This window comes from Lygodium microphyllum, chromosome 15 (genome assembly GCF_053477565.2).
Source record: "Lygodium microphyllum isolate KBCC chromosome 15, Lygodium_microphyllum_v1.1.10, whole genome shotgun sequence".
Classification (NCBI taxonomy): Eukaryota; Viridiplantae; Streptophyta; class Polypodiopsida; order Schizaeales; family Lygodiaceae; genus Lygodium; species Lygodium microphyllum.
In genome coordinates, this window is record NC_141149.1 from 133,614,799 (window position 1) to 133,686,887 (window position 72,089).

The 72,089-nt window shown below is 39.2% G+C and overlaps 1 protein-coding gene across 2 annotated transcripts; it reads right to left on the reverse strand.

Moving 5' to 3' along the window:
• Window positions 1–774: 774 nt before the first annotated feature.
• Window positions 775–43,891, reverse strand: LOC148025095 (uncharacterized). 2 transcript variants are annotated; one of them, XM_087694803.1, is made up of 8 exons: window positions 43,446–43,891; window positions 29,120–29,215; window positions 28,744–28,854; window positions 28,288–28,597; window positions 7,657–7,747; window positions 3,061–3,388; window positions 2,736–2,884; window positions 775–2,027 (listed from the first exon to the last, which is right to left on the reverse strand). In XM_087694803.1, the coding sequence occupies exons 1-8, from the start codon at window positions 43,755–43,757 to the stop codon at window positions 1,526–1,528; spliced, it is 1,899 nt and encodes a 632-aa protein (XP_087550929.1). In that variant the 5' UTR covers window positions 43,758–43,891; the 3' UTR covers window positions 775–1,525. The 2 variants fall into 2 exon arrangements, with proteins under 2 accessions (XP_087550929.1, XP_087550930.1); XM_087694804.1 differs by lacking the exon at window positions 43,446–43,891 and having other exon boundaries at window positions 776–2,027; window positions 29,105–29,216.
• Window positions 43,892–72,089: the final 28,198 nt, after the last annotated feature.

The window sequence follows — 72,089 nt, forward strand, 5'->3', positions numbered from 1 at the left end:
TTGATGATTGCCCCAAAAACAACTCCTAGCAATTGCTCCACATTCTTCTTATCTAACAAGAGTAGATTCACTTGTCATTTGCAAACAATTAAGTGTAAAATTAGAATGGTAAATGCAAACCCTAGATAATGCTAACCTACAACTTAGTATCAATTGATTTTGAGTGGTGGACCAATTGCAATGGTGAATTTGGGGGGCATTGGTGAGAATGGGTGAGACAAGCAACCATTGATGTTGACATTGGTTGTAGCATCTAAAAAAAGAGTATTAATTATAGGATATAATTACTCTCCAAATCCTTGTTTATGAGAGCAATCTCACCTCTCCTTCATAAGGCCTTGTCTAAATCCATATTTATGAAGCAATCTCACCTCTCCTCTCTCCAACATACACTAAGGCCATAATAAGATTTAGGATGGAATCATTCTTGCTCTATGCGGAAAGTTGTATTAAACCTTATGGAGGATATTGGAATTTGATGCTCAAGGCTAGAGTTTTAGCAATAATTTGATGGAAAACATTCAAAGTTGTTAGAGGTCTCCATTGACCTGGTCTATCCCAAAGTAGTGATTTGGGTAGTAGTTTAATGTGCTTCATTAACAAATTTGGGTAGCTCTCCTCTTTTGACACAAGCATTGGCGTACTTGCAAATATCACCAACACAACACTATAATGCCTTGCAAACTTCAACTAAGATTCCATCAGGTCCTAGAGACTTCCTTTTTTCATTGTTCTAATAATAAAATATAGGCCATCCATCGAAAATGGACAAGCAAGTAATAAGGAATATTCTTTGGAAATAACTTCCTCAGTTGGACTTAGAATTACACCAGCACCATTCTTTTATATTTAGGGTTCTCCTATGGTGTAAAGCTAGTAATGCTTGAGAGGTGGTTAACAAAAACCTTGGCAACGGAGGCATCATCAGTATTGTCGGGATCGTCTCACATAACACAGCTGTATCTTGTCCTCACAAAAGCTGCTTTTAGTCAGAACCAAAAAAATACAAAAAGTTGATAAGAAAGGCCAGCCACCTCTGAAATTTCAAGGCCTGTTACATGGAGGCGTTAAAGAACATGCAATTGACAATATTTGCACAAAACGTGCCTTTCCCAGGTTCTCTGACAACTGATGTTCACAAATCTTGGCAAGCTTTGATCGTCATGTTAATGTGTGTGTAACAAGTTGAACATGCCCGAAAGCCAAACAATTTTTGTGTAAGGCAAAATAAACCTCTACATTGGTCTCTCTCTATCTCTCGCCCCCCAATTGTAGCCTCGATCAGGTGCATCTGATTTTCGCAAACCAGGCAAATGCTCACAAGCATCAAACACACGCCTGTAGGGCATGGCAGACCTGTTTGTAGTGTGTGGAGCATGTAAACGACCTCCCTCACAGGGCACTTTGAAGTGGGTTGTGGCTTCGCATCACAAAGCCTTGCTGAGCCACCATTGTGGCGAAATTTGGGACTTGCCCAGTATTGGGACTCAGTCAAAAATGAGATTGAAACGTGCCATGTTGCAAGTCATTTTCCTTTTGCTGAAATGACCCTCCTTTGATTGTGCTCTGCAACTTTGTAATCTATAACTTCCTGAAACAGTTTAACATCAAGCACAGACTCCTTGCTACCATACACAGCACCTTGGACACTTGCCATGACTTTGGCAATTTCTCGGCCAGAAAACCCCTCCATCTTTTTTGCAGCCTCACAAATAATTTCCTCTGTCAAGCCTCTTACTTCGATTTGTTCTTGCTGACCCCTAACATATGATTTCCAGTCCTGTTTTTGCCTTCCAGCTTGCACAATATATTTATCCAAATAAAGCTTTAAAAGCTTCACTCGTTCTTCTTCACCTGGCAGGGGAAACTCAATGACTTCATCTATCCGATCTGTAATGGCTGCATCAAGATCACTTGGCCGGTTAGTCGCCAGAACTAGAACAATATCTCTTGATTGATCACCAGTGCGATACAAAAGAGCATTCAGTGCACTCCGCTGAGCCTCACTTGTCGTTTTGTTATTACGCCTGCAAGCACATTTGAGAAGTGAACATCATTACCCTGCACTCAAAAGGAACCATGTGCCGAGACTACAATACCTATCAGCTGTGCACTAAGATGAAGAATGTGAAGGTCGGATTTAGTACAAATATGCTAAGATTAACCATGCACATGTGTAAGAGACTAGAGTACAATCGTTTATCAATTTGTGGGCTGAAAAATGCAATGCTCCATATGCATTTTTGGCCTACAAGCTGCATAACATAGGCTCCTCCAACGGGTATCTAAGATGATTTCACATAAAACCTCTTGGCACGTGGAATGCAGACTGTCCATGGGGAGGGCACTAGAGGGGGAGATGCAATAAATGCTCATGGGCTCTGCAGCAAAGATGCATACATTGGCAAGAGAGATGAACAGAGGGCTGCCGTAGCCAAGCCCAAAATGACTGTGCTAGGTGACTAGAGCTCACTGCCTATTCATGCAGCAGATTCAGATGTAAATGGGACAGGCGTAGTGCCTATGATGCCTTGATCATCTGCTCAGGAGTGTGTAAGTACATACCAAGCTGCATGGCAACTCAAACATTAAGGAAATGTGTTCATGGAGCACCAAACCAGGATGGCAAGTATTAGAACAGTTGATGGTATCAATAGTAATGCACATAGAGAAGTATTTAGCTTTTCAAACCATACAAGATGCTATTCTTGATGTGCGAGACTTTTATTGCTTACTTGCACAAGAACGCATCAGCTTCATCAATGAAAAGCAGCAAGCCCCTCTTAGCCTTTGTTGCCCAATTGAACAACTCGTGAATTTTGGTCACTGCTTGAGAGCCAAGAGGTGCCACATCGCCACCAGTCATTAGTGCATATTCAAGACCCTGTCAAAGTTGCAATAAAAGTCAATCACTAGGGCGATGCCTAAATAAACTGTAACATGCAGTGTCATTGAAACGAAAAGCCATATACATTAACAGAGGAAAAGGGTTCCAATATTTACAGTCTGAAAAGCTTAATATTACTTGCAGACTTAACAGCTTTTCAGAATCTGTCTTACCGATTTTTTTGCTAGTTCTTTTGCAGCCATTGTCTTTCCTGTTCCTGGAGGGCCATAAAAGAGCATGTTGCGAAAAGGGGCATCATGTGACTTTGTATTGGCAGTAGATGCTGCAAGGTGCTGGATCCTTTTGTGCAAAGCTGGATGGAGTATTACATCTCCAAAACCATTCCCTTCCTTCATCTGTTCTTCCATTTTGCTTGAAAAGCTGAGTCTCCTATTGGTGATCCACTTCAAGAAAGGATATTTACCTCTTGACGACTCTCTGATCAGAGAGGGTTGCCCCAAAATGCGGTCAATATAGCCCCACATCACCCGAGCTCCCTCCCTGTTTACAGGCCATGAAAAAGAGCATTACAGCAGGTGCCAGGAACTATTCAACAGGTTAGATATAATCCAAGCACACTTCTAGGGATAATACATTCTTGAAATGTGAATATCCTAATATCCAAGCTCCCCCCTCCCCCCCCCAAAAAAAGAAACACAAGCGTAAAAGGAAAAGCAGAATATCATAAATGCAGTTAAATACAATATTCATGACGATAACTGTCCCATAATAGTTCAAGCGTAAAAAGAGTAGATCTGTTTTCAATACAGAAAAATGCACCAATATAATGCTTTCTATATGGAATCTGGAAGAGATCTATGACTCAAAAAAACCTAAACAAATAAAATTAGAAGAAAAAATGAGGAAACCTTCAGTTCCAGAAGACATCATACAGACTAAATTTGCACTGTTTAGAGTCTAGACAGCCCCTTTGTTCTCATTTTTAAGGGCTAATTTTTGAATCAAAGGCCTGCCATTATTCAAACAAGATCTTGGTTCAGAGGGGAGAGGTGGTCTTTGACAAGATGGACATCTTACAGAATCCCAAACACGTTCCAAATGATGCTCTCTCCTATGCCCATAATACCAGACTTACTTCCCACTCTTGATTCACGTGTAGACACTTCAGCAACCTGACACCTCCATGAGACATATTAGCTCACTAAAATCAACAAATCATGTGAGATTTCAAGGATCCTTCCACCAGTTTCCTACATGGATGGCCCTAGAAGTTCTCTTAGGCTCAACTCATCACCATCCTATGTGTTCTTTACGGTAGATAATGTACCTCATAGTGAGCCAAATGCATGGCAAGAAGCCATCAAGCATCCCAAGTGGCCTACAGCCATGTAAAAGGAGCATGAAAGAATTGGAAAATCAGGACTTGGTGACCCGTCCTTGCCACAAGAAAGTCATGGGGAAGAAGTGGATCTTTTGCACGACATTCAAAGTGGATGGCAGTTTGGACAAGTACAAGGAAAGATTGGTTGTGGAAGGTTTGAAACTGAGAGAAGGCATTGATTACAAAGAGACCTTTGCTCCCACCATTCTTTTCTCGTACTTCAAACTCCTCATCAATCTGGCAGCCTAATTCTTTCCCACACTTCAAATGACTCATCAATCTGGCTGCCCATTTTATCATTGACAAATTTATTAGGCCTATTAGACTCAACCTATCGATATCCCATGTCTTTATGGTGGATAGTGTACCTCATAGTGAGTGAGACCAGCCTTCCTTCTCGGAGATGGTGGTAAAACCTGATCAAGCACTTAATTACAGCAATAAATAAATGAGCATAAACTGAAATGCACACATTACCTTATCAATCTTGGATGATAGACACCCGGTTGGCCCCGAAATTGGCGCCCCTTTCGGTATTTCTTTAACTTCAATTGCTGATGGATTGAGTACAAGTTGAGATTCCATAATCTCCTTTCTGATCCAAAAGCCTCTTGCTGTACAAATAGCAAGCAATTTGGGCCAATTGCCCCTTGATTTTCACCCAAGATTTCCCACAAACGGAACCACCAATTGGCCAAATGTTGCCCCAATTCACAATGGATGGCCTAGCATCCAAAATCCCTGTCAATTCCACAAATTTTAAGAGTTGATTTCAGCGTACGATGCCTTCTTCTGTTGGCATGGGTCCCAAGGTGGCTGATAAATCCTAATTTCTGTAAAAACTTAGGATTCACAGCAGAGATTCCTCTGCTATCCACCAAATCCGACTAAGATTTGCTCAAAATGGTTGAGAAATCGTACAATCTCCTAAGAAGGGGTTGAGGATGGTGAGAGAAAGCCAAGATGAGAGAGAAGTCTGATTTTCTTTGTGAGAAAACCCTAAAATCTACTTGCTACTTGCTCCAGTCTGCATTTAATGCAATCATCTACTACCAAGGATCTGCAAAATGCTATCACTTGATCAACAATGCCCTTGCAAGCCCCAAGAAGGCGTCTCCTTGCTGTCTCTTGCTCGATGAGGTCCCCAAATGGCTGTCTTCTATAGCAAATTGTTGTTCTCTGATCAAAAAATGGACCAATAGCTCTCTCTTTCTCTCTTCCAAGTTGTAAACTGACTGAATGGCTGAGATCCAACCCGCAAAAACGTTTTCTCAGTTTGTATGGACATTTTCAATATTATCCAACCTTTTAATTAATTTTCAAAGTTAAATGATCTTGAAAATTAATTTTGACCCTTCTGACCCTGCCCAAAATTAAATGTGCCCATCCACAATTAAATTGGCTAGGCCATTTGCAACTTGGAGTGGTCTCTAACCTTTGTTGACCCTAAACTGGTATTAATTAATTAATTAACGCCAATCCCTAGTGTCACCACTGACATTTATTGATCAAACAACTATTCGAGGGTCAAAATTGACACTAACTAACCACCAAAATTTAGTTGACATAACTTATCACAACTTTTTCTTTTGACAGCCACTACATCCCCAGGGTCCTTGGATGTTACCATGAAATAACGACCATATGCATGACGTGCTAAACAACCTTGCACATTTGATTAATAACTTAATTAAATGTTATCGGCAAGATTAAAGCATCTCAAAACCTCAAGTCCTTGTGATAGTGAGCCAAATACATGGCAAGAACCCATCAAGCATCCCAAGTGGCTACAACCATATAAAAGAAGCATGAAAGAATTGACAAGATCTGGACTTCGTAGCCCGTTCTTGTCACACAAGAAAGTCATTGGAAAGAAGTGGATCTTTTGCACAACATACAAAGAGACCTTTGCTCCCACCACTCATTTCTCATACTCCGGACTCATCAATCTGGCTGCCCATTTAGGGTTGGCCAATTTATTAGATGGATGTGAAGAGTGCTATGCAACTCACCCCATCTTCTCCATTCCAGGCCATGAAGAAAAAGTATTCAGCTTTTGCCTAAAGCTATTTATAGGCTAAAGCAAGCTCCTTGTTCGTGGTACCATTGGATAGACAAGTTCTTTAACAACCAATCAACACAGGAAATAAATTAATTGCTATAGCCACATTCAGCTTCCACAAATTGATACCAACTCAAAGCTTCTTATTCTGTTTTGGCACTACCACCATAGGAGACAGTCAACTAGCTTGACCAACTGAACAAATAAGCCTAGCTTGCAGCAGGTTCACCAACTCTTCCCTAATCTATTTGGCATACTTTGGATTCATATAACGCTGTTGGCACACAGGGATAGTATACTTCTCCATATGAATGCAGTCCTGATAAAACTAAGGCCAATAGCCTTCACATTTGTACAATTCCAAGTGAATACATCCTTTAAACTGCCTCGAAAGATTGGTCAGCTTATCCAGAAAATCAACAAGTTTTGGCATGCACCTGAACTGACTTTGAATCATCAGTATTTGCCAGATCTACCTCCTTTAACTCATCCTCTTTGATCCAGCGAGATACCCTAAGTTCCCAATCAAAGGCCATGTCAGCATCTAAAAGCTCATCCAAGGAAGGAGGGTTAGGCAAATCCTTTTTGTCTGTTGAAACTGCAGCACGACCATCTATGAGGACAGAATCCAAACCATCCAGGGATTTTGAGAAACCAAAGAAGAGTCCTTTCTGAGGACATCAATAGAAGCCAACATGGACTCCACCCTGACTAAGCCAAGAGCTATAATAGAGATCTTAGCCATATCTACTTCAATCAAGTGACTAATCCAGATGATTGAGCAAGAAATGCTCTCTCTCATTGACATCCAAACTAGCTACCATGTTGATCCCTTCTGCCTGAACCGATCATGTACCATCAACCAGCAACAAGTTTTTTTTTAATTCTAAGAGAAGCAAGAGAGATAGTAAGGAGGAGAGCACATGGTTCTGGCCCTTCCATGACATCAATCTCCACACTTGGTGAGCATACTGTTCTAATTGCACTAGGTTTTTCCTAAACCTATTTTGTTGAAAGCACAAAGTCCACCTACAAATAAAAATTCCATGCACATTACAAAGCATCATCTGGTCATAGCAACTTCTCTTCTTGTAATTTATGAGAATGGAAGCAATTGAAAAAGCAAACTGTGCATTGCAATTACAAAGTTTCAGCAATAACAGAAAGCGCTTCATTAAAGAATAAAAAGTGTTTGAAATTAACATGAGTATATGACTAAAACCTAATGTAAACAAGGTGTGATGTTTTATTTCATGTCAATGTCAAGCAGTGCTACTACCTTAAAGATCCTTTAGCCACCACAATTTAAATCATATTTAGTTCGATCTTTAGCATACATATAAATTTTGGATAGAAACCACAGACCTTGTAGTGTATACACCTGCAGCAAGAGCAATTGATCCACCAAGAGCAGCAAGTAGTTTTTCACGGTCAGTGGTAAGAGCTCTTAATCCACCTACAAATCCACAAAAAGAAAGTTAAGTGCAGAAAATTGACTCTAAAGGTCATGCCCCTGCACCCCCCAACCCAACCAAACGAAAACCTCGATATTTGAAAAATGTCAGCCTTAACAAGATTGCTTTATAGAAAGAGATCTTCATTGTTCCCTTCCCCACCTTTTTTTGGTTTTGGGTTTTGGGGAGGGATATAGAACCCTTCTAACAGGGAGTTTTACAATCTCTTTGATGATCAATTCATAATTATAAGGCTTGTGCTGTACATACTCTTTTCAAAAACCCAGGCAACCCAACCAGCCTCCCTCCCTCCATGCTTCCTAGACCAGCTCTGTGTTGTGCTCTTCCTTCTAGACAGATTCTGTTGAGGCCCAACTCAGTAATCTCTACAAAAGGACACACACCGAGTGCTCTCGTTGATTTCTTACGATCCAATGACATGAAAGCCAACCCACCTACCCTTCCTACACACACACGTTCCCTTCCCCACCTTTTTTTGGTTTCGGATTTTGGGGGGAGTATAGAACCCTTCTAACAGGGGGTTTTACAATCTCTTTGATGATCAATTCATATTTATGAGGCTTATGCTGTACACACTCTTTTCAAAACCCAGCCAACCCAACCAGTCTCCCTCCCTCCATGCTTCCTAGACCAGCTATGTGTTGTGCTCTTCCTTCTAGACAGATTCTGTTGAGGCCCAACTCAGTAATCTCTACAAAAGGGCCCACACCAAGTGCTCTCATTGATTTCTTACAATCCAATGACATGCAAGCAAACTCCCCCCACCCAACACACATACACACTCTCTCTCTCTCTCTCTCTCTCTCTCTCTCATAAAGAAGCTTAAATTAAATGGGAGTATTTACACAAGGCCTTCTAGCGCAGCTACCAAATCATAGCACATAAATATCATATGGGGGCACAATAGAAGTGGAGCAAAAAATATGCAGCCATGGAGCAGCCATTATAGTGAGGACCAGGTCAGTCGAAACCATAGAAGAAATCTGCCACAACAGTAATCCTCCAACACAAGCCACATGACCATGGATACCTAAGGCCGAATCAAAAAATAAAGGCATTACAATTGCGCCAAATGTGCAAGAGAGCCGCCCATCTTAGAAAATGGAAAAGGAAGGGATGATTTGGCTGCAAAATGGTCAAAGAAGGCATCTTGCCCATGACCCAAGAACAAAATGGTTGTTCCATGCTGTGTCACCAAGGTCCACAAACGGTTTAGGAAATTGTCTAATTTGAAAAACACCCAACCTTGCAAAGGGAAAGAAGGTTGAAAATTAGGAAATAGAGTATGTTGTTGAAGCTACTCCTGCAAGGTCAACCAAATCATGTTGTAGCCTCTAGACACCAAAAGTATTGCCAAATGTGACGGAAAGAATAAAGACGAAGCTGAGTAGGAACGACAATGTCACGTATGGTGTGCAATGGTGAATCGCTCCAACATAAGTAAAGAAAATCAAGCATTTGCTGCTAGCCGTAGGAACAAAGGAAAGTCATGGCAGCCATCCAAATCAAAGGGCAAAGGCAAATCAATCTCTTCTACAAACTCTTCAAGCACCAAGGATGAAAATGCTAAGCAAAAGAGACATAAATACTGCAAAAAAAAGGGTCATATCATTGAGGAATGCAAAAAGAGCATTGCTAGTGGGAAAAAAAAAAAGCAATCCCATATGATTGCTGCTGAAAATTCAGCAAGTGCGAAGGATGCAACAGCGCATTTAGCAAGTTTGGACATTTATCAATCTTATGCTTTTGTTGTGCATTGTTTATACGATCCTTCTTCTCATGCAAACAACTTATCAATGGCCAAAAAAAGTAATACATGGTATTTGACAGTGGTGTCTCCAAGCACATAACATCTTTTCATGACTTGTTTGTATCATATACAAATGTACAAAAGGGAGGATAAGTTGTATGTGCAAATAATGCTTCATAGCAATCCAAGGCATTGGACAAATTCCCATTGTTGTAGTAGATAGGAAAATTATCATGCTTAAAAAGGTTTTGTATGCACTTGGCATAAAGAAAAACTTGCTTTCAGTTTCAACCATTGCATGTGCTAGTTTTGCGGTTCAACTCCACATGAATTAATGCAATGTCTATGATTGTGGCTATAGGGATGCCCTTGCTGTTGTTGGCCCATTGTACAATGGCCTATATTAGCTTGATTTATATGAGAGAGAAGCATCAAAGGATGCATTACAGGTTAATGCCACCATTAGGGATGACACTAAGTTATGGTATGCTCGATTTGGTCACCTCAACTATGGCAGTTTGCTTCATTTGAGAAGCAAAAATATGGTGCTCGATCTCCCTCTTTTGAGAGCACCTACTAATAATGTATGTGACAGTTGTGTACTTGGCAAAATGCATCATACTTCATTTCCCAAAAGTGGATCTATACATGCTGATTTTTTTGGACCAATGTGTGTCAAATCCATCGAGGGATACTTGTACTTTATTATCTTCATTGATGACATGATCCATCATTGTTCGGTAAATGCTTTGAGGCACAAATCAAAAGTGTTTGCATGCTTTAAAACCTTCTTGTCCTTGGCTGAAAATGACAATGGATGCAAGCTGATTACTCTCCGTACAGATCGAGGTGGGGAATACATGTCACAAGAGTTTTTAACTCTTTTTTGACTGAAAGGGACATTAAACATCAATGTGCTATACCTTACTAGGGTTGCCTTCTGTGCACGTATGGAATGTTTCGTACGATCGTACCGTACAATTTCGCATGGGATCTATGCATTCAAACTGTTCCGAAAAGGTGACCGTTACCTGTATGCAAAGTCTAACCGTTGGTGCCACTTTTTGACCATTTTTTGGGACTGTTTGGAGTTTGAAATTTGAAGTTCACTTTTTTCTTCACACTCCTCCCTCCTTTATGAATCATATTTTATTTTCTCTTCTCCCTCACCTCAAGGCTCATCCCTTATAAAAGAGCAACCCCCTCCCCCCTATCTCACTACACAAATCAGTTTGCAGCTTGCTCATCCTCTTCAATCTTCTTCAAGTCTCCATCTTCTTCAAGCACCCTACTCCCTCTCTTCCTCGTTCTCTCTCTCTTTCTCTCCCTTTGCCTAACCTCTTCCAAGTCTTTTTAATCTCTATCTTCACGAATCTCTACATGGAGCTTGAGGAGATTGATCATTGAGTCTCACACACTCGTCGCAAACATTGAGTTGTTGCTCAAGTTGTGAGCAAAGACCACTACTACACCACCCATCAGGACCTGCGTGAGGCAAGGCGAGAGGCGTTCCTCTACTGCACATGTAGAGGTTGCAATTTGTAGAGAATGCTCTAGTTAGAGAGCCTAGGTATGATGATGATGGGAGTATCATCAATGAAGGGAACTTTGGGACGGTGTCTGAGGCCTCTTCTAGTGAGGGTGACTCTCTACCTTCTAATGTATCTGGGCCTAACGATGAGTCATCATGAGCGATGGGCCATTTTGTATTTTGTCATTTAGAGTCTTTTTATCAGCATTGAGTGATAGTCTATAGTATTTGCCATGGCAAATGCCATTTTGTATCTTATTCTCTCTCTCAATCAAACATGCAATTGTCTAAACTCAAATCCATGGAAACTTTGTGCTTTCCATGATCTATCTTTAAGTTTCACAAATTATGTATGTAGGCTGATTTTATATATAATTTTATACGTATTTTTTAAATGAACATATGAAACAACATATTTTATTCATAAATTTTTTGTGTACATACAACATATATTCATGTATCGAATGTATCATACGAAACCACCCTGCACCTTACACCCCTCAACAAAACGGTGTGGCTGAAAGAGAGAATCAAATTTTGATGGAAATGGCGCGTTGTATGCTTCACACAATAAGCTACTTCCAAAGTTTTGGCTTGATGCTATTATGTGTGAAGTATATGTGCTAAATCACAACCCCACTAAAGCATTGGCTAAGGTAAATGCTTTGGTGCCACAACCACAAAGACATAAGTTGCAAAACAAGGTTGTCAAATGCATTTTCATCGGTTACAGTGCAAAAAGTAAAGGATATTGTTTGTACCAACCCTCCACAAACAAGATTTTTTGTGGTATTTCAGAACATGCTAGCTAACCCTTTGGAATTCAAAAATCAACCCAATATAGGATCTATGGACATGTTTGACAGTGTGTTATCATTGTTTCATTAAATGCATCCAATTTTGGTCAATTTCAGCAACCTTTTGAGGGTTGATAGCAACAAACTCAATAGCAAACACATGCTGAACAGCATGCTTGATTTTCAACCCATTGATTAGGGCATTGCTGATGATGAATTGTTGATGAGAGGGCTGCTATTTGGAAAGCTAAAACAGTTCCTAGATTTTTGTTGGATACACTATGAAATAACAAACAATCCGTTGCACTTCTCGATAGAACTAGATCAGCCACCCACCATACACAAGGTAGCTTGGTTGCGCATGCACTTATAGCTATTGCTTGCAATAAGAAACCTATTTCTTTACGTGATGCTTTAGAGGATAAGCATCGGATGGTAGCTATGCAATCAGAGATAGCGACAAGAAACCTATTTCTTTACATGATGCTTTAGAGGATAAGAATTGGATAGTAGCTATGCAAACAAAGATGGACTCTATCCATAAAAATGGCACATGGAAGTTATGTGACTTGCCTACTAGCAAGCGTGCTATAGGCATAAAGTGGGTTTGCAACATAGAAGGTGATCCCTTCTGCATTTTGGTCGAAGGAGCTAAATCAGAGTCGAGGGAAGATGAGAATGACTCATCGAAAGAGTCTATATCCTGCATCTTCTTCTTCTCATTCTCCTTCCTCAAAGCTACTAACTCCTTATGGTTCATGTGAGAATGTCCCTTCTTACCACAATGATAGCACCAGGCCTTTGATTTCTTCTTGTCACCCCTCTCTGAAGCTGCAAATGCCTCATCATGGCCACCATATGGAGTGGACGCCTCCCCTAAAATCTCAATGATGCCTCATGCTCAAGCAATATCAAGGACATACAAGTGAAACTGACAAGCGTTGACAATGTCTAGGCCCACAAAGCATTGGCTACTCCATCAAACTCCGAAGGGAGCTTATAAAGCATAATCTCTACAAGACGAGTATCTAGAAGCAAGGATTGCATGTGCGAAAGTTGATCATGTACTTGAGTAACACGAAGTAAGAAAGCCTTGATAGTGACTAACAAGAAGCACCTAAGTAGAATGAAGTAAGAAAAATAATAGTATCCTTCGACTCGAACTTCATCTCTTGGAGCTAACCATAGAGGGTGCACATATGGTCAATGGAGCCTTGTATAACATCTCGAGCTTCTCCAACATTGCTGAAGTTGTCCTATAGGAGGTGACAGCCGGTAGAACAATCATTTGGAAGACAAGTGGTAGGCCGGGAATGCTCAATAGCTCCCAAAACCACATACTATAATTGCTTTTACAGAAACCAATCTTTCATAACAACACTCCAAGTTAAGTAATCAAGGCCATGAAGTTTATCATCAGTGGACCAACAATAGGGTGCCATTTGGAAAGGATAGAATGAGAAGATAAAGGAGAGAGAGAGAGAGAAAGAGAGAGAAAGTACAGCCAAACATAACACAGACTGCACTTGCACAATTTCACACACGGTGGAAAGAGAATTGATCACAAAGATAATTGCCAAAAAAAAAAAAGTAAGAAGAAAACATCCGAGAATTGTTGCCAAAAGCCTCAAAATGTTGTTGCCCAACTAGAGGGAGCATTAGATGCACAAAACGCAGCAGCTGTACAGCAAAATGCAAACAGTAGGAGCATTGAATGCAGCAGGTGATGAATAAAATAATGCAAAAAATATAATTGCAAATAGAAAACCTGAAATGTGACCAATACAGGGTGAAAATTTGACAATTTACAGCAGATAGGTGTCGCCAAGGTTGAAGACTGATTGCAGCAGTCAAGGAAGATCAGCAGCAACAGTTGGCAGTCCTGCAACAGCAAAAACAGCATTCTAGAACCTAACATGGATGTCTAATACCATGTCAAAAGTGGGTGCTGTAATAGAGTGCACAACACAAGAGAAAAGAAAGAGAGATTGCAAGAAAGAAGAAAAGACAAGAACACTCTGCAAAGGAATAACTCAACGATATGCTCGGTAAATGAAATCCAAATACCAAACATGAGATAGTCATGTACAATGGTGAGTCATCGGTTGTGTGAGCACTGGTATTGGTTCCTTTTCTCCAATAGACAAGAACACTCTGCAAAGGAGTAACTCAACGATATGCTCGGTAAATGAAATCCAAATACCAAACATGAGAAAGTCATGTACAATGGTGGGTCATCTGTTGTGTGAGCACTGGCGTTGGCTCCTTTTCTCCAATAGAACAAGCTTTGGAATACTGCAAGTGAATGAATAACTATGGAGGAGGGAGCCATGAAATATATAGGCCAAGATCAACAAAATGCCTAGTAGGCCATAAATCAGGCCCCAGTAAATCAAGTGTTTATAAAAGAAATGCACAATAACGTACCTAGCCCATGGTACATGCACAGACTCACTCATGAGATGACTAATTTGCTAACATTGGTTACTTTGTATGCCGTGTTGGATCTTAACTATTCATAATAACTTACCTACCCCACAATACATACACAAACTCACTCATGAGATGACTAATTTGCTAACATTGGTCAATTTGTGTGTCATGTTGGAGCTTATCTATGTGCAATCGAGTTTACTTGCAATGTTTCAGGGTGGGGGGGTCATCAAAATGAGAACGGGGCTTATATAATTTAATTAAAGTGAACTCTAATTTTGGTAACCCTAGCTCTTGGCACAAGCACCAATAGTGAATGAGTTGACAGCAAAGTATGCAATGGACAAGTGCACAAGCTATGTGGTACTACAAAGAAAAGGCCAAAGGAATAAGGTGCAATGTGAAACTTTCATTAATTGAAATTTTACACGTTGCATTAATGCTCATTTGAAAGCTTTACCCAATAAGTTGCTTACTTAAGTTATAAAGTAGGTCTTGAGCTTAAGTTTAGTCTAGTGACCATGTCATTCATTGGCCCTTAATAAAAACGAGATTGGATTAAGAAACAATTGATTACTCTTTTAAGAAACTTGATCTTGGCTATTTGAAGTTACCTTTTCTCTCAGCATGGGGAATACGTTGGGCAACTTCGTGACTCTATTTATGGCAAGGTATGTTGTTGTTTCTTACCTAATTATCATCAAAACAAGTTACTATAACACTACAAGCTGAGATTCTCTCTTCTCCTTTGAGATCTTAAGCCTTGTGCACCATCTCGACAAGTTTGTCATGAAAAATGTAATTTTTTCATAGTTTTATCATGAGAAATCTCTCCGTTTGTGAGAGGAATAGTATGGGATTACATTGGGACTATAAGACAATTATCAAAGCAAAATGCTCCAACAAATAGGGCTCAAATGCTGACTTTTATTTATAGGGTTTGCAAGACAAGGTAATTGTGCAAGTGTGGATTAGTTGTGCCACATCAAATGGCTTAGATACAATCACTCTATTGTAAGAAATGCATGGAAAAGTTAGGAAAATGCAAGGTAGTACCTAATGAAATGCATATTATAGGGATCAAAGCAATTGTCCTTTGTTTTCGGGCATGGATTGAATGCATGTTTGCTATGGCAACAATGCAAGTCTAAAGTACACGCTTGAATTTACTTGCTTAGACAATGATATGGGTGTGCAAAGGTTAGGGCAAAGCACTGGGATTGATGCATCAACAAGCCTAAGGCTTCATAGAGCAAATTGGATCTATTTGAAACTAAGATTTGCATGTATTGCACATTGTTTATGGCGTACAGCGACGTGGAACCAAATTTTGCATCTCTAATGTCACTTTTGAAAGTCAATTGCACCGAGAACAGCATGTATTCAAATGCATTATACTTGTTAGAATGTGAATGGTTAGATTCATTGCACATTTAGTCAAGGTTGGTGAGAGCAACTAAGAATCCTATGCTAAAAACGAGTTTGACTGATTCAAAAGCAAGGCACATGGGAATAACACAAAGTGTGTACAACACAACACAGAGATAATAAACTCCAAAACGCGCAAAAAAAATGAAATGTAGAAGCGAATAAATACAAGGGCCTCGGGATTCTATGCCTTGTAGACCAATACTGAGGTGAGCTAAGATAAATCAATGACACTGATCAAAGCTGAAAAACAACTACACTTTCTTAACTATCCAAGCGGCAACACCTGTGAAGAAATCTCCATTGTGAAGTGAGTGAAATGCAATCCTTTGGACATATGACTATCAATGAAGAAGATGAAACTACTTTAAATGAAGGTGAGTATAATTTGACAAGAGCGACAACTGAAATGAAGGGTGTTGACTCCAAAAGATAGAACAATGATGAAAAACTAATGATAGAGACCTTAAATATGAAAGCGATGGATGTAGATCATGATGCATATTGCCAAATAATCAAAATGCAAAGAATGATAATAATGGAGAGCTCTAATGCGTAGGTGATGGGGGTAGATGATGACACCTATTGCCACATGATCAAAACGCAAGGAGAAAAATACATCAAAGACTACAACCACATGATGACAACAACTCCAAATGTAAGAAACCTAGCAAAATGAAGCAAATAGAGATCATCACCAACTAGGCAGCAGCATGCTATAAGTGGGGTGGTCAATATGACACAATGACTCTCCAAAATGATGAAGTAACAACTATTATTACCAAAATGACAAATGGCCTTAATGATTTAATTAAAATAAATTATAATTCTTGTACCTCTAGCTCTTAGAATTGTAATCATTGCACTAGCAATGAAAGATTTGACATCAAGGCATATAACGGACAAGTATATAGATTATGTAGTACAAGAATAGGACAAAATGAACAAGGTGCACTGTGAAACTTTTATTAAATTGAAAGTTTACACCTTACATTGAAAGTTTTACGCAATAAGTAGCTCACTTAGGGAACTTAAGTTATAAAGAAGGCCCTGAGCTTAACTTTCATCTAATGAGCAACTCACTTATGATTACTAACCAATTCATTAATTATCCCTTAATATAAAATGAGATTGGATTAAGGAGCATCCGGTTAAGCATTTAGAAAGCTCACCTTGGCTGTTTGGACTCTCTTTCTATTACATTTTTGGAGCAGCCCAAGTTTGGAGAGTTGTAGCAACCATCATGAGGTGTTGGACAACCAAAAATCACTCTCTATATTCTTATCTCTCTCTCTCTCAGGCGGTGCAAGCTCTATTTTACAACAAATCATAATCATGATTTACTGTTCACAACACATCAATTGCTAGGATTCACAAAAATCAGTCATTTGGGTATGGAATTGCTTGTTGAAGACATTCCAACCAAAACCCCCAATTCGCCCCTCGTTTTGGGTCACCAAATCATTGTATGAAAATTTAGGGTAGACATTTGCCCCTCATTTTTGGGTCACCAAATCATTGTATGAAGACCTAGGGTAAACATCAAGAAATATGTTTATAAATATGCAAGTCTGATTTCCAGCCATTGAAAGCATTACATTTAGCATCTAATCTCAACACAAATGCAAGTCCCATATTAGGATTTATGGACAACAAGTTTACAGGTCCCAATTACTTCAATTTAGCAATGTTGAAGGTGCATTGTTGAGGGCAAAGTTCTTTAAGATTCTTTGACAATCAATATTGAGGACCCATCCAATGAATTGGATCAGTTTGGGGCTAAGATTCGTGTGAATTCCACATTGATTGCAGTGAGACAGCAATGAGAGACCATGGAAGCACTTTCCAATGTCATATTGGTCAAAAATTGGAGTGATTGCAGCTTTGTGTGCTTGAAAATGCACTCTGTTGAATGTGTAATTGAGAAGCTCGTTGGTCAAGACTGGTAAAAGCAACTAAGGACATAGCAACTAGAGCGAATCTAGTTCATTGAAAAGCATGGCATGCAAGGAATCATTAGCAAAGAGAGTGTTGGTCTATGACAGCAGTGTTGATTGCACAGGTGGGCCACAAGTGGTTCATGTAAAGGCTTATCTTCAATATTAAAGAAATACCATAAGGGGCACTCACTTTGAAAGCCAATCTTGCGTCATATCCTGTACAAGGGTGTTCCAGCTCTTAGGTTCTTTGTGTCAGTTTTTCCCTTTGCTAAATTGAATAGTATGTGCAATGTGAGTTTATGCTCACTGCCCTATAGACCATGTCTACAAGTCAATTTCAGCTCCAACTCCAAATGCACATGGACAACAGCTCCATGTAGTGTCTTCTAGTTAGGCACAAGCTAGTGGAGAGGCACACTCACTGATGATGATGATGAGTGAAAGAGTAAGAAGTGAGTTGAATGCCACAACATGTCCTTATAAAGGGAATTTTTGGACATTTGTCCTACTATGAGAAAGAGAGCCAACAAACACAAACATAGCTTTTTGGAGTTGTTTTCAAGGATCAAATTGGGTATTAATGAACTACAATTTAATGCTAATCTATGACATGATTTCGGTTGCTCAACACAACCCACCATCACTATAGATGTCCATCAAGCCCGGCCTTTTTGATACCTTGTAAAAAATTACCCTTGACCATCAACCATGGATGATCCTTGATAAGCAAATAATAGATCTCATTGTCTAATGCATGGTCCAAAATCAGCTTTCCCTTAATTTGCCATTCTTATCAAAGCTGATCCAAGTCCAAGTACGAAAGGGTGCCAAGCAGACAAAGAGCTCAAAAACGAGACCCATAAATCTTGATGCCCTCAAGACATATGAAACACTTGTCGTTGTGGCCTAAAGATATCAAACTTTGCCATGCAGACAAAAGTACACTACTAACATCGAAAGCGGTCTCACCATCCTCTTCAACTTAGATTGAACTTATATTTTTGAGCCATGAAACGATCATGGAAGAAGCCAAGTTTTCAGCCTATAAAGAGCGAGCTTACAACTGGTTATCCATTAAATGCCATAATGATTTCCCAAGGACCACTTCCAATCATGAACCAAAAAAAAAAAACACACACACACACACACACACTCTCTCTCTCTCTCTCTCTCTCTCTCTCTCTCTCTCACACACACACATTTGTCTTGAGTTTTCAAGTTACACAAAAAAGAGAAAGCTATTGCGAGTCTAGGATAGTATTGTTGTGTGGATACACAAGAAGCACCAATTCAATACATGACTAATATGAATTGTTACAACTTTTGCCTTTGATGCCCACTAATATCTCGGGATCCTTGGCCCATCATTGTGAAATAACTAACTTCCACATCACGAGCACCTCACATTTGCACATTTGATTAACACTTAACGAAATGCTAAGCAAAGCATTAAATTTTAACCTCCTCCTAACAGAACTCCCCCTTGAAATCCTTGCAATTGCCCTCGATTGCATTGCAATTTGCCAAAAACATTTGTTGCCACTATTGGAAGTATATGCTCGCATCATGGATAAACAACATGTGCATGTATTGTTTAACCATGCTCGTGCTCTTTGCATATCTGATATTCCAATTACTTAAACAAATTGCAATCCACACACATAAATCATAACTATTATAAAAATGAGGGATGCATCCACATGCCAAATCTCAACACTACTCTAACTACCATGGCATTGTAATGCATAAACTAAGTATAAACAGTGCCTCATAGCAATGATGCACCACATGATATTCTCTTCCATCAACCATGTATTCCATATATGTCAGTGACCTTGTAAATGTATAGTTTGAGAGCCTAGCTGCAAACACATTTGCATACCAACTCACAGTGACTAGTACATAGAATAGTGATGCCAATGGCAGTAGTATCAACATAGAATATCCTAAATGCAAACCAAGTACATCCGAGATCCACTACATAACTGAGTTGTCCTTTACTAGGGAAATGCAGGTGCAGTTTTCCCCTTGCACATTAGGCAATACTCTAAATCTTCTATGCTCTACTAAGCTTGAAAGAGCCTGATCCAAAATGAGCTCTAATTGGAACATATCAAGATAAAGTGCATCATTGAGGATGATTTTCCATATCTCCTTCCTCCATCTATTTGCATCCTTCCATTGGTGAAACAATACTGAAACTTCATCAAGAAGCATATGGAAAGTTTTATCTCTCACTTTACTTGCCTCGAAACCTCCACTAGGTTCTAGGCCTTTGTCTCTTTGGACCACATACATCCTTGAAACTTTTACATTATTGCCAAAAAGGGTGCATTGGTTGCATTTCCCTCATTACCAGTACTACATGGAGCGTTTGCATGACCAATATTGATATCGTGAGTCCCAAACATAGTGGGCTGTATATATGCATTGCCAAACTTGTCACTTTGTGCCCTAGCATCATACCAACTTTGCTATACACCACATAGATCCTTGAAACTTTTACATTATTGCCAAAAAGGGCGCATTCGTTACATTTCCCTCATGACCCGCACTACATGGAGCATTTGCATGACCAATATTAATATCGTGAGTCCTAAACATAGTGGGCTGTATATATGCATTGCCAAACTTACTACTTTGTGCCCTAGCATCATGCCAACTTTGCTATACATTGGGTTTTTCATTCTATTTGCCATACCTTGATACATTAGGCCTTGTGGCTACGTACTAAACACATTTAGTCCTTGCGTCTCCACAGCTGAAGCATTATCAACCATTTCTTGGAAAATTGAACCACCACCAAAGTATCCCATGTGACCCACTGAAATCAGCCTTCCTCCTCGCATAGGGTGGTAAATAACCTAATTAAGCACTAATTACAACAAGCATAAAATTCACATAAACTGAACAAGCACACTTTACCACTTTAATCTTGGGCAATGGTTTGAACTCCTTCATTAATCCAAGTGCCTCCTGCTGTCAAAACTGACGAGCAAACCTCCAAAAACCAGATTGGGGTTTGACCTTCACCTTGCTCTTTGAAAGACAAATTCAGCCCCAAATCTGATATTGGTTAGCTGGCCTCTTGACTCTCCCTGAAATTTTCTCAATTTCAATTACTATAAATTCAAGTCCTAGACTTTCAATTCTAAGCACACATCCCAATGGGGCAGTCAAAACCCTAATTTTTGCTGTAAATTAGGGTTCACAGCAAAGATTGACTGAAATCTCTTTCTCTGATGGCTCAAACTACTGGAAAATGCTAAGATAACATGAGAAATGGCTGGAAATGATAGAGAAGGCTATAGACATCATCATGAGAGACACTAAAAACCTACTATTGCCCTACTCAAATAACCATGAAAGCTGTCGTCTATAGCTTAAGACCACCAAAAAGACTATTGCCCCATCTTGTATGCTATCATCTGCGCCAAAAGGACCTTGGGCTGCTGTCATCTGCTCCTGGAGGGCTCCAGATTGCTGTCACATACTATAGGACCGATCCCTAGTGGCTGCAAATCACATCAGCAACCTCTCCTTGCTCTCTAACAACCTTCTTTTCTCTCATAATGGTTGGAATAGACTTCCACCAGTCCCTAAAAACGTTTTCCCTACTTGCCTGGGCAAGTTTTGCTAAGTGGCAGCCATCTAATCTCATTTTCCAACATTATCTAACTTATTCAATTCAAAATATTAATTTAAAAAAATAATTAATAATTATTTTAGTACTCAAAAAATCAATTTTACCAGTCAATAATTAAATTGACTAGACCAATTTATCTTCCAAGTATCCCTGAGTAGTTATTGACCCTTAGATTGGCATTAATTAATTAATTAATGCCTAGTCTCTAATGCACCATTGACATTAGTGGCCAATAAATTGGTCTAGGCTCAAATCTGACACTAAGTACCACCTAGTATCTGTCAAGCATAACTTATTACAGCTTTTGCCTTTGGTACCAACTAATATCTCGGGGTCTTAGATCCCCCACTGTGAAATAATTAGCTTGCATCTCACATGCAAATCACATTAGCACATTTCATTAACTTTTAATCAAACGCTAAGCAAAGCAATAAAATTTCACATCCTCGTGATAGACCACCCCCTAGAAATCTCTACAATCATCCTCAATTGCACTACATTGTGCAAAAGGAAAAGCATATTGTATTGGAATTTCCTTAGGCATCACAATCACAACATTGGCCAATGTTATCCAACCATGCCATATATCCCAAACTTGCCGAAAATTTCCAGCCAACATATATATAACATAAAACTGAAAACTAGTCTAGAACCATTGCTAGAAACCCATTGGATGCATCATAACTCATGTTTCTCAACTATTCTGACTTTAGAACCATAGTAAAGCATATTCTCAACATAAACCATGGCTGAAACTATCAATGGCATTTACTAACATGCTATTGTCTATGGAACTAGTTGTAGACCATTGAAAACTGAGTATCAATTAATCATAAATTGATCACTTTTTTATCTACGAACTTATCACCAACTGATTACAAAAATTGATTAGTAACTAATGTAAAAACGGATGCAAAATTGATCCCAAAAGTGGCCATAAACAGTTTTCAGACTAATCAAAGACTGAGCTAAAACTCATCAAAATTTTCGTCTCAAAACTAAAACAAAAACTCATGCCTGATCATGAACTCACCCCAAATTGATGCAAAAGTATAGTCTCAAAGCCACGGTAACAACCATACTCATCTACATACATCTCACAATGACTTAGTACACTAAATAGCGCACGACAAACATATTATTACCACAGTACCTTGGATGCATACTGAATACATCGGAGATCCACTACATACGAGAGTTGTCCACAATTGGAGAAGTGGAAGTGCTACCTCCTCCTTGAGCATTAGGTAATACTCTGGATCCTTGTTCTGCTAAACCTGATTGAGCCCAAATTGAAGTCGGCTCTAACTGAAAGACATCTAGATAAAGTTGCAACAATTGAGGATGGTCCGCCAAGTCATCCACTTTCCATCTATTGGTAAAACTCACCAAGAAGCATATGGAAACTTTATCTCTAACTTTACTTGCCTTGAAATCTCCTAGGTTGTAAGCCTTTCTTTCCCTTAAGCATTCTTATGCTTTATACTTTCACAATGTTGCAATTTCAACTTAACTAATATACAACATTGCATCCAATTGACTAGCCCCTCATGTATATCTGACATGCTACGAGCCAGATACATTAAGCACCATTTTTATTTGCATACTTTGAACCATTGCAATGTGACTTTGCATAGAAATTTGCATACTACCAATCACCATACCAAGATACACTTTCCCATACATTGCATGTATTACTAGCAACATTTTTCCTTATGACCAACACTATACGTAGCATTTGTATAACCAGCATTTATACCATGAGTCCCAAACACAATGGGCTACATACATGCATTGTCAAACTTGTCACTTTGTGCCCTAACATCATGCCAACATTATTAAACATAGAGCTATGCATATTATCAGTCATATTTGGATACAATGGGCCTTGTATACCACGCATTGGTTGTTGCATATGATAAGAGCTGTGCCATACATCCCCATATGCGGTCCCTGACCTACCATAGCATGGAAACTAGCACCACCAAAGTAACTTAGTTACCTCATAATTGCACACATGCCCTGCTGTCCAAAAAACATTGGATTGGCACTTCTAAGTTGGCCTTCTATATACATCAATTGCCCTACTAGCATCATTTGCTTATGCTCACTACCCACGTTTGGAACTTCATGCTATTGTATTGGCACTTCCTTCAATGCATCTTGCTGTCCCATAGCTCTCAAAAACAATTTCCTCTTCTTGCCTTTACTACACTGGGGATTGGCCTTCACCCTGCTCCTTGAAAGACAAATTCAACCCCAAATTTGATATTGGTTGGCTAGCCTCCTAAATCTCTCTAAAAGTCCTCAATTTCAGCTATTGGAATTCAAGTCTTAGGCTCTCAATTTTGAGCATCATCCCAAGGCAACTATCAAAACCCAATTAGGATTTACATCAAAGATTGACTGAAATCTCTTCCTCTAATGGCTCAAACTGTTGAAAAATACTAAGATAACTCAAGAAATGACTCGGGAATGAGAGAGAATGATGTAGAGAGAGAAATTTCAAAGTTTCACCAACTACTATTGCCTTGCTCAAACAGCCATGGAAGATGTCGCCTACAGCTTAGGACCACCAGAAAGACTATTATCCCCTTCTCTATGTTGTCATCTACACCAAAAGGACCTTGGGCTGCTGTCACCTGCTCCTAAAGGGCTCCAAACTACTGTCACATGCTGCAGGACCGATCCCTAGTGGCTGCAAATCACATCAGCAGCCTCTCCTTGCTTCTAATAACCTTTTTCTCTCTCACAATTGACTGGAATAGACTTCCACTAGTCCCTAAAAAAGTTTTTCCTACTTGCATAGGCAAATTTTGCCAAGTGGCAACCTTTTAATCCCATTTTTTATCATTATCCAATTTATTAAATTAATTTTTAGAATATTAATTTTGAAAATTAATTTAACAATTATTCTAGTGCGCAAAAAAGCAATTTCACTAACCAATAATTAAATTGGTTAGTCCAATTTGTCTTCCAAGTATCCCTGAGCAATTATTGACCCTTAGACTAACATTAATTAATTAACTAATGCCTAGTCTCTAATGTCACCACTAACATTAATGGCTAATAAATTGGTGTAGGCCCAAATCTGACACCAAGTACCATCGAGTACCTATCAGGCATATAACTTATTACAACTTTTGCCTCTAGCACCAATTGATATCTTGAGATCCTAGGTCCCACACTGCAAAATAATTAACTTGCACCTCACATGTGCAAGTCACATTAGCACATTTGATTAACTTTTAATCAAATGCTAAGCAAAGCAATAGAATTTCACATCCTCATGACACCCACATTAGCACACTTCCCTTACTATCCAAAAAGCATTGGATTGAAACCTCCAAGTTAGCCTTGCATATGCATCAATTGCACCACTAGCATCATTTGTTTATGCTCACTATCCACATTTGGAAGATCATGCTACTACGTTGGCTTTTTCTTCAGTACATCTTGCTGTCCTAAAGCTCTTGAAGATGATTTTCTCTTCTTGCCTTTACTATCCTTCTTTAAGGGGTTCAAAAAGCGCAAAAGCGCATAAACTAAGAATCTTTTGCCAATTGCAAAGACATCTTAGTTGCTGAACTTTACACTGATCCCATCAAATTCCTCTTCCTCTTGTTGGCCATCAGCTTCAAGAGGCCTAAAAGGATCAATCTCTTGTCCAATTCCCTCATTCTCAGCTTGCTATCTATGTTGCCTACCTTGTCCAAGATCAAGCATGGTATTTTCCCCAATACTTTGTGAATTTTCAAATTCAAAGACATCATCACTGCGTGCTTGATCCTATCTCATTGTATAAAGACATTCTTGTTGTGATGCTCAATTGATTCCAGCACTCGACCAATGCTTCTTACTTCCAATCAAGTGCCACAAGCCCACTAATTCAAGGGAGTTGATAGTATCCTAGCAATGGAACCATGAAACTAGCCTTCCTTAACATTAATTACAACAAGTCACAAATTCACATAAACTGAAATTGAAATGTTACTGATTAATTCTTGGACATTGGACACCCAGTTTGGCCCCAAAAGGCACCCCTTGGAATATTTCTTTAACTCATATTAGTAAAGGTTTTAGTACACTAAGATCCAGCCTAATCTCCTTCAATCTTCAATACATCTTGCTGTCCATACCAACCAATAAGCTTCAAACCAATTGAACCTTGATTTGCTTGGAGATTGATCTTGATGATAAATTCTGCCACGGACTTAATGTTGTCTAGCTAGCCTCTTGAAATTTTTTGAAATCCCCAAATTTCAGCTGCTGAATTTCAAGTACTAGGCCCTAATTTTTTAGCACTCTTTCCAAAGTAGTTGTCAAACCCTAATTTCTGCTCTAAATTAGGATGTACAGCAAATAATTTTCAAATTCTCCACCTCCAATAGCTTGAATTGCTAAGATTTGGTAAGGTAACTTGAGAAATGGTTGAGAGAATAAAAGGAAATTGGAGGGTGAGAAATTTCAAAGTTCCATCACTAAAATTGGCTAAAACTTAAAGTTGCAATGCTATGAATGACTAATTAACTACAACCAACTATCAATAGAAGCCCCGCATGCAATTACCTCCCCTACTAGAGTAAGGTATCCTATGCAAAGGTTGGCATATGATGGTTCTGTTGCTCATTGTTCGTATATGGTGAATGTTATAAAATTAGTTGAGCCCACTTGTTTTGAGGAAACTATGAATCGTGTGAATTGGGAGAAAGCCACAGATAAAGAAATGGTTGTATTGAATGTAAATCAAACTTGGGATTTGGTGCCATTGCCTAAGGGAAAAAAAGTTGTAGGCTACAAGTGGCTTTACAAAGTAAAACTAATGCACATGAAAGTATGAGTAGGTATAAAGTAATATTGGTTGCCATAAGGTTATGCACAGACTTATGGACTTGATTAGGAGGAGGTGTTTGCTCCAATGGTAAAGATGGCAACTATCAAAGCTGTCATTGTAATAGCTACAGCAAAAGGTTGAGTCTTGCATCAAATGGATATAAAGAATGCACTTTTACATGGTAAGTTGCAAAAAGAAATGTATATGGAGCATCTACAGTGTTACGAGAGTATGATTCACACCAATTATGTATGTAACAACCTACGCAAAGCCTTGAATGGGCTGACACAAGCACTAAGAACATGGCATAACAAGATAGCACAATATCTTGTCTCTATTGGTTCTCATGTTGGAAATACAAATCGCTCGTTTTATGGACGTCACAGTGATAGGGGTATTGTCGTGATTACCTCGTATGTGGACAATTTGATTGTTAGGAATGACAATATGCAAGAGGTGGAGCAAGTGAAGAGTCTTCTCAAGCAAAAATTTGACATGAGAGATTTATGTTGACAAAGTACAGTATGGCTGATTGTAAGCCAATCTCAATGCCATTAAATCAAAATGTGAAGTTAAGTGCTAATGTGGCTGAGATATTGGAGGATCCCACACTGTACAAGAAGATAATAGGAAGTTTGATATGTACTACTATCACTAGGCCAAATTGTAACTATACAGTTGGTTTGGAGAGTCAAAGTATGCAACTGCCTTGTGAGCCTTATATGGACAGTGTGAGACATATCTTGCAATACCTTAAGGCTACATTAAATTATGATATGTTTTACGAGGCTGATTCGGTAGTGCAATTATTTGGTTATATTGATGCAGATTGAGTAGATAGTGTGTCTGATAGGAAATCCATCGGTGGTGGTGTTTTTTCCTTTGGAAGTGGGGCTGTGAGTTGGAGCAATAAGAAACAACCCAATGTTGCACTATCAAGTACAGCGACAAAGTACAAAGGTGCTACTATAATAGCATGTGAGGTAGCTTGGCTGTGAAAGCTACTTGATGACTGGTAGATATAGATAGATAGAAAAGTTATCATTTATATGATAATATGAGCAACATACACTTGGCAAGGAACCCGATGTTTCCTGCATGCACGAAACACATTGAGGTTCATTACCATTTCATTAAAGAGAGAATCTTAGGAGGTGACATTGATCTCACATATGTGAGCACAGAGGAGCAAGTTGCATATATTTTCACCAAGGCCCTAGAAGCAGCAAAGTTTCAATAATTTCTTAGCTTACTTCGGAGTACAAGACATGGAGTTGAGCTTAAGGAGAAGTATTAAGATGTCAAGCTCAACACAAGCTGACACTCACATACCTAGATGACTGTTTCCACATTCATATCACTAGCATGATTAGTACCTGCATTAACATATGCTTCTAGTGATACTTTACAGCTAGATATCAATTAGTCCACCTACCTAATATCTATCTGATCATCTTGCTAGTTAGCATGTTCACACTATGTACCACTTGAATATTATGCATGTTGTATTTTCTCTTTATTCTTGGTAGACTTTTATAGTAGAGAAACAGAAAAATAATAAGAAAGATTAGAGTTTTCAACTTCCTATCTTGTGTGCATTCTCTATGCATTGTGTGTCTTGCAACAGCTCAAGCTCCCTCTCTCTCCCCCTATCTTTTCACTCCATATGCATCTATTGCTCTTCATCTCAACAAACTTCTATGGATTATCTTCCAATGTTACAAGTTGTGGTTTTCCTCCACCTCATCTTTGTTATTTGCTATCCAAAAGTTGTCAGCAATCACAGCAACCATGGCTTTCATATCATGACAGGCTTCAAAGTCTATGCTCACATAGCATATTGAACTTAGTGTGTACACACATTGAAAAAGAGAACAAAAATATTTTGCTCATAAGAAACTTAATATTTGTGGAGGAATGCATGTACAATTAGATTTAAGACACCATCTTTACTAGAAAACTCCATAAAACTAGGCCGATACATATAAATGCCCCTTGTACACCACAAATAAAAACTAACATATCTTTAAAAAATTGTGATTGAAAATTGCATTGAAGTATGAGTTTTTTTAAATAAAATAATCAAAATAGAAGTTCTTGACATTTTGATGCTGATACTCCACAAATTTCAATAATTGAAAACCCCAAACAGAAAGGGATACCTCCAATGTGTTCAAAGGTTGTATTGATGGCTGCCAACCATTTGTCTTTTTCCAAATTTGCTCGATCTATGAGCAATCTCTTGTTGACATCTTCAGCTAACTTAGTCTCATGAGCTCGTCCTTCTGCCTCAGCCATGGCTCTAACCCTTATGGTTTCTCTTTCAATCTGTGCTCTCTCTCTCTCAGTTCGACGATGCAAAGCTTGAACTTGCTCTTCTGTTTGACGTCGCATCTGTTCTTGTCGAGCAGCAGCCTCCTCTTGCATTTTCACTAGTTCAGTGTTTCTTGTTCTTTGAGCTTCATGTTCAGCCTGCATCAAATGACCAGCATGATGAGCTTTACCACGGAATACAAAGACACCTCAAAATATAAACAAATGGCACATCTGTAATCACAGCCCTGCAACATGGAACCCTTCCCACAAAAGCAAATGGCAAGTATTGGGATATCTGCTACCTGCATTCGCTTTCTTGCAAGTTCATCCTCATAACGAGCCATTTGTGCTTTAGTCTGTGCTTGCTGCTCAACAAGTTTCCGTTGCTCTTCATACATCTGTTGTTGCCTTTCCTGGAAATAAGAGAGAGTGCACAAAGTGAGATCAAATAGTGATAACCCAGAAGATAGTTCATTCTAAATACTATACTAAAACTTCATGCTGACTAGTATGCCCAAAGTTGTAACTAACAGAACATAAAAGAGTGGCAAAGAAAACACAGACAAAAGATATGTTTGCCAATCGCCTGTACCTTATTTCATTCGGGTTCAGATTTCAATATCAGACTTCACTATGAAGGGAATATAACAGTAGCAGACTTACGTCTTACAAACTTACAATGTCCTTTTGAGTTTGGTAAGCTTCAAGTGCTGCCTTTCGAGCAGCTTCTGCTGCTAAGCGAGCATCCTCTTGCTTCCGCATAAGTTCAAAAACCTGTAAAACAGGCGAAAATGATGGAAATCTTTCTTCAATGTCATCAAAATTGCCTGTACAACTATGCACTACTAGGAACAAAATTTCAAAAGAGAACAATCATAAGCCAAAAAGGTGGCTGTTTTAGCACACTGCACTCCTCAAAAAGTCATGTAATGTACAATACGCAGTGATCTCCTTACTACATTCTATCCTAGACAATGCACAGGTTCTAGGCTTGATGTTCATTTTCTGAACATCAAAGATCCACGTGGCAGAGCAATTTTGCATGGCTCAAAACATGGTGGCCAAAGTAGAAGGTGAAGAACCTGCACCTACAAACCAAAGACCGAGCATCCTCGAAGCTCCAGAAGAAAGCCTCAGAAGATCAAGGTCAAAACCATGGTGAAGAAGTCTCAAGCCACTCAGATAGCAAAGTCATTAAAAAAGTCAGCGATATCAAAATGATGATGAAGAATAGGGAGAGCAAGAGATACCTGGGTTCCTCGTGGTCAACCAGCTTGAACTATCAAAAGTCCACAATTCACAGCATAATTCAGACACATAAGCAGTAGAAAAACACTGAGATGGGAGCAAAAGTGGAGTATAGTGAATAATCACAACAACCAACACAATGGACCCTCTACAATTGAAGACACAAAATACAAAATGCAAACGCAGAACACAAAAAAAGAAAAGTGTGCATATAATCAAATCAGTTAAAATACAAGGTTTACCACAGTCCGGAGCAGTCAACCAACAAACACAAGATCTGAGAGAGGTGCAATCGCATGGCAACGCAAGGATCAGCCTTGGCAACAGCATGATCATCCCCCCATGACACCAGCAACAGTCAAAACACAGGTTGCAGCTGTCTTTGGAGGAGGGAAAACAGGTCACCCAAACTCCATGTGATAGGTTGCCAGCAGTAAACGAAGGGGAAGAGGCAGCAAACACAAGGTTCTAAAGCTTTGACAATGAAAAATGCAAAGTGCAGCAGTTCAGATCAGTAGCAAAACAAGTCGCCTAGCACAAAAATAGGTTGCCCAGTATGCAGCAGGTGTGAGAATAGCAAAATCCAGCAATTCAAGACCTAAAACGATCAACAACAGCAGTACAAAGCACCAAACCCAGCAACATAGGTTGTTTGATACATTGTGAGAATGAGCAACAGAATCAGAATAATCACAGCTCAGCAAGAAATGTACTATACAAACCACACAGGTGAATGGCGTGTGCAGTGACCAGCAATATCTCCAAACTCTCTCCCTCCAAAAAGTGGATGTGATCCAAGTTAACAAGAATGGAGTGGAGCATGTATAGACTCTAGAGCAAGCACTAAGACAATAGCCCTACATGAGCTGCCCAATTGCCCATAAAGGTACCCAATACAAAGCCAAATAAAGAGCCTAACAACGCTGAAATGTACACCACTAAGATGTGTTGCAAGCTCTACAAGGGCATCTTTCTAAACTAAGGCGGCTACTATTTTTGGCTGGAAGTAGGTAAATTCTTTACGGCCTAATGGGGTGCTCTAGGAGCTTGATTGGAGTTTGGAAAGATTCCAACTATGGTAAAGCTTTGCTTATTATAGCAAATACGCATTTGAATTTCCATAATGCTTTTATTGGAATGGAAATGCATAAACTTGAAAATTATAGGCCTTAAATTGTATTGGCCAAGAGAAAGTTACACCCAAGTTCTGGATAGCTGGAGCCTGCATGGTGAGCAATTTGGCTTTGACTATTGCCACAGGGGGGGCGCGCGCGAAAGAAAACAAAACTTACACGTGGTAGTTTGCTTGCCTTGTGATTCCCATTGCAAATGTGTTTTACATTTCTGCATTTGTTTGTGCACAGTGCTTCACATGTCTACGCTGCTGACCATTTTGCTTGTGGACTGCTTCAAATGTCACTGTTGCTCTCCATTTTGCATATGCTTTTGACTAGCTTAGTGGTCACTCATACCTTGTAGCCCATTTGTGCTTTTCTCATGGTTTTTCATGTGCATTTGGTGGAGTAGTGCTTACTTACATTTATAGCTCTCACACAATCTCAATGCATTCACATGCTTTTCAACAATTACTGATCAATCTTTGTGTTTGTATTTGACCTCTATAGTTTGCTACCTTAAGCCTTGTCTTAGCATTGAGACAGGATTTTGCTTGTCTTTTTGTGTTTCAAGTCTATTGTTTCAACAATGGCATCCATACAATTGGCTACAACTGTCCCAACCAAAGTACTGACTTTATGCTTCTCTCTTTCTCACGATTATTTGTTCATATGGCCTAAATTAAAATTGGAATCGTCAACTAGCATCTAATCTAATAATACTTATGAAGCTTTGGTTGAGTGCTATGGCATTTATCACAGTTGGCATACTTTAACTTTTAAGGATGCCACTTTTCAAGAGTTGTTTCACCTCCCATTCTCATTGGCATTTGGAGGATTTTACATCTTCTATGGTAGACGTATGTATTGTGAGCATGGCAAGTGCTCTTCAAGAGTGAGCAGATTGCTCTCACAACTAACAAGAGAAGAACTTAAGAGAAACTGAACTAGAACTTAATTGCGAGATAGCTAGATTACAAGAGAACTTGATTACTAGAGAACGCTCACAAGAGCATGGCTTGATTACAAGACGGGTAAAACAAGACAAGAACTGGAAGAGGACTTACCTCGCAAAAGCTTGTTGAGCTAAAACACACTTTATAGCTAATTAGCATCTTTTAACAGCCCTAAAACACACTTAATTAATGAAAAACACAAATTTGGTGCAAGGTTCGAAAGAGTTTCAGTGGTCCCCTAAAACCCTAATTTTTTGGGACACTCTTCAACATCTATAAATAGACGGGCTACCCACCATTCAGCCTTATCCCTTCAGTGCAGGTTCTCACTCCTATGCTGTGTTTGGTCCATCTACCATCGCCAACCCACAAACTACCTCCTCCTTCCTGCGTTCAACTCTCCATCAGCCAGGCAATAGGTGGTAGGCCTCCCTCGTCATCAAGCGTCAGCCTTGCAGTCTACGTTCAACCTTTTCACCCCTAGGCGGCAATTGGTGATCATCCTCTCCCTGTTGGCGACCATCTTCTCCCTACTAGTGGCCATCCTACACTTGTGTTCGCATCTTTCTACTAGCACCCTTTGCTCCAAGCACCTTCCCTACTATCGCCTCAGCCATCTGATCATCTATGATTAGCATTTGGAGTTTCCCTTGACTTCCGCACTCTAATTGGTGATCACAACACTTGGGATACATCTCTGGTGGACATCACTCTCCAACACTGCATTGCTCTACCCTTGAGCATTCTATATACTCTTATATTCATTTACAACATTCATTCACTTCAAAGTTTATTCTCTCTATGTTTGTCTCTGCGTTTGAGTTTTGAGTTTTTGTGTTTTGAGTTTTGCATTTTGCATTTAGGGTTTGAGTTTTGCTTGTCTTTGTTTGAGTCTTTGTGTTTCAGTCTTAGTTGTACATGTTGTGTTTTCTCACTGCAAACCCTAGCATATCTTCACATGGTATCTGAGCCGATGCTCTTCTAAAGAGTAACTTGCAATGATTGTGGAGGCTAGTTTTTGTGCAAGACACACATGTGACTTAGTTCTAACTCATAATGTCTCGAGTACCTTCTTCTTCATATCCTATGATGCCCTACCAGCTTCTCCATCATTAGAGGCTTTGAGAAGGTATTATGGTCTCAAGGAGAAGGTAGATATACCTTCACCTTTACCATCTTCTTCTTCTCATTTTGTCATCTTACAGATGAAGAGTTTGAGGAGTACTTGTACATCACATACAGTTCGGTTTACACTCCTTCAAAGAGTGCTACTACTCAATTTAGACCAATTGGTGAGACTGGTCATCTCTCTAATCTTGGAGGGATTATGACATTTGGCACGTCTAACGATCCATCTCCTTTATCTCCGCCAGGCCTTGTGTCAAGTTCGTATTAACCCTTTTGAGTCATATGAGCCAAAACCCTCTCCTATTTCTTCTTTTGTTGTGCAAGATCCAGATGATTTTCAGTATATTAACTTTAATAAAGGAGGCTCTCAAAGCAGACACCCTTCATCATGTATACCTCTACCATGTGTTTCATTTAAGCAAGTAAACCACACTTCTTAACTCCCTCCCATCCCACCACTATCTTCTCCACATTCTAATCTACTCACATCCTCATTCCAAAATCTTGGATTATACACTTCACTTCCACTCAAAGCACACTAGGAATTGGATCTTCCATCTCCGCTCCTAATACTTTCTCTTTCTCCATTCCACCATCTACCTACCCTCCATTCGATCCACCTCTTGGTGTATCGTTAGGGGGAATGCCACCCTTTAACATTGTACCTTCCACTCCATCTCCTTTATCTCCGCCAGGCCTTGTGTCAAGTTCGTATAACCCTTTTGAGTCATATGAGCCAAAACCCTCTTTTATTTCTTCTTTTGTTGTGCAGGATCCACATGATTTCAATATATTAACTTTAATAAAGGAGACTCTCAAAGCAGACACCCTTCATCATGTATATCTCTACCATATGTTTCATTTAAGCAAGTAAACCACACTTCTCAACTCCCTCCCATCCCACTACTATCTTCTCCACATTCTGATCTACTCACATCCTCATTCCAAAATCTTGGATTATACACCTCACTTCCACTCAAAGCACACTAGGAATTGGATCTTCCATCTCCGCTCCTAATACTTTCTCTTTCTCCATTCCACCATCTACCTACCCTCCATTCACTCCACCTCTTGGTGCATCGTTAGGGGGAATGCCACCCTTTAACATTGTACCTTCCACCCCATCTCCTTTATCTCCGCCAGGCCTTGTGTCAAGTTCGTATAACCCTGTTGAGTCATATGAGCCAAAACCCTCTCCTATTTCTTCTTTTGTTGTGCAAGATCCAGATGATTTTCAGTATATTAACTTTAATAAAGGAGGCTCTCAAAGCAGACAGCCTTCATCATGTATATCTCTACCATGTGTTTCATTTAAGCATGTAAACCACACTTCTCAACTCCCTCCCATCCCACCACTATCTTCTCCGCATTCTAATACTCACATCCTCATTCCAAAATCTTGGATTATACACCTCACTTCCACTCAAAGCACACTAGGAATTGGATCTTCCATCTCCGCTTCTTTTGTTGTGCAGGATCCAGATGATTTTCCGTATATTAACTTTAATAAAGGAGGCTCTCAAAGCAGACACCCTTCATCATGTATATCTCTACCATGTGTTTCATTTAAGCAAGTAAACCACACTTCTCAACTCCCTCCCATCCCACCACTATCTTCTCCACATTTTAATCTACTCACATCCTCATTCCAAAATCTTGGATTATACACCTCACTTCCACTCAAAGCACACTAGGAATTGGATCTTCCATCTCAGCTCCTAATACTTTCTCTTTCTCCATTCCACCGTCTACATACCCTCCATTCACTCCACCTCTTGGTGAATCGTTAGGGAGAATGCCACCCTTTAACATTGTACCTTCCACTCCATCTCCTTTATCTCCGCTAGGCCTTGTGTCAAGTTCGTATAGCCCTTTTGAGTCATATGAGCCAAAACCCTCTCTTATTTCTTCTTTTGTTGTGCAGGATCCAGATGATTTTCAGTATATTAACTTTAATAAAGGAGACTCTCAAAGCAGACACCCTTCATCATGTATATCTCTACCATGTGTTTCATTTAAGCAAGTAAACCACTCCCATCCCACCACTATCTTCTCCACATTCTAATCTACTCACATCCCCATTCCAAAATCTTGGATTATACACCTCACTTCCACTCAAAGCACACTAGGAATTGGATCTTCCATCTCCGCTCCTAATACTTTCTCTTTCTCCATTCCACCATCTACCTACCCTCCATTCACTCCACCTCCTAGTGCATCGTTAGGGGAAATGCCACCCTTTAACATTGTACCTTCCACGTACCCCCACCTTACCACATCCTTCCACTCTGGGACAGTTGTGATGGGCACTCCCCTCACTACACCCAGACACTCACAAATCCCCCACATGACCTTTCAAACATAAGGATATTCATCCTTTGCTTATGGATTGTAGTCCCACATCCCTTGGATCACTCCTAAGCAGGGATTTCCATCCTCTACTCCCCGTGTCCCTATCCCTCCACCTTGGGCTCCACAAGAGCAGTTACCATGCCCATACCCAATCCGCCCTTGCCCACATTTGAATCCGCTATGCACACTTCTTGTATGCATGGTGAGCACTTTGAGATTACTTCCCAAGTGTACTCCACTCCACCTCCCTATCCACCCTATCCCCATTACACACCTTCTCCATCTCCTAACACTACCACTCCTGTTGCAAAGGCCAAAAATGCCTTCACGGATAAGACTCGTTTTAATGGGTCAAATTTCGCCACTTGGTTGAACTTCATGCAACAACTGCTTGAATCTCAGGGACTTTGGGACCTTGTCATTGGTACCGACACTCACCATAATCACATCCATCAATGGAGAGCCCGCAATGCCACAGCCAATGTTGAGTTAATGCAAGGCCTGCTTCCTGAATTCCACTCTTAGTTGTAGCATTTCCCCCTCGCATCTGAACACTATGCGGCACAAGATCGCACTCGACATATCAATCTCCATTTTGAGCTTCAAGAGTTTTCCATTAAGGAAGGGGATGATCGGAAAGCCAAGTTAGTCAAGTATCGGCATTTACTAGCCGAGTTTGCACTATTGGCTCCTCGAAGTTAGACAACGATCAGGTTATGTTCTTCTTGAACACGTTGCCCGATAAATACTTCCATTTTATCTAGCATATTATCTCACTACCTAGATTACCAACCTACAAGTTTGGGTATCAGTTCTTGCGTTACGTGAGGCTACATGATTAAGTCCACAAGAAGTCCTCCACACACATCCATTCATAGCGGCAAGGGTTGGTTGCCTCTTCTTCAAGAGGGAAAACCAATAGTGGCAAAAACTCACAAGATGCAAAGGCAAGCCAAAACAACGGTGACACCACTTCCTCTGACGAAACCAAAGAAACACAACCCCTTTTTCAACAAATTTCTAATAAAAATAGATTTTATACACACTGCCAGAGATCGGGCCAAGTGGACGAGGAGTATCATACCAAGGCCCAAGGTCTTCCTCCTAGAAAACCACCACAGACTATTGCAACTGCCTCCACTTCAACTAGCCAATCCAGTGGGGCTACACCTCTCGCTGCTATACCATCAACTCCATCTACCCCAATGGCTACTGGATATGTGGCATGGGGACAGTCTCAACAACCTATCTCCTTCACTACTCTTGAAGGATTGACTAATTGGTCTGCTAGTAACTCACCTATTGCACTTTACGCATCCACTCATAGTGGCCATATACTTAAACCTTTCCCTTTTTAGACTTCCGCTACATACTTACGTACTCATTGCATTGCACTTAGTTTTGGTTTCTTTTATTTTATTTTCAATTTTGTTTTTTGAAGCATCTCACTACTCACCTCTATGCTTGCAGATTTTAATCTCTTTTGCAAGGTTTTATATTTTAGTGTAGGGCTAACATGCAAGTTTGCACCAATCCTTCCTGAGCTGGAGATAGGAGCTACGCATCGTTTCTTTTAGGCTTAGCTTTGGGTCTAAGAGGGGGTGTTGAGCTAAAACATGTTTTACAACAGATTAGCATTTCTAAATAGCTCCAAAACACACTTATTTAATGAAAAATGCAAATTTGATGCGTGGTTCGAAAGAGTTTTAGTGGTCCTTCAACATCTTTCAACATCTATAAACAAACGGACTGCCCACATTCAACCTTATCCTTTTGTGCAGGTTTCTCACTCTACTGTGTAGATTTCAACCATCAACCACCTATCATCTGTTGTCCAGCCATCACCGACTATATCCCATCACTATCCAACCCTAGGCAGCCTGTTTTCAGCCATCACCTTGCTGTTTGGAGGTCTCCATTTGCTATGTGATCATAGCATCTAATTAACCTGCGTTTTCAACATTTGGTGCCAGGCAACAGGCTGTTGCCATCTCTCCCACCAGGCGACTGCTGCACTACCCGCATTTTTGCTGTCCAACATGCCTTCCATATCAGTAAACACATCTCCTATCGTCGTCTGACTATTTTTTGCCTTGAGTGATCAGTTTTCAGCCCTCTCTGATGATACACTACTATGTTTACCAAATTTCAGCCTCCAACTATTGTGTTTTGGTGACCAACGTACTGCCCTTCATTATTCAACACTCTCTCATCTCCAGTTGATGGTTACAACACTTGGGATCCATCTCCGATGGACATCACTCTCCAACACTGCATTGCTTTGTCCTTGGGCATTCTATACACTCTTACATTCATTTACAACATTCATTCACTTCAGAGTTTCTTCTCTCTGTGTTTGTCTCTATGTTTGAGTTTTGAGTTTTTCCATTTAGGTTTTGAGTTTTGCTTGTCTCTATCTGAGTCTTTGTGTTTCAATCTTGGTCATACATACTGTGTTTACTCAATGCAAACCCTAGCATATCTTCACATTGGTAATCTTCAATTATGATTGGAGACGATGGCTTTGGTAATCTTCCAAGGATATAGGATGTATGACATCACTCCAAGACTAAAACATGGAATACATGATGGATTTTCATGGACAGCGAAAGCTGGAGACAATAGGTGACTAGATTTACTTGGCAAAGAATCTTGAAGGGCCCAAGTCATTGATAATCCAATTTCCGGGAGGGGCCAAAAGAATGTAGATCCGGTCTAAAAAGCCAAATTTGAACTCCAATTTTGTATCATGGGAGTTGCATGCGAAGCTCATCTGCACATCTCTTATATTTCTCTTGAGCTTGTTTGATCTATGATGGCAACTCTTTATGAATATCAAAGAGGTGTTGAGCTAAGTCTATAGCAACTAGATTCTTCTCCTATGATCTTATACGATTGTCTTGTCTATCCTTGGGTGTTGACCATAATTAGCAAAGAATGGTGTGAGTTGAGTGGAGGCATGGGAAGAATTATTGTATGCAAACTCAACAAGGGATAATAGATCCAACCAATTGTCTTGATGATGGTTTATTGTGCATCTAAGATATTGCTTCAAGCCTTAATTGATTCTTTCTGTTTGTCCATCACTTTGTAGGTGATTGGCTACAGAAAGATTCACTTATACTCCCTAAAGTTTAAAGAGACTTGACTTCAGTTGCGTAAGTTTCAAGATTACTAAATTCTATTGATCATGGGCTTCATCACCTTCTTTTGGTGCTAAGTAGAATCTTCAAGATAAAGCATCTGGCTTCCCTTGTTGGTAGCTAGGTCTATAGGTAATGACTAAAGTCGAATCTAAATAAGAAACCACTCCATCTTGCTTAGCAACAATTCAAGACACGAGAAGTCATAAAATACTCGTGATTCATATAGATAGTGATCTTATGAGGGGCACCTTCAAGTAGGCATCGCCAAGTCTCCAAGCAATCCACAATACCTAGAAGTTCTTAGATCATGAATTTCATAGTTGATTTCTGTAGCAAAGAATTTTCTCGAGTGGAAAGCTACTGGATGAACTCGGTTGTCATCACCGATTTGGGATAGAACAAATCCAAGTGCAAAATCCAATGCATGTCTCCATGATAAAGGGCTTCAATGGATCTACATGGATAGGCATGGGTGTTGATGTGAAGGCTACTTTAATCTTTGAAAAGCTTGTTCAACTTTTTGATCCCATAAAAACTTGTCCTTTCTAGTTAGGTTGGTGATGAGGGGCAAAATAATCACTGCAATCCTTAATAAGGATTTTATAAAATTTTGTAAAATCCCAAAAAGCATTGAAATGCCATTTTAAAATAGTTTGTACCTTCTTAGAATCCATAGAAATTCCCTTCTCAGGAGGGGCGTTCCCCAAAAACTCAATTTCAATTTGATGAAAAGAACACCTTTCCAACTTTGCATACAAGCCTACTTCCTACAATTTATGTAAGAGTATTTTGACATGATGCTCATGCTCCTCTTGGTTCTTGGGAAAAATCAAGATGTCATCCAAATAGATCACAATAAAGTCGTCCAAGTATTCTTAAAAGATCTCATTCATTATATGTTGGAAAACTGTCAAAGCATTCATGAGACCAAATGGCATGACAACATATTCAAAATGCCCATACTTTGTATGAAAACTCGTCTTCCATTCATCGCCTTCCTTTATCCTGACAAGATTGTAAGTGCCACGAAGATCTATCTTGGTAAAGACTTTGGCTTTCCCAAGTCATTCAAGGAGTTCTAGAATCAAGGAAAGAGGGTAGTGATTCTTGATAGTAATCTTATTAAGCCCTCTATAATCTACACATATATGAAGGGATTCATTTTTTTTCTTTATGAATAGAATTGGAGCATCCACTGGAGATTTTGAATGACATATGAATCCCTTGGCAAGATTCTCATCAATATATTTCCTCAACTCTGCTAATTCATCTTGGGATAGCTTATAAATGGGGCCGAAAGAAGGTTGAGCTCCTTCTTGTAAACCTATTGCACAATTATAAGTTCAATAGTCTAGTAGCATATCCCCATTCTTCTTTTCAAACACATCCTTAAAGTCTACATATTGAGTTGGGAGTGTATCCAAGCTTTGGTCCTTTGACTTCTCCATTGGAATTGCATAAATCAAAAAGCATGGATTCTTCTTTGCTTACCACATGAACATCTTTGCCCCAATGTATATTGGTCGAGAATTCTTCATTTTACTAGCCTCCGTTCAACCTTTTTAGACCTCCAATTGATATCGTGGTTATATAATTCTAGCTAGGGCAACCAATTAACAACAATACAATTTAGGCAATGGATGATGTTGAAGGTTATATGTGATACAAGACTCCTTAGGGTAACTTTTATGGGTCAAGTCTCATACCTGAAGGCTGATATCTCCCGAAGCACGAGATCGACCATCAATTACTATTGCACATATTGGCTTTGCTTTCCTTAGAAGTTGTATACCATGTTGCTTTGCAAATTTCTCATCCATAAAGCATACTATGCCTCTAGATTCTAACAAAGCTTGTCTATCTATCTATCTTCCTTTATAGGTAACATAAAGCTAAACATTGGATCTACAAATAGAAGGAGACCTTCCTTTGGATTTCTTGAAGCTTTGTCTAGCCACATGGACACCATGAATTTTCATCCTTCCTCTGTTAGGATAATATTTAGCTATGCGTCCCGATTAGCTACAATACATGCATGATCAATTAATGCATCGCCTTTGTTTTCCTTAAGCTATCAATGGCTTAAACAGCATCATATCAATTTGCCTAGGCTCTACCTCAGATACTTGGTCTTCTTGGGCAGTTGGGTCTTCAAAAGTCTTCATCATGCATCAATTCAAAGCGGCTCCTCGACGTCTTTCTTATCTTCTCTCAAACAAGCGGTTGTCAGATTCAATTGCTTGAGAGAGAAATTCACTAAGTGTATGCACTTTGGGCATGGTGAACAAAAGATCTTTAACATCATCTTTTAATCCCCAACGGAATTGACTAATAAAATAATCTTCATGCCATGTTAAATCACATGTGAGTTGCCAAAATTCTAACGCATAGATCGAGGCAAGTCTCAACCCTTGGCATAAATTTCTAATCTTTGTTTCAACAACTCTTGCTTTGTCTACTTCTCCAAAATGTGGCAGAGAACTCTTGTAGAAAGGCCTCAAAATTGTATAGCAATGGGGATACCTTCTCAAGAAAGGGGACAAACCAAGAGAGAGATGTACCTAAGAGGAGAGTTCCTACGAGGCCATCCCTAGAAGCATCATTTGGGAAATGATTTGGTTGCGTATATTTAAACAATCATACCTACTGGAGGAAACCTCTGAATTTTGACCTTGTGCCATTAAATTTCTCTAGAAGACTGACCTTTGGTTCTTTCCTATATTGACCGTGAAGATTGCCAGTAGTAGTTGATGGACCTCTAGCTTGATATAGGTTTGTCTCTTGAATTTCTTGAAGTTGTCGTTGTAGGTCTTGCACAACTAAGCCCGAAGTTTGTGGTTGCTCTGCTTGTAGCTTTGCATTACTTTCTTGAAGCTCTTGGATTTTCTATTGCATGCTTTGTAAAAAAGCGACAATACCTTTTATCGCGAACTCCAAGCAGACTAGGTAAGATCGTAGTAAGAGAGTCTTGCCAAACTATTATGAGCAAGGCAAGTGCTCTTCGAGAGCAAGGAGATTGCTCTCACAACTTACAAGAGAAGAACTTGAAAGAGAAATTAAACTAGAACTTGATTGCAAGATACTCGCTTACAAGAAAACTTGATTACAAGAGAATGCTTACAAGAGTGCAGCTTGATTACAAAACAAGACTCGATGCAAGACAACACTGTAACAAGACAAGAACTAGAAGAGAACTTACCTCACAGGAGTCTCACAACTAGTGTTGGCAAGACTGAAGGGCTTGTAACCCAAGACCCCTATTTATACTAGACTTGAGGAGGTTAAGGAAAATAAGCATCATTGATATGAAAGTGATGACATAAGCAATATTGATGTAAGCATTAATGCAAGCCTCTTCTAGAACTTTCCAAAGAATACACCTTCTTAGAATTGTCTAGTACTTTCTCAAATGTTCAAGAATGTACTAGAATGTTTTAGAATCTTCTAGAAACTGATGGAACCAACCAAGGGTTGCCCTTGCTTGAGCATCCGTCGCATTGCTCGAGCGTCCGTTGCAGTATGTTTGGTGGTGATAAAAAGTGAAGGGCATCTTCTTCCTTTTTCGCTCTCTTGACTTGTTAGGGCAACGGGATCCATGGTCCCACAACTTGTGGAAACCAAACTTCAAGGCCATGAGGCAATATCACTATCTTAAGGATGCAACTAATAATGTTACAGAAGCTCTTAGTAAGATCCTGAAAGTACATGCTTTATCATATATTAGAACCGCAATATAATTCCATTCTTTGAAGGGGTGTTCCAAGCACATCCTCACTTTGGAAAGGTTTGGCAACCAATCCAAGGTGGAACACATATCCAAAAAGCCTAGACAATCTAAACATTCAAAAGTTGGCTATCAAAAGAAAAGTAGAAATAAGGTAATCTAGTGTCATGAAGCATCTAGATAGTGTTGGACACCCTACATACACCAAAATTTGGCCTTGGTGAACTAGTTCTTAAATTGGCCCCATATGAAGACTTTTGCATAGACTTATGTATGCAATTGCCCATAACATGAGCTCAACAATGAATTCCCCATATAAATTTAGGCCATGACAAATATAAATCATCATAGACCATTTGTGTGCGATATCTTTTTGACATCAATTTGAGTGGAAGTGTTGCCTTCCAAAGATTGAATAGCCTTATTGTACTTCTTTAAACATGATTTTTCGAAACATCATCTATGCAATTTTCCTTTTCGGTAGTTGTTCACCCTTGGATGAGTTTTCATATCTCACAAAAGATGGGGCAATAAATGGAAATATTAATCATCCCAAAATCTTCACCCAAACACTAGGCAACAACCTATGTACTTGCACTTTTGAATTTACAATTTAAAAAGATGGCAAAAAAGCCTCCCCATTTCAATATATAATAAGATGTTCTCTTTTGCATTATAATTAGGAAAGATAGAGACCAAGAAAATCAATGTGTAGTGTGGAGACCTTGACTCTAAACATTCATAGATAGAGACGAAGAAAATCAATGTGTATTGTGGAGATCTTGACTCTAAACATTCATAGATATTGCAAGTGTTTATTAGAAGCCTTGGCTCGAACATTCATTCAAGTATTTCAATCCAAACAACTAGAAAACTACCATGTGCTTAGTTTAAAATCAAGCGCTAATTCTGGATGAAGAAAAACCTAAGCCGGGAGCAACGAGTTATTCTGTCAAGTTTGAGTGTCTAATGGTGTATTTGGTGTCAAGTTCGAGTGTCTAATGGCGTATTTGGTCCGAGAATGCACCGATTGATCCAACTGCATAAGCACTTGCGTTTTTCATGAACATGAAAGTTTGTTTTCATCTTTCTGGACTATATGCTCATCTTTTCGCCTACATCAGTGTAGAAGGAGCATTATGGCCGTACCATATTGCACTTCTTAAAGACATTAAGCTGCACATCATAGAACTTCTGAACATTCAGCTTCTTTGTACGTCACTGATCAAACTATCAGATGCCACCACCTCACATTAACTGATGATAGAGAGTGCATCCTAAAGTAATGCTCGGAGGCAGAAAGAGAGAGAGAGAGAGAGAGAGAGAGAGACCGACCCTTTTGGAATGAGGTGAATTGTTAATTTCTCTCAAGGCCCTAGCACCTCTCTCGAGGGCCTCAGGATCAAAGCCAGACTTGGACTCATCGTAAGAGTGTCGGCTAGCGTCCTCTGCAGGAGGCGCGGAGGGAGAGTTTTGCGTGCCCGGAGGAGGAGGAGAAGGAGAGGAACGGAAGGGGAAAAGGAAGGAGGCGGCTCCGCGCGAGCCGTCGGCGTGCGCCGGTTCGTAAGAATACTGCTGCAAGGCCAAGTAGGTCGACGCCCCGACGAAGGCCGACGCCATGGAAGCTGCGCTCGCCATCCTTCCCATTGGGTCGTCTTAGCTTCTTCGCATGCCAGAGAGGCTCCTTGTGCAACAGGGTTTAAGGTTTAGCAGAAGAGAAGACACGCAAGTACGTTCTACAGGGTTTAAGGGAGATTTTAGGAGATTTTAGGAGAAAAGAGATGCACATGAGTGATACTAGGCACTCCATGCCTAGGCCATCCCAAGCATGACACCAAACCACTATTTTGTACTAAGAGTAGAACATCTAGAGGGTCAGGTAGCACAAAAGTGGTAGAGCATGGGCACGGGCACACGCAAAGGGCAAGAGTGGCCAAATATACAAGCGGGCAAGTGGCGAGACGGGGAGGTTGGGCCAGGTGCAAATGGCACAATGAAGGCCTACATTTTGCTAATGCATGCTCCCTCTCAAAACATTTTATTAAGAGGTTTGAGGGCATATGAGTACACATCACATGACACCCTGCCCCAAACATCTTAATTATATATATTAATATATAGTAAAGATAAAGATTATAGATTAGGATTTAGAAACGAAGGTCCTTGTGCAACATTAATGTTTTAGAGAAGCAAAAATGTACATTGATATAGGTGTTAATAGTTATCAATGTTTAAGAGAAGAGAAGACATGTAAATATATTCTATTAGGGTTTAACAAAGATTTTAGAAAAAGAGGAGAAATGCAAATAGGTTTTTATCAAGATTTCGATGGAAGAGAAGAAATGCAAATAGATTTCATTGAGATTGGAGAGAAAAGATCCTCATACAACATTAAAGTTTTAAAGAATCAAGAATGTACAATGCAATGGTTATCAAGGTTTAAGCGAATAGAAGAGAATATGTGCAAATATGTTCTATTAGTGTTTAAGAGAAAGGTTTTAAGAGAGGAGAAGAAATGCAAATAGTAATGCATCGGATGGAGATACCTTCATCTTATAGGTCCACTTACATGGCTGTGCATATTTGCACTTAGGCAAAGGAACTAACTCCTAGGTAACATTCTTTTTTAAAGAATCCATATTTGATTGCATAGCCCTCTTCCACTTATGATAGCCATCCCTAGTCATAGTATCAATATAATAAGAAGGATTACCACAATCCATGACCATGACAATGTCTAGAGATGAATTATATCTATTTGGTGATCTAGGAACCCTCGTACACATGTGTAAAACTGGCTCAACAAGAGTCTTTGTCTAACCCGCTTGTCTATCCTATATAACATGAGGCTGTCCATCATCCCATGGCACTCCTCCCTTTCTCACCATTAACAAGCTATCCAAGCCCTGCATCATGTGAAACAGGTTGTACAATCTGCTCATATGCTAGCTGCCCATCCTCTCGAAATTCCACTATGCGGATCTCAACCATGTTAATAAATTATCTTATCCTCATTAAAGATGACATCATGGCTATGTATACCCTTCTAGATTCAAGAATCCACAAGAGATAGCTCATTTCACCTAACTCTCCATAGCTAAGAGAAATACATTTCTTGAACTTAGGATCAAGATAACTTCGCTTGTCCCCAAGTACATGCATAAATGCCTCAAAAACCAAAAATAATCAAGTGATCATAACTAGGTCTCTTGCCAAACCATAAGCCATCTGATAGCTTGGTAGGAAACTTATTGATCAAATGCATTGCTATCTTTATAGCTTCATCCCAAAATCCATTAGTGAGGCAAGCATTAGAGAGCATACTAAGGACCCTTTCTTGGATGGCCATGTTCATCTTCTTAGCCACACCATTTTAGGTAGGATTCTCATGAGTTGTTAACTCTCTCTTGATATTGATTGACGTAAAAGTTCACAAAGGTATGCAACGTGTATTCTCCACCATTATCAAACTTCAAACACTTAAGCTTCTTGCCTAATTAATTCATTGCAAATGCCAAGAGCTTTTTAAAACCACAAGTGTTAGCCCACACAAATCACTATGAACCAGATCAATACATTCTAATCTTCTACTCCCACTACCTCTCTAATGCAATACTTTAGTTTGCTTTCCAAAGAGACAATGCTCCAAGAAACAAATGTCAAAAAATTTTAGATAAGGAAGATAGTTCAAATGGCACAATGCTTTCATTCTAGTGACTAACATATGACCTAAACGGCAATGCCATAAAGAAATAGATGGTTGTTTAGTAACACCTACAACATGATCTTTAATCCTAAAAACATGCAAAGGATACAAAGTACTAGGTTTTGGTTCTTTGGCCACGGTAAGAAGCCCTGGCAAATCTTCCATGCATGATCACCAATGATCACTCTATAACCACAATCATCAACTTGTCATGTACTAATCAAACTTTTTGTAAAGTTTGGAATATAACATACATTTCTCAAGACAAAAGAAGAACCATTTGGCAATTACAAGTGTATATCCCCAATATTAAGAATGTCACATGCATAGTTATTTCCAAGGCAAACACATCCTCTCTTTCCATCATCATAACTAGAGAACCACTCTCTATGTAGAGTAATATGAAACAATGCTCCAAAATCCAAAATCCAATTTTGAGACATACCATTATCCATGACAACCAAGAATGCTTCACCCAAAGAGGTTACATACAAAACATCACCATCATCACTACTATGTGCTTTTATCTCCTCTATATTCTCCTTGCTTTTCTCTTCCCTTTTGCCATCATCCATGTTTACCTTTTTCCCTTGTGCTTGTTCTTCCACTTGTAGTAGTCCTTTTTAATATATCCCTTCTTATTATAAAAGAAACATCCTACAGCCTTTTTGTTGCATGACATGCTTCTTGACTTGTCTCTCTCACGAAAATAGTGTTAAACTCATTGAGGTGGTTAGACATCGAAGCCCTCTCCTCCATGCGGAGATCAATGAGTTCTTTCAACCAATAAACTTGCAAAGATGTACTTTCTTTTTCATACAAGTTACCAAGCTTTTTCCATATACCATATGTACCTATCACATCTTTCACATTTAAATACATAGACTTTCAGGGTGTTAGCATAATAGTGGAGCATGCGAGCTCACCCAATTCCTCCCATGCATCTACATCTAGCTCATCCCAATCCTCCCATATATCCATGTCAGTATAATAGTGGAGTATGCCAATTCATCCATTTCCTCCCATGCATCTACATCCATGTCCTCAAGCTTAATATCATTACATCCATGTGATTCTTCTAGCCCAACACATTCTACATTTACTCTTTCCAATATGAAAAGTTTATCACATCAAGCCTTTCAATATTTAAATGATGCATTCATTGAACTCGATGAATAAGCCATAACGACAAAAGTATGTCTACACACAAAAAAATAGTAAGATATTCCTAATAGCAAGCTTAAAATAGACCAACAAATTGCAAATGGAGTATCCTCAAAGCCAAATAACAACTATCCAAATGTCAAACTAGCATAAAACAAATGAAAAAATGATATTTTAACACTCCCAAAGGCATATGAATTTTCTCAAGCTTTCATAAGTATTCTCACTATCTTCTAAGCATAAAATAATCATTGTTGGGACGAGGCCAAGTACATGCAAATTGCCTTCAAAAAATAATGTTAGCCCATTTAATCTCTATAAAGTGAGCACAAACCAACATGAGAAATCCTTTAATATGATAAAACCATCAAAATTTGTGTGTAACTTGAAGCAAAGAGCAATCCAAGTGCCTCTTTGTCGACTAATGTTTGAATGTTACAAAAAGGTGTCTGTGATAAAATAGATGCCTTGTAGCTTCTAGGTTATTAAAAAAAGTGGAAAAATGGCATGAGCAACCCGACTAAACAAAATACCTTAACACATGTTGTTTTTAGCATAAGCAACCTCTCTATGCATCTGGATCAGTAGCACTATCCCCATAGACATTGTAATCTCAACAAATCATCAAGTTTCTCTCTCTTTCCTTTTCTCTATTATTATAGACACAAGGAAAGCTCTGTTTAAGGTTTGAACTTAAGCCCTTTGCTTAGATCCTCTACTTGCATCAAATAGGCCCCCTATTTCCAAGAGATAAGCTATCCTCTTGCTTAATAAAACCACGTGCTTGCATACATAAAAACCTTACACCAATATCTCTTCTTGAGCAACATCAAAGACCAAGTTGTTTTACTTCAATCCTAGCTGCTAATGCCTATCCTGATCAATACCGAAATGGGCTATTGCTACCCCAAATTGAGCCGCAGTAACTCAAACACCTTCTTGACTTAGATTTGAGTTCCACGACAAAGCTTCACTCCTCGTGCTCCTCTCTTGAAGAATGAGCCTCCATGGACATCAAATGCTACTCTAATATTAGTTGAGAGGGAAGTAATGGTGGGATGTGAGGTAAAAGTTCTGGAGTATAAGAGAGTTGAGAGGGAGAAGAACACAAGAGAGTTATGTGGGTATAAAATGAATTGTACCCTTATTCTTTATTATATTCACTTATATATGACTATACAATTTATACTTATACAAGGGGTACTTGCTCAGCTATAGGCCATTGGCCTTTCCCCTAGCAATACATATATGTTCTATTAGGGTTTAAGAAAGGTTTTAGAAGAGGAGATGAACTACAAATAGATTTTATTGAGGTTTTAAGAAAAGAGAAATATGTTCTATCCAAGTGTAGAAGAGCCATTTTAAGAGAGGAGAAGAAGTGCAAATAGGTTTTATTGAGGTTTCAAAAAAGAGAAAAGTTTTTTAAATGTACATTACAAAAGGTGTTATCAAGGCTTTATTAAGGTTTAAGTGAAATTTTAAGAGAGGATAAGAAATGTAAATAGGTTTTGAAGGGAATATAAACTTTGCAAATACCTTTTGTTAAGGTTTAAGAGAAAATATAAAATGCTAATAATATTCATTATTTTGTAATGCACCAAGAGAACTTGTATTTTGTAATCAACAAGATGATGCTGTGACAAGGGCTTGTCTAAAGGAAGGGCTCATGTTGCGACACACATAACCAAAACGAGGTTAAAAGAAGGATAAAACTAGCAATTTATAATATTAGAAGTTGTATGATTAGTACTTATAAAATAAGATCAAATAATTCCAAATATTGATCATTACCTACTCTATTCACACAATTTAAGAAATGTCGAAATTCTAGATGTCTATGAAGCAAGATGTGGTTTGTACTTGCAAAGTTTAGACTTCTCTATGATTATTTAAATATGTCAATAACATGGTTTGAACACTATGCTTCACACATGATGAATTGGCTAACATGAAAGATGTAATTGCCTTTGAGAATTTATTTGCATTAAGTGTATGTCTTTGTCATTTGATTGAAACCAATGGCTAGTAAACATGCATAAGAATGTCAAAGGTTCATAAGAGTTTGAGCATCAAGTCATTGCAACACAATAACCCACTAGAATTTACTTTGATACAATAATTAACACCTCTTAGATTACCCAAAGCCACCCAACCTACCCATGTACATGACCTACTATATATGTAATAGTAAGCTATTTGACATAGACATCATCAAAGAATCATCCATTTGACTATTTTTACTATCAATGTGGTGAATAATATACTTTGAGCAATCAATAGTTTGGCGCATGCATGATGACTCTTCAAGAATGAGGAATCATTGAGGAAACTCAATGCTTCAAGATTCCATCCGACAAAGAATGGATAAAATACCAAGTCTTCATTAGATCTAGAATTTCATCACACATATGTGTAAAGGTACATACTTGTACAACCTGAAGAGCATTGGCTTGTATTGATTCAAGGATTTTAGCTTGCTTTATATCGTAGGATGTGCATGCAAAGGTTGAAATCCTTATGCTAGTTCCTTGATTAAATTTAAATTACACTACTATTAACAGCAAATGTGAAAGGCAAAGTCAAGGAAGGTCAAAGCAAAGTGAAAGCACAAGTATAAGATTTATTTGATGGTGGATTATTATTTTCAAAGTAATTTAGTGATTATTTTGGGAGACTTATATTATTTTTATAATGGTTGTGTTATTTTGTAAGAGCCCAGCTCATTTAACTTGTGTCAATTGTATTTATCACCCACAATTGTATTTATCACACTTGCAACTATTGTGTAGGTTGTGCACATGGATTTATGATTGCAATAGCACAAGCTAGTCTAATTAGGGCAAGGGATAAGCACGTTTCAAGGATTGAAGCGGCCTAGAACACACAAAGTGGGTAGGACTCTCAAAAGAGGGTGAAAACCCTAATTCACAGTTATGAAAACTCTAAAACGCAAATGGGACATCAACCTAAAGAAGTGACCTAACCCTAATCCTAATCTTGGTCTATATAAGAGTGGGAGGTTTGATTTGTATGTACCTTTTTGGTGAATTTATGTTGTAGAAGCTCTATCAATGTAACTATTGAAGGGAGTGTTAAGAAGATAAGGTGAGAGATTGTTACCAAAGTGAGTTGCATCTTTTGGAACAATAGAAGTCTATCTAATGTCTTGATTATTTTACTTAGCCCAACAACTACCTTGATTTTTCTTTTAGTATAAATTCCATTTCCATTATGTCACACCTCTAAAATGACAATATGGGGTCTTTTAAAAACTGCAAAAACACTATTACACTAATCATGCCTTAGAGAGTTACAAGCATGGCTTAACAGAGCATGAGTACTAGCATACCATGCAAGCCCCGTAGGGGCATTATCATGGTCTCAAATAGATCATCATGTACGTGAGAAGAACCAAAATTTTAGAAGGTTTTTATGCAAGTCTAAAAAGCTTGAATAGTTTTCTTTCCAATATTCAATTAGTAAAAGGGTTTGTGAAGGGAGGAAGCAATCTCTTGAAAAGAGCATTATGTATTACAAAGATTGGCTTCTTCCAATAGGAGTTGGGGGCCTCATTCATTTAAGCAAGCAATAACTTCTCAAGAGTTTACAATACCTCATAGCCAAAAACTTACACCATAACTCCCCAAATGTATACATGTTTCCACCAATACCTAAAAGAGATACTTCCTTAAACTTTCTTATGAACACTTTGTGTTAATAAAGCTACTTACATCATCCCAAAGATGAGTCTAAAGGGACTTACATCATCCCAAAGATGAGTCTAAAGGGACTTACATCATCCCAAAGATGAGTCTAAAGGGACTTCTCTAACAAAAAGTAGGATTCACCTGAGTGTTAAGAAATGTGCCCTAACCTACAAAATATGTGTTGTCCCTAGAACATGCTTCCTTTTGAAAGGTAGAGCTTGAGTGGAAGCACACATCTGGAAGCAAGAGCTGTGGCAGATGGAGCAAGAGAGAAAGAGAGAGAGATATCGTATGTGGGAACTTCAATAGTCATAATGTGTGACTAACCTTCCCTTATTCAATAGTCATTAAAAGAATAAAGAATAAAATGACAATGATGGGCACTTGCCACTTGTAGTGTACATGTGTGTGGTCATGGTGTGTAAAGTAAATACAAGGTAGTGTAGGCACATGCGCTTTTACCCCTAACAATCTCCCACTTAAATGTGAATGTGCCTCTAGTGAGGAGGGGATAAGAAAAAGCAACAAAGTACTATTAAAACTACAGCAGGATAAGGAGTAGATGTCATCTTAGTCTACACCAATCATCTTCCTAAGAAAGGCAAAACGTTCTATTGAGAGACTTTTAGTGAGAAGACATGTAGGGTTATTGTTAATCGAGATCTTGATAAGCTCAACAGACTTATCCTCTACTACCTCCCTAATGAAGTGATAGCACACATCAATGTGCTTTGTCTTTACATGGAAGATTGGATTATTGGCCTACTAAATAGCACTCATAGAATCCAAAATAGTGTAGGATTAATAATAATATCAAGGTCTATCACCAGATAGTCAAGGCTTCCTTGCAAGCCTTAGTGGATGTAACATACTCTATCTCAGTAGTAGATAAGGCCGTGCATTTCTGTACTCTAGACATCCATGAATTAGCACCTCTAGCAAAAGTGAAGATATAACTAGAGGCGGGCTTCCTATTATTTGCATATCCTATATAGTCAAAGTTATTGTAACCCATAATTGTAGTATCTTGACCACCATAACAAGTGCTCATATCTGCAGTGCCTTTCAAGTACCTCATGATACCCTTCACGGTGTCCCAATGTTGTCGACTAGGTGTAGCCATATAGCATGCCACAATCCCCACTACAAATGCTATATTTGAATGAGTGGCTATCATTACATACATCAAACTACTCACAACGGATGCATAAGGGATCTTGGTCATCTGGGCCTTCTACTCATCGGATTGGGAATAATCTTCCTAATGACTGACCTTCACATGGGAAGGTAAAGGACAACCAATAGGCTTAACATCTTGCATATGGAAACGCTCAAGGACCTTCTATATGCAGTCCTTCTGTGTCAAGCAAATGAGTCTTTTAGAGCGATTGCATGTGTTGCGCATGCCAAGAATATGTGAGGTGTGTCCCATATTCTTCATCTCAATGCTCTTCTTGAGTTGACTTTTCAAGGCATCCAGCTCATCATGAGTTCTCCGAACAATCAACATATTATCCACATAAAGTACTAGGAAAATAAGGTTGCCAGCACAAGCCTTCTTTATGTAGTGACGTAGATCCACATCACTATATGTATATCCTTGTGAATGCATGAAAGTATCAAACTTGTGGTACCATTCCCTAGGTGCTTGCTTAAGGCCATAAAGGCTCTTTCTCAAATTGCACACTAGGTGTTCTTTGTTTTTTTCCTCAAAGTCCTTAGGTTGTTGCATATAAATCTTATAATATAGGTCCCCATATAAGAAAGCCGTCTTTACATCCATAAGATAAAGGCCCAAATCTAATTGTGCAACCAAAGCTAGTGCTAAGCATAGGTAGTTACCTTGACCATAGGAGAGAAGACCTCATCAAAGTCAACACCATGCTCCTGCTTAAAACCCTTTGCAAGCAATTTGGCCTTATATGTTGGCTTGGGGTGTCCAAGGGTACTCTTCAACTTGTACACCCCACTTGCATGGCAAAGCACACTTTTCATTAGGCAAAGGAATCAAATCCCACGTATGATTTTTTTACAATGAGTCATACTCTGATAGCATACCTCTCTCCTAATAGTGACTATCACCCCTATGTATGGCCGCATCATAGGTAAAAGGCTTACCAATATTTGTCACCATAACATAGTCTATGGAGGGTACAACCGTATCTCTAGTAGATCCATCACAAAACAAGCTGTGGGACCTGTACATCTTGTCCAACATCATGATCATGGGCCATTGTAAGTTGTCTAATTGGTTGCAGGGTAATAGGAGTCTCCTCCTAAAATATGACTCTGCATACCTCAACTACATGCTCAGGTTGCTTATGCATCTTCTTCTCACATGGAAAACAACATCCTGGCTACACATGACCTTCCTAGCATGTGGATCCCATAGATGATAGTCCATCTCACATACATCCCCATAACCAAGAAAGATACATTCCACTAATTTAGGATCTAGCTTATTATGTTTGTCTTTGGAAACATGGCAAAAAGCCTCACATTGAAAGACACACAAATAAGCATACGATGGAGGTTTTCTACACCATACATCCTCTACAATTTGACAACCAATAGAAGTGTATTGGGATCTATTTATTAATTGTATGGTAGTAGTAACTGCCTTAGCCCAAAAATATTGTGATAAGCCTACCTAGCTAAGCATACTATGGACTCTCTCTTAAATCGTCCTACTCATGCACTCTGCAACACCATTCTGGGGCGGGGTGTAAGGGGCAGTCAACTAATGCTTTAATACCCTGCTCACTACAAAATTGCTCAAATGCTTTAGAGACATATTCATCCCCATTATTTGACCTTAGGTATTTCAAACTATACCTAGACTGGTTCTCAACAAGAGCAAGCTAACCCTGAAAGGTAGCCGATACATTTGATTTTTTCTTTATGGGATATGCCTAGACCTTATGTGAATAATCATAAATGAAAGTCACAAAGTACTTTATGCCACCTAGTGATTGGCAGGGCATGGGACCACATACATCAAAATAAACAAGGGATGGAGGCTCACTCATGCATGTAATGCTACTTCTTATGAGAACTACATGTTTACCTACCATAAAGACAATGATCACATCAATCAAAACATTTATAGTCAAGGGGTGAGAGATACTACAAATTAGAAAGAATTTTTATTTCTTTTAAGGGCATGTGTCCAAGGCGATGATGCTATAACGATACATATGGTATGTCCATAGCCAAAATATAGTAAATAGATCTAGATATAAGCAAGGGATAGAGGCTACCAGCCTTAGCACCTTCAGCAAAGACAAGATTCCCATGTGTAATCTTCCATATGGAATTACCAAAATATACATGATACCCTGCATCGTCAACTGTCTAACTGAGAGTAGGCTTTTGGTTAAAGTCAAAACATGATGTACATCATGTAAAACAAAAGTGTTTCCTGAAGCAAACTATAGTCTAACATGACTAATGCCAATAATATCCAATGCCAGGTCATTTCCTAGTATCACAGAACCTATAATGTTGCGATAGAAAGAAAATCAATCCTTATGTGGGATAACATGAAAAGAAGCCCCTAAAACAAGCAGCCAATGTTGAGAAAAAGTAGACGAGGCATCAACCAATTGACTGGCATTAAGAGAAGAAGCTACCAAGATGTAATCATCATTCGACTTGGGCTTCAAGGCATTTACCTCCTAAATTTTCATGCTAGACTTGCTAGTAACAATGCTATGATCATCAAACTTATCTTGCACTTTATCCTTTTCTTTCTCCTTACACTTATCATCATGTATCTTATGGCATTATGGCCTAATATGACCCTGTTTTCCACAATAATGACATGTAAGATAGGCTAATGACCATGGGACTTACTATGAGATTGCTCTCGTGAGATTGAGACATTTGCGAGTCTCTACCACGACAGTCATTACCGCTCTTACCTTCATGTTTGCCCTTAACCCTCAATGCATGAGAAGTATGGGATGTATCCACATTCTTTTTGTTTATCTCCTCTGTGAGAGTGAGGCACCCTCAACATCTTAGAGTTTCAAACTATCCTTAGACACACTAGCATACATCGCAGTACAAAAAGTGTCCCATGACTCAAGAAGTATCACAAGCAAGAATAAGGGAGAAAGATTATCCTTAAACTCAATGGCATGTGAAATCAACTAGCTGAAAATCAAGTGAAACTCATTCAAATGTGCATACACACTAGTCATTTCCTTCATGCAAAGGTCCATGACCTATTTCAATCAATACATCTATGAAGTAGGACTTTTCTTATCATAAAGATTACATATCTTCTCCCATAACTACCAAGCACTATCCTTAGATGCCACAACATTGAAATAAACATGATTTGACAATGACAATATAATAGTGGATTTACATAGCTCATCCAACTCATCCCAAGTATCTTGATCAATGCCTTTGGGCTTTACATTCTTGCTTTTCAAAGGCCTAACTTGCTTCTTTTGAACCATACTTGTCATATCTATGTCCTCCAATAGGTGAAGTTTGTGCCATCAAGCTTTTCAATCTTTAAAATAGCACTATCATTCAAAGAACTGGACATAATGACACTATATCAATGTAAAATACAAGAGAATGGGCTATTGTAAATTATTGAAAATTAGCCCCCAAACTCATCCAAAACACATAAAAACTTGGAGGGAATACCAAAGTATAGAGTTGTTCACCAACTACAAGTAATAAACTGCCAAAGTTCAATGTTTGCTGTCTAAGACATTGTTGAAAATTGTAATTACAACAATGGTGAAATAAACGTAGTTGTATATATCAATCCAACTATGAAAAAATAGCTAAGAAAGCAAGCTCCCACTACTAGGGATACAGTGAATAAAACTAGCAATGACTAAGCAAAGACCATCGGTATCAAAGACTATTACAGAATCAAATTGTTAGTAAGCCATATATCCCATAAGCATATATATAATTGAAAGACTACTGACAAAGGTAAACCAATGTCCAAAGCATACGTAATCAAATCAATTCATAAGAGGAGGTAATTGTATTTGATAGCATATACATGACCCAAGAGTCCCACTGTCTCAAAGAACTAAGCTTTGCCAAGTAAGTACAAGTGTCTTCCACACTAGAAGAGAATCTAGAATACAAAGCGAGAAAGCAAAAATCAAGACATATATATCAAAGCATATGGGAATCCCAAGCGCATCACAAATACTTCTAGGAGCATAAGTATCAAATGAGCCTTCAGTACTCGTAAGTGAGTGAGCATAAAAGCTAAAACAACATACTAAAAGCCCAAGTACATAAAATGTAGTTCAAATCCAAGTGTCAAAGCATGTCATAACCATATCTAGGCTCATACAACAATGTTGGATACCACCATAGATATTTAGCATACCTAAAATACCATGTAGGCACAATAGGCATTCAAAGCATGAAGCTCACTATTGTATGCTTATGAGATGCTTATTGTCCAAACTATTATGATAACAATAAATCTCTCCACCAAAACTAAGCTAATCAAGTTCTAAACAATCGAATAGCATCCCAAAAGCATAACTATACCATTCATACACCAAAATAGTATCCTTGAAGTATCAAACATGCATTATGGAATTTATTGTTTGCTATCCAAACCAAAATTGTTATGTTCTATGTGAAATAGATAATAGAAAACTCCATAAATTCAACTTTGCGAGTACCCAAATCTGTAGCTCTCCTTGTGCTCTTTGTTTTTAGCTATAAAACTTATGAATCCGATACTGTATACAAAAGTTATTGCCAAAATACGATAGTGTTATCAAGCTACCATAACTATCCATGACTTCTACAACATGCTCTGTATCCACTCAAAATGGATAGAATGGCTACTTCTCAGCTCAATATAGCACTCAACAAGGCTCAACTAAGCCTTGGGAAGCTTCTTGACAAGCCAAATAGAAGCACATGCATAGATGCAAGAGCAAAGCAAGAACTATGGCGGCAGATGGAGCAAGAGAGCAAGAGAGAGATATCATATGTGGGAATTCCAATAGTTACAATGTGTGATCGACCTTCCATTATTTAAGAGTCATTGAAAGAATAAGGAATAAAGTGATTATGATGGGCATCTATCACCTGTAGTGTACATATGGGCAGTCATGGTGTGTGAAGTAAATAAAGGATAGTGTGGGCACATGTGCCTTTACCCCCAACACCTTGATTCTCCTTGATAGGATTAGTCACCATATTGTGTTAATCTTCAATTTACAATCTTGGCCTTTTTGCATTTGAGTACACCATGTGCTCAGTAAAACAAGCACAAAATTTGGTAAATGACCTATCCAATGCTCAAGTTTAATACATCATACATTGAGCATCTAATGTTAAACAATCTTTCACCTTTTCTTGTATGTTAATCTCCCCTTTCTCAAATTAGTGCAAGCTTATCTAGTAAGAAGGGATTACTTTGATTTTTTTTGTATTCTTTCTCAATAAGTTCATCATGCACTTCATTGTTATTCATGGATGATTAGCATAAATTTGTTTATGTTCCTCTCATGTTGCTTACTATGTGTCTACTCTCATATGATCATGCTAGCACACTAAAGTGCTATCTATTTCCTTAAAGAATATGGTGGTCAACTACCTTGGTTCATTCAATAAATCTTTAGCCACTTTGAAGGTCTAATGCTTTTTGAAACTAGGACTTAAACTAAGTACAAGGTTGGGTTTTTAGAATGTACTTGACTTGCCTTTTCATACTTGGAAGCACTTAGTTTCTCATGTTGTACTTGAGGAGTGGTACAGTTTGGGATAGGTCCCTTGGTGTTTTCTTTTTCCTTGTTGTTTTAGTAAATCTATGGCAGTTTCTCAAACAACTATTTGATTTTATAGATAGAGTACATGCTTTTGAGGCACTTTCCTCTTGCGTTGTCTTTTTTAGTGTTTGCCCCTCCTAGTTAACCTTTTCCTTGATTGTTACCCAATGCTTGCAACATTGTCTCTTAAATTGGGTACATGTTGCCCATTTCCAAGTTTGTGTTGCACCTTATTTTCTCCTTTGTTAACAAGGACCTAGTTACTTGCTTAAGATTTTCCTTTGAGGATTGTTGTAGGATTGCCACCAAATATTTATCCCCCTTGCCAAAGGAAGCTCCAAATTTTTGGAGTATTGTTGTATTGCTTTATTGTTCGGTCCCTTTAGCTAAAACCTACAACTATTCTTGAATCCTTTAGCTCTTTCTCCAGGAGAAGCAAATTTGACACTTTAGCAAGGTCACTTAATGTAGCAAGCACACACATTGCTCCACCACGCGTTTGGTCAAACAAGTAAAGAAGCTTTGATCGCTTGACTAGCACCACTTTCTCCAAGCTAGATGTCATAGGTATCACTCGAAAAGTTCCAAACTTGGTCAAAGCTCGAATTTTCATGATTGTTTTCTGCCCTCGTGGTGGTGAGTTCTTCTTATGGAAGACCACCAAGTTTGCAACAAGGTTTTCAATGTACTCCTTCAAAGCTAAATCCTTCCGTCGATCTGCATACCGAGCTCCTCCTTGTCTTGACGCAAACTTATCTATATACAGTATGTCCTGAATGACAAAGTCAAATAAAAAAATATAATTAGCAACTAACCTAGAGTTATCAAAAAGCGATGAAACTTGACGGTAGGGTGTATCGGGTCCCCCGGGGTCCATTGATGAAATCTTGGCAAGAAAGTGGCCTTAGACACCGGGACAGGGTAGCTACAAGTATCATTTTTGGCCAAGATTTCACTGGTGGACTTTGGGGGACAAGAAAGTGGCCCCAAACACCTGGACAGGGTAGCTGCAAGCATCATTTTTGGCCAAGATTTCGCCGGTGGACTCCAGGGACTCGATGCACCCTACTGTCAAGTTTCATTACATAAAAATATATGGTAGTTAGAAATCTCACCTTCTCCAGATCATCTTGTATCTTCCTTTCCTCGTGTGTTAGCAAGGCACCTCTTTGGGCAGAGGGATCTACAAACTCCTTGGTAGAAAGCTGGGGCCTTCGTTCGAATAGATCATGTTGTAGTGCTTCAAATTCAGCATCTGACACAAGGTAATCTTCTTCAACATAGGTAATCTGCTCCTGTGCTGCTATGATGGCACTTACTGTATCTAAGCTTGTGCCATCATATCTTCTAATCTCTGCCATCGTCGGATGCACATCCATGTTATCATAATCAATCACGTCTTCCATCGAATCCTTGACTAGGATGGAAAACAACTATTCTTTCTTTATTTCCAAGTATTGCAGCATATCCGACAGAAGCAAGTATTGTACACCATCTACTTCAATGGGTGTCAAGGAGGTAAGGTTGGGTTTGTCGACTTGTGGCCGTTTTGAAGAAGATGGCACCATGAGAGCTAACCCTTGCTCTGCCACCATCCTGATGTTCCTCTTCAACATTAATGAGCTCTTCAATTGGCTCTTCTCTTGTGTATGTGATAGCAATAACCTATGGAGTTGTATCTTCATCACTCTTCTCCTCTAGGGGTGTATCCAATGCAAGGAGGTAAATTGCCAATGCACAATCACACTCCACAATATCCAAAGGTGTTGTACCTAGTGCACTGCTCATGGGAATAGTGCATACTCTGTGCGAAGAATCCACATGGGCTAGACACCTATTCACCACTTTTTGGTGATTCTTCCCTACCTGAAATACCATGAGCTACTCCAAAGGCACCCAAGTCATGTCGGATCTCTCGATGGAGTATGTGCATGTAGCAATGGTGGTGCTCACAAAGTCTTCCAAAACTTGAAGGGGGGGGGGATCCACTGATGAGAGCATGCTTTCAAGGTTGAAGTTCTTAGAGAAAACTTGAAATATCTCATTATCTTGGCTGGCAAAGATAGTCTCGTGGATCCATTTGTTAAAGTGTACGCGAGCATCCATCGTAGCAGGCAGGAGGGATGTGGTAGATGTAAAGACATGAAGAGAGAAAGTGTGAAATAAAATAATGAAACAAGAACTAAACTAGTTCTACCTTAAAAACCTTAAGTTTTAAACCATTAAGGGTTGTTCACATACGATATTTAGTTATGGCTTTACTTAATGTCTTTGTAAAGTTTATATACATAAGTACATGTGTCAATGTGGAAAATATATAGTAAGTGTATGATTTTGCATAAATACCATAATTTTTAAATATTGCAAATTTGCAAGCGATAATATTCTATTGGCCAAAAAAATCCAAAAATTTACAAGTGTTGGATATTACAACTTGTGGTGTTGGGATTTTTAGGGAGACTCTACAATTTCTAAAATATGTGAAGCTGTCGAATTTTTCTACCATCTAGTTTAAAATAGAAGCTAGCGGGTGGATTTTGCATTAACATTGTAATTTCCTAGCGCATTATACTCAAGGGCCAATCGTCCTCCATTTGCGACACTTGGGGCTCATGGCCCCCTTAGAAATGACAGTAACATCCATAGTTGCACTTTTATGCGTGTCTTGATCAAGGCACAACCATTTACCCTTGAGCAACCTCCATCTATGATACTTGAACACTAGGCATAAAGTCTGTCATTTGACAAAGTACTTGTAATTGGAAAAGAAAGTTGTAATATCCCAACAAGCTATCGAGTTTTCCCACCATCTAGTTTAAAATGGAAGCTAGCAGGTGGATTCTGCGTTAACATTGTAATTTCCTAGTGCATTATACTCAAGGGCCAATCGTCCTCCATTTGCAACACTTGGGGCTCGCGGTCCCCTCACAAATGACACTAACATCCATAGCTACACTTTCATGCGTGTCTTGATCAAGGCACAACCCTTTACCCTTGAGCATCCTCCATCTACGATACATATAAATTTTACTTGAAAGCCATGTCCCTTGTTGTGACTTGACACTCTCACTGTGTCAGGACTGTGAGTAAATTTTTATGTCCAAGTTTTACCTAGAATCCTTATTACATAATCCTTCGATGCACTTTTTATGACGTATGTGCTTTTGGTATGTCTCAAACCCTTACATTCCTTGAACATATGTGCAAAAATTGCAATTGGTATGAACCAGCTTACATGTACATTCTTTGAGCCAATGCTTGGCTTCATAGAGTTCAATATGCCTATAGAAACTTTTGTGCTACACATGTGCAAAATGTTGCTACTACACAATGGCCATTCTATGCTATTGAGATTTGGTATGTGCATAGACTCAAGGGTTCCATATTCTCGACCCCCCTTGGGCAATATGTATTTGAAGTCATAGAAAAAAACAAGGTCCTCTTTGAGTTACTTAGCTGTATGCCCCTCAAAGAGCAATCTACCAATTTCAAGGTGGTAACACTTAAAAGAACCTGTGAAACTCTTGACATTTTGCCACTCACAGCAATCTGAAGGGTATACTTTTGTAAATACGAGACAAGTAGTTACATAGATATTATGAAATTTCTCATTCTCAATGAGTTTCAAATACTTATTGTTTGCAATGTTTCATTGAAAGGGCACAATGGGCGCAAAATGTATTTGTTTTTGCATGAATACATCTTGTACCAATGCCTCTATCAAGGTGAGAATAAAGATTCCTTTTTCTGAGAGCTAAAATTTTACCCTTCCAGTGCTTTGATACATTTGCAATTTTAGATGCTTTCACCCTGAAAGCTCCCTTCATACTTAGATGCATATGTACCCAAGACGAGCAATGATACGTATCAACAGTGATCCAATTCCCTTCTTCATCTTTTCTGTTATGTAATTCTATCGAGAGAATGCCTGTTCTTCTCTTAAGCATTATAACCTAGGCATTAGATGTAAAGAAGTATGTATTAACCCCTAAACAATAAGCATTTTAAGTAGTCTAGTAATCACTAATATGCCATTCAAATCAACATGGCATTAAGAGATGTTTACACTTTTGTAAATAGACACAAACATCGATATCAAAATGCATGTGGATATGTACATCGACACAAAGTATAGATTCAATTTCAAGGCATCACTTTAATCATACCATTTACATGAAATATAATGAAAAGAATAGCACAAGAATACTTAGAGAATTTTGCCAAAATAAATTTTATTATAATGAATAAGAGTTTAATTTGACGCAATGCATTGTATGAAACGTGGGTATTACAAAGTCGTTGTTACAAGGATAGCAGCCACATGGCATGGAAATCTTAATAGGCACATTGGATTGACACTTGAGATATTCTATGACTCAACACATTGTGTGTTATATGGATGATACGATACAAGAGTTTTACGGATCATTGCCAACTAGCATGGAGATCTGAATGGACACATAGGACCAATAAAGCAGAGGATTTTTGAACCATTGACTTCCAGCAGATCCATATAATCCAGTACAAAGGAATCACTCACCACAGCAAAATAGTCAATCGAGAATTATGTGCTTTACCTAAACCTTGTACAATACTTGCATGTACAAAAAAAAACCTACACGAATCCCTTTTGACAAAAAATATCTACATAACTGCATGAATAGAAGCAAAACAAAATAGGGCTAATTTACCTATAAACTGATTTGCTAAAGATAAGATTGAATTGTTGTTGATCAAAATCCATTGCAAATGATGAATTTAAAAAAAACATCAATCCCATCAAACATAAAAGTCACTAATCAAATGAATAATTTTTTGGCATAACAAAATATGGCAGATTTACCAGTAAATCAAGCTACAGAATCTCTACTCTACCTTGTGTAAAGTGCTGCAATAACAATTGATCCTTAAGTTAGAACTAGCATCAAACCCTATTGTAAAGATATTAGAAAAGAGAAAACACAAAGAGGAAGAAAGAGAGAGTGTGCGAGTACGCAGGAGAGAGAAAGAAATGAGCACCTATCCAATCTTGTCCAAATTGATCTATGCAAAAGAGAATGGCAAGAGTTAGTGTTTACATGAAGGTATACTGAAAAAATAGTAGAAAAGAGGAGACATAGAGAGAGAAAGAGAGACGGAGAGAGAGATGAGCATTTATGCAATGTCACCCAAAATGCTCTGCAATAAAATAACAACAAGGGTTAGAACTAACATCATGCTATATTGAAAAGACAATAGCAAAAAAAAAAACGAGAGAGAGAGAGAGAGAGAGAGAGAGAGAGAGAGAGAGAGAGAGAGAGAGAGAGAGAGAGAGAGAGAGAGAGAGAGAGAGAGAGAGAGAGAGAGAGAGAGAGAGAGAGAGAGAGAACACATTTTCCTCTTGTTCTAAATAAACTCTACAAGAAAACAACAATTAGAACTAGCATCAAATTCTATTGAAAACACAACATAAAAGAGAAACAAAGAAACAACAGAGAGAGAGAGAGAGAGAGAGAGAGAGAGAGAGAGAGAGAGAGAGAGAGAGAGAGAGAGAGAGAGAGAGAGAGAGAGAGAGAGAGAGAGAGAGAGAGAACACATTTTCCTCTTGTTCTAAATAAACTCTACAAGAAAACAACAATTAGAACTAGCATCAAATTCTATTGAAAACACAACATAAAAGAGAAACAAAGAAACAACACAGAGAGAGAGAGAGAGAGAGAGAGAGAGAGAGAGAGAGAGAGAGAGAGAGAGAGAGAGAGAGAGAGAGAGAGAGAGAGAGAGAGAGAGAGAGAGAGAGAGAGAGAGAGTGTGTGTGTGTGTGTGAGAGAGTGAGTGATGAGCACCTATGCCTCTTGCCCAAAACAACCTCTGCAATAAAACAACAATAACAGTAAGAAATGACATTAAACCCTATTGAAAAAATAACAAACAAGAGAACATGCAAAGAGAGATAGGTATCTGTGTTTTGCCCAAAATTTGGAGCTTCACAAAGAAAAAAGTGCAAAGGTAAGTAGAATGCTCAAAACCCTATTTACTCTCATCAGGGAGCTTCAATGGAGACGAAAATTCACCAGTATAGAGAAGAGAGGGAAAGTGGTCTCTGCTGCTCAACTTTTGGGTCAAACTGATTTGGTGAGAGGGGAAAAAACCAAAATTGAAAATTCTCCTAAAAAAGGGGGAAAATACGAGGTGAGAGAAACTCAAATTTTGTGTACTATTCATTCTCTCTTTTTTAAAATCCCCCACTACCCTCCAAAATTTGGAGAGAGAAGATTCACCCTCTATGGATGTCAACATCTAGCCTTCCTATTGGACAATCCAAAAGGCTCATATTTTTAAGGGCCCATTTGTGAGTTCATTTTTTTCCTAATGCAAGTGCTTAAGTTCACAATTTGCCCTTTGAGAGGGGTTTTTTGGACCACCAAAAAAGTCAAGAAAGTTGTCTAGATCTTATGGGTAAGCACCTCATCTCATAGAAAAGTGCTAGTGGATTGTCTAGATAGTGTTTTGTTTTTGTAGTACTTGTTGCAGTTGCACTTAAAATTTTCCAAGTTGATCCTTGCACCTAATATACTCTAAAAGTCAATCGATTCAAGGTTGATTTTTCACTTATTCTACATCAAAAAGCATCTTATGACTTATCTCTTGTATTATATAGCTTGAAGCTACACTAATTAACTTTATTGTTCTTGTTACTAGCTTGGACTTGGGCTTCACTGTCAAAATTTATTAAAAATGCAACTTAACTATACTCTCTACATGTACCATAGTTTCACCTCTTAGATGCACTTGTGATATCCAGAGCTTAGTGTAATAGACCTCTGTACCATAATAAAGACATGATTATGCATGTGTTGTGCTTGCTCCTTAAAATAACCTTCCAAATCCATCAAGCTTAAGGCTTCTTCCAAAATCACCTTCAAGGGGAGGGTAGGAGAACATCAAGGCTTTACTTATCTTTCAATATTTTCATTCCCCCTATCTCTCACTCTCTCTCCCTCTAGTCTCTTCTCTCTTTTTCCTCTCTCTGCCTTCAGATTTATTGATTTATTTTCTCTTTTCACCTATCTCTCTCTCTCAATCTCTTTCTCTCCTTCCTTCAAATATTTTTTCGTTCTTTTCTCACATATTTTCTTCTCTCTCTCTCTATATATATATTCCTTTCTTCTCTCTCCCCCTCCCTCTCTCTCCTCTCTCTATATTTGAATTTCTTTCTTTCTTCTCTCTCTTCTCACCAGCATCTCTCTCTCAATCTCTTCCCTCTCCTCTCAAAATTTTTTCTTTATTTTCTCTATTCTCACATTTCTCTCTCTCTAATTTTTTTATTTGTTCTCTCTTCTCACCTCTCTCTCCTTCCAAATTTTTTCATTTCTTTTCTCTCTCTTCTCACAGCTCTCTCCTTCAAAAAATTTCATTTATTTTCTCTCTCTTCTCACCCCCTCTCTCTCTCTCATCTCTCTCTCGTAGAACGGATGGTGAACGTTAGTGGGTGCAGTTGCGCAATGGACCACCAATGGCAGACGAGCAAACGGTGTCGTGGAGTTCGTGCAAGAGTTGCTGAACATGGGGTTCAAGATGTTGCAAGGAAAGAGGCTAACAAGAAGATCTCAATTTTTAATGCCAAAGATCACTATATTGCTTGTCAAGTGAATTACAACAAAGAAACTGCCAACTACTCTTGACAAGAAGTTGCAGTTATAGGCTTACCGCCTTTGAAACATAACTTGTTCAGGACTCACTATTCTAGGGCCTTAACCAACCTCGAAATGTTGTGATAACTGCCACTTTCATCAATTCACACTGAAAATTGGCCAGAATTATGATTTGAAACAGCGTTCCATCTAAGTAAATTCTGTCCCTTACGATTCCAGAATCTTCAGACTGCCCCCTTTTTGACTGTTACAGAGTTGCAAATAGTTGCAAATTCTTGGCCCTTCAGTGAAGTTCCTCCCATGAGGAAGCCAACTATGCTTGCTTAGATGCAACTCCAGAGATATGATGAATTGACTTGCATCAAACCAGTTCTGAAATGGTAAACTAGGATCTTTACAGTAAAGTCTGCTATTAAAGAACTGAAGCAAATCATGCTTCTTGGAGTTGTGTTACTTTCAGAATGTACTCTTCCATTGTTGTTTCCTTGGTTTTACCTTTGAACTTATCCCAAGCATCCCATTTGGCTTTGCCTTTGGGATCAAAAATTCCGGGGTGGCTTGTGTTACAATCACCAACCGTGGCTTGCTTGAACAATCCATAGAGAATCAGCCTGTCTTCATTAGTAGTAGACTCTGGTAGATCCAGAGCATCTTTGGCAGCTTTCTCAAAATCCTCCTAGAGACCCATGTTGATGCTAACGACTGAGGCACAGAAGTCGGTCGGTGCTTGTATAAGAGTCCCTAACTATCTCGCCCTCTACATATAATCTGCGTGTCTTCAGAGAGGTTCCAAGAGGAACCGAGGAAAAAGACGGCATCAAATTATTGTTTCAGGGCCAGAAGAACATTATCAATGGCGAGGAGGCTATGGATTCGATAGGAAACGCATGGAGAAACCTCTAAGATGATCAAGCAGGCCTGATCTTGGTGAGTGAATATGTGATTTTGCTACAGGATGCAGAAGAAATCTCTGATGGAAGGTTTTGTGACAATGTGTAGAAGGGATTAGGCAGTATAAATATGGAAGGAAATTGGACGAAAGAGCAATTGCTGAGTCAGATTCGAGGGGCTTTTGCCTCAGACAGAATTTGAAAGGAAGACGAATGGAGGAAGCACATGGACTACATATACACAGAAGGAAAAGCTCCTCCCCTCTAATATCAGCGCGTCCTTTTTCTCCCCTATTGTGTCTGTTAGAGCCAAAGGAACAATTCACTATCATGTACAATTGGGTTGTCTGGAAGATATGGATTTGCGAGCACAAAGCTCTACTGGACCTTGGTCAAAGACAATATCAAAGAAGAGCAGACAAGGCGCTCTCCTCCAGACCCTACTGCAGCAGTTGCGCATTTGATCTCTGTGATGCCTCCTCCTTTGCATTCATTCACGAGGTCATGAAGCAATGACTTCCCTAAAACTTTTTCCTTCTCTCTATCAGTTTGTAGCACCTCATAATCGTCCTCCTCCCGAAACAACCAGTCCTCACTTCCAATATATCGCATAGAAAAAAAGCAAGCTCTTTTTTAAGTCACAATGGCGAGTGTCAGCTCCATTATCTCTGAACGGAAGAGTATATTTGACTTGGTCTGTAGTATCCCAAGCTAACCCACCAGTTCCAGACACTTGAAGAAGATTCACATCAGGGACAATAAGATGGGTATGCCTTCCAATACGACCTTAATGCAGCACTCTCACCATCAACCAACCCTTTTAGAATTGAATCCAAAAGAGCCATTGTATCGGGATTCTCTTTTTGCACATTGGAGGTAAACCAGTGGATAATTTGCATTACTAATCTACTAAAAAGTTAACGTGCAACCTTTGTCTTCATAGCTTAAATGTCGGCTTCTACACGGCTTCCTTTGATTCCATGGTATCCTGCACTTTTCTTGGAGTTCATCATTGAAATTGACAGCATGATAATATTCTTTTGCATCAGTTTTTCATATTTTTCTGACACACACACAACATGCACACAAACAGAAACACACGCAAACACAAACACACAAGTGGAGTATGTACATTGGATGCGGGTACAGAAAAGGATGGAAAGATAACGCAGCAATCAAACACAATGAAACACACGTGAAAAGATAACACAGATGCACAACAAAAATGGAGGTCTTTACGGCTCGGATGCACAGCATCACGACAATGGATGGACAATGGCAGTGTGACAAGCAACAAGTAACAGATAGGTGGCAGTATGCAACGCACAACGAACGGACTTGCGACGTACAACATGCAGTAGACAGATGGTAGCGTGTGCCAAGGGGCACACAATAAGGCAGACAAGGGCACGAGGGCATGGACAAGGGTGTGAATGACTGGGGGGAGAGAGAGAGAGAGAGAGAGAGAGAGAGAGAGAGAGAGAGAGAGAGAGAGAGAGAGAGAGAGAGAGAGAGAGAGAGAGAGAGAGAGAGAGAGAGAGAGAGAGAGAGAGAGAGAGAACGTCCTCCCTAGGGTGCATTCCCTGCCACCTTGTGTTGACTTGAGGGTTGCCCTACATGAGAGAAAGAGGTGAGGAGAGAGAGAGAGAGAGTGAGAGAGAGAGAGAGAGAGAGAGAGAGAGAGAGAGAGAGAGAGAGAGAGAGAGAGAGAGAGAGAGAGAGAGAGAGAGAGAGAGAGAGAGAGAGAGAGAGAGAGAGAGAACGCCCTTCCTAGGGTGTTTTTCCTCCCACCTTGTGTCTTTTGAGGGCTGCCCTACCTGAGTCGGAGGCCACCCTACCTGTTGCAAGATCGAGAGGAGCCCTCCCTAGTCTACAAGATCGTGAGGAGCCCTACACATCTACTATGCCTATTCTCTATGTTCGTTTGTACCCAAGGGGAAAGAGAGAGAGAGAGAGAGAGAGAGAGAGAGAGAGAGAGAGAGAGAGAGAGAGAGAGAGAGAGAGAGAGAGAGAGAGAGAGAGAGAGAGAGAGAGAGAGAGAGAGAGAGAGAGAGAGAGAGAGAGAGAGAGAGAGAGAGAGAGAGAGAGAGAGAGAGAGAGAGAGAGAGAGAGAGAGAGAGAGAGAGAGAGAGAGAGAGAGAGAGAGAGAGAGCATGTAGTCTTCTGTCGTCCTGGAAAATAGATAAGCATGGTACCTATTAAACCTTAAGAGAAGCATGGGCACATGTTTGCTTTAAAAAATATGAGTCTTATCGGATTTAGGGGTACATTGATAAATAGGAATCCCTTATGCAAAGTGGAGTGGGCATGACCCTATCAGAACCTAAATGGAAATAGGGCCACATGTATGTTCAATTAGTGCTAGATCCTCTTGGAATTACATGCACATGTACATTTTCAATTATGTTAGATAAAGCAAAACATATTTTGTGAAACCTTTGGGGATTCGAACCCCAATGAAATGTCCATCAAAATTGCTGTGCCTACCTAGGCTACAAATATGCTAAGTAACACACAAAACAAGCAGACACACAAGTGAACATGCATATGCACAACCTAGGTAGGCCTCATGCACAACACAAGACCATGCATATAACTAGGCAAGCATGACAAGCAATGATCCTTCGACAAGGGAAATCTTATGTTGCTCTACTCGATTAATGGCCATAAGAAAAAGTTGAAACTTGTGTTGCTCTACTACTGCATATAGAACATAACTTTTATGAATAGTTTGAGCAATAGCAACAAAATGTTTCTACACCACACTTCTGACAGCATCCACCAAACCCCATCATAAATGTTCAAGTTTTTACCATTAACATTTAAAAAATGGAAAATGAGCCCTTGATTTTGGGAGCTTATCTTCGTATCTCCCTCATAGCAATTAAGTCAATCTTGGATGATGGACTTATTGATGAAGGGTTGGACTACAACACACTTTCTTACTACTAGGCACAATTGCAACCCATGGATGCGAAGTTCAATCCATACGAACGGAGGGTGACTATTCCTTGCTGGGCAAGTGTAAATTAACAATCACCATTGAAACTGAGATCATTCCACTCCTCTTCTATGTTCTCCAAAACTCTAAGAGGAGTGGCATTGAGATTATTTTGGGAAGTGCGTTCAAGTTCTTAACTAATTACAATGTTAACTATGTCGATAAGTGCATGCATCTACAATTAGCAAATGCATGAGTAATCACAACCTTCAATTCGTAAGAGATGCATTTTGAGCCTAGGATCATACATACGTCTCAATTTAATAACCACCTACTAAGACCACAATGCTCTTGACCCAGTTCTTAAATGACCAAGCATGCAAGAAGTGACATGTCAACTCCACCCAATGGAAGTGGAAGCCGAAAACGCCTCAGACAATGCATTGCATGCTAGGAAAACATAAGCAAAAAGATGCTCATCCCCCTTCTCAAAGTTCAAGGGTTTTATGAAGCCTGCTCCAAACTTTGGCTACCAAAATTACTCATTACTGTATCCATAGATGCTACCTATACACAAATCACTGCATAGGCTCCGATAACCTCCTATAAATCAACCAAACTAGCCATGCGCACTGTATTTGCCAAGCAAGTCCCCATTTAGCCTTTATGCAGCACTCCCACTTAGAAAAAGGGTTCGTTTACACCTTCTCCCCATTGACCACTTCTTCACCTATAGCTTCCCTAGTCAACACAATGTCTCAATCCTCTAAATTGGACATTGCCGTTGTTAGCACAAACTTGTCCATCGCCAACTTTCCCCACAAGAAGATATCCTTTCTTACCTATACCAAGTTCCCCCATATTGAGTGAGCAAATATCGACCCTCTACACCAGTCAAGTTGAAGAAAACTCGTCAATGTTGATCAATTTATAAAATGGATAAAGACTTATCCACCCAAGCAGGAAAGTCACCATCAGAAAGCTTTTTGTAGCTTGTCAAATTATTTACTATTATAGATCTTTGATTGACTAACATCGATATGATCATGCTCGCTTCCTAATGGCACCGCACTTGGGAGGAGCAAAAACCTCTATTTTGCAAAAGCATCCCCATACAAGACCATATGGCATAGGAGATTCCAAACTAGCAATTGCAAGTGTACCAAATACTTCCCTCATTTACAAAGGAAACACTTATAAAGGACCTTTCCACCATCGATAGGCTACACAATCTTTGCATTGCAACCATCAGCTTCATCAAGAGATGGTCTAATATTTGCTTTGGAGCTACGACTGCAAGAAACAAGGTTGTCATCACAATCAAACAATGCAAAATTACCTGTCTTCTATAATATGGTCCCACTAATGTGAAACCACATCTTTGCATGCCATCATGGAGAAACACATATATTATTTATTGTAAAAATTCAAAAAAGATAGAAAAAGCTTCTAGATTAGGATGGCATGCAAAAAGCTAGTTGCTTTTTCAGCCAATTATGGGATTTTCACAAGAGGGACAGATTGACGAAATCGCGCATCGCGATTGCTGTAAACAGGCTGAAAACTGCAAATTGAACTAAAAGAAGAAGAAGGAGTGATCTGGAAGATTCGTGAACATGTTTCCAGAGGGATGTGTTTGCAAGAGTCTTTGAGGAGGCTATACGAGTGGATGACTTGCTCAGAGAGAGAAGATCTAGGGCTATGTAACAAGGGAACAATACATTTAGAAATGCAGAGAGAACCATAGCACTTAGCAAACGATTAGCCCCTAACAAGCAAGATAAAGTGAAGAATGTCGATCAGACCCAAGCGATAGCTTAAATAAAGTCATAGCACTGATCAAACTATAAGAGTCAATACAAAGGCCAGTGCAACCTCATGTGCAATGTGTGCATTGTGGAGGGAACCACTTGCCATCTAAGTGTCCCCACCTTAGGTCTCAACCTTGTGCAACTGCGGAAGGTTTGGGTATGCCACTATGCATTGTCAATTGCCAAGGCGGTTGCCATTCCAACAACCCTATGCTCAACTATACTATCTAGGAGTTAGGAAGCCTTGTTTTGGAAGGGGAGCTCCTTTGGCTCTACCCGCACACCTAACAATTCAAATCTAGCTGCTCCAAGGATCGACATTAACCCAACAGGAATCCCTAGATTGCCACGACCTATAGTAACCCATCCCCCAAGCGATGCTCCAATGCACTTTGTAGAGGAACCATTAGAGGAAGACTTGTACGTGAACTCTTATGTCTCTTATGAGACGAGGAGGTAATTCCACATACTGATAGACTTTAGGCATGTGCTGGTTATGGCTTTAGGTAGAGGGAGAGGTAGAGGCCTAGGAGGAGGTCAGAACCATGAGCTCATAACATGTTGGTGGACATGTGGCCATCCAGGGCATATCTCATCCCACTGTTGCCTTGAAAAGAAGCAAGCAAATAGAGAGAAAATCGACTTGAGGTATCCCAAATGCAATGTCACACACCTATTTGTCAATTTCCCTAGAGGCAAAAACCCTCCACTAGTTCAGTAATTGTACCATCTGTGCCACTCAAACTCTTTTGTATCAAGCCATCGAACAACAATGCCACACCCATCCCCATAAATGTCATGACACGAGCCCAAATGAAGCAAGCTGGTATTTCATTACGTGGACCTAGCAACCTAGATGCAACCTCTATGGAGAAGAAGAGCCAACGAAAGTGAAGAATGATGACTGATGCAAAAATAACACTCAATGTCACTTCAACAAAGAGAAAGTAAGTTACTGATGTAGAAGTAGAAACATCTACTCCTAAGCTGAGGGAGAAGGGAAGTGCTAAGGTTGGAGAGTACCCTAATCCCAACCAACAACTAGAGGCTATGGATAAGGTCAAAGAATGGATAAAACAAGCACAAGCTCACTTGCAAGATGTTGAGCCTATCATTGAGGATAAGATCAATGAACTTTCGACCATAAGCCCACCAGTCTCTCCCATGTACTTGAGATCAGGAGAGGCAACATCACCACATGCACAACCGCATACGTAGAACATGGATGCCATGAATAGACAACCTATCCAAGAGCATTGGCAGCAAGTTCAAGAAGCAAAGGGGGGAAAGACAATTGACAATTTGCTAACCACACTTATATCAACATTGGTAACATTGCCACTAGGAGAATCG

Bases quoted from the DNA above. Each gene is read 5' to 3' on its own strand.
- LOC148025095 (XM_087694803.1), bottom strand. From the start codon at position 43,757: ATGGGAAGGATGGCGAGCGCAGCTTCCATGGCGTCGGCCTTCGTCGGG. The intron at 29,216-43,445 runs GTCGGTCTCTCT...CCTGTTTTACAG, and splicing joins ATTCACCTCATTCCAAAAGG to GTTTTTGAACTTATGCGGAA. The intron at 2,885-3,060 runs GTAAGACAGATT...CAACTTTGACAG, and splicing joins AAGAACTAGCAAAAAAATCG to GGTCTTGAATATGCACTAAT.